The 72,089-nt window shown below is 49.1% G+C and overlaps 1 protein-coding gene across 1 annotated transcript; it reads right to left on the bottom strand.

The window, feature by feature from the left end:
* Positions 1-20,623: 20,623 nt before the first annotated feature.
* PRDM2 (PR/SET domain 2) lies at positions 20,624-61,082 on the bottom strand. The gene is made up of 4 exons (XM_077458383.1): positions 60,810-61,082; positions 36,930-37,031; positions 27,878-32,126; positions 20,624-22,100 (listed from the first exon to the last, which is right to left on the bottom strand). Exons 2-4 carry the CDS (start codon positions 36,946-36,948, stop codon positions 22,088-22,090), a joined length of 4,281 nt encoding a protein of 1,426 aa, XP_077314509.1. The 5' UTR covers positions 36,949-37,031; positions 60,810-61,082; the 3' UTR covers positions 20,624-22,087.
* Positions 61,083-72,089: the final 11,007 nt, after the last annotated feature.

The following is a 72,089-nucleotide window of genomic DNA, read 5'->3' as shown; positions in this document are numbered from 1 at the left end:
TGTCCCTGCTAGCTCAGTCAGAAACCCCAGATTGGAGGACTTTGATATGTTTATAAAAAGGAGTTTCCAGGAAGTGAACTGAGCCACATGTCTTTTCTATGTAGTTGCAGTAAATATTACTTTGATCTATTCATTTAACTACAGCGCATAAGTAAATGTAAGTCCTTGTGGCAGACGTGTCTTTGCCCTGCCTTTGGCTATTTCCCATGCACAGAGCCAGATAGCTTGGTCTGTGCTACTGTATGAATGCATACCTCCCAACTTTTGAACTTGAGAATGAAGGACATTTCAGGGAGATAGTGACCTGCAGCAAAAAGTAGGTGTGGCCAAACATGATGGTGGAAGGGGTTTAAGGGCTGTGGTTAAACAAAACCTGGGCTTTCTTGTACCTATAAAAATACGGCTTGATTGGTGTGCCTCAAGCTGAAGTCTCCAGTGTGAACCAACCCTTAGGAAGAGAGTTCGGAGAGAAGAAAGGATCACTATGGTGTATGGAAGGCAAGAAGAAAGGATCACTATGGCACATGGCAGACAGGAAAGATTACTATAGTACATGAAAGGCAGGAAGGATTGCTATGAGATATGAAAGGCAGGAAGGATCGGTATGGCACGTGAAAGGCAGGAGGGATCGCTCTGGCATATGGATGGCAGGAATGATCACTATGGAAGGCAGGAAGTGCCACTTTGGTACATGGAAGGCAAGAAGGATCATTATGGTCCATGGATGGCAGGAAGGATCACTATGGTCCATGGATGGCAGAAAGGATCACTATGGCCCATGAATGGCAGGAAGGATCACTATGGCCCATGAATGGCAGGAAGGATCACTATGGCGCATGGAAGGCAGGAAGGATAGCTTTGGTACATGGAAAGTGTAATGTACCTAACTCACTTATCTGCTTAACGATATATACCATAAGTGATTACAACCTTGTCTATATAAGAATCAACCAATGGGGTTACAAAGATCTAATTTATTTATACAGAAAAGAAAAACATTAGAGGACATTGTTAATAAATTCCTGGAAAACTGCCGGGGCGTTACAAAGGCCAAAAGGCATTACCAGGTACTCATAATGGCCTGTTCTGGTATTAAACGCAGTTTTCCACTCGTCACCCTCCTCAATCCTGACAAGATCGTATGCCCCTCTCAAATCAAGCTTCGTGAAAACCGTTGCTCTCTTGAGGCGGTCAAATAACTCTGTAATCAATGGAATCGGGTAGGCATTCTTAATTGTGAAACGTTTGAGGCCCCTATAATCTATACAAGGTCTCAGTTCACCGCTCTTCTTCATGAAGAAGAAACCAGCACCAGCAGGAGACGAGGATTTGCAGACGAAACCTCGACAAAGTGCGTCAGCAACATACTCCTCCATGGCCTTATCCTCCAAGACCGACAAAGGGTAAACCCGGCCACGAGGAGGTATGGCACAAGGTTGAAGGTCAATTACACAATCATACTACAAACTACCGGCTTGACCTTTATCAAAGACATCGCTAAAAAAACACAGAACTCCTCCGGCAGGGAGGAGAGTGAAGCGGTGCACAGGACCTTGGATACCTTCAGGAAGCATGTCTCACTGCATTGTGGTGACCAGGAGAGAACCTCAGCACAGAGCCAATCAAAAGAGGGGTTGTGCCTCTGTAACCAAGGACAACCAATAACCAGCGGAAACCTGGGTGAGGAAATAACTTGGAATTGGATTATCTCATGGTGAAGAGCCCCTACGGCCATGGACAACGGAACCGTCTCATGAGTCACATGGGCAGGCTGTAAAGGTCTCCCGTCAAGAGCCTCAATGGCAAGTGGAGTGTCACGCAGCTGCAGCGGAATCGAGTGCTGCGAAACAAATGCAGCATCAATGAACAGGCCTGCAGCCCCAGAGTCGGTTAGAGCCTGTATCTCGATGGACGACTCAGCCCAAGAAAGGGTGACCAAAACCAGGGGCTTATCCTTCTGGATAACTGGGGATGAAACAACACCACCTAAGGTCTGTCCATGATAGGACCTCAAGGTTCGGGCATTCCCTGGATGGGTAGGACAAGACTTCAAAAAGTGACCTGCCTGCCCACAATAAAGGCACAACCTCTCCCTCCTCCTAAAGGCTCTCTCATCCGCAGAGAGACGTGTGAAGCCCAGGTGCATGGGTTCATCTTCACTGACCAACTCGGTACCAGGAGGCATGGGAGGTGAGGGAGGTATGGGAGGTGAGGGAGGCATGGGAGGTGAGGGAGGCATGGATGGGATTACAAAGCTTGGAGGCAAACGTACAGGAGGCTTCCGCAAGCGCTCCTTAACCACTTCCCGACTGGCGTACGCCGATGTACGTCGGCAAAATGGCACGGGCAGGCATATTGGCGTACAGGTACGTCCATTTCTATATGCCACCCTGCCATCGCGTGCGCGCCGCCGGCGGTGCGCTCACGTGCCAGTCGGGACCCCGTGAGTCCGGTGACAGGTCCAGTAGACTCGATCGCCGCGGGGATACCCGCGATCGTCTCACGGGGAGGCTGAACGGGGAGATGCTGTTGTAAACAGTTCTGCCTAGCAACAAGTGACACTGATCTCTGCTCCATGTGATTAGAGCAGAGATCAGTGTTCACTAACACAAAGCCCAGCCCCCCCACAGTTAGTAACACGCCCCTAGGAACACTTAACCCCTACAATGCCACCCCCTAGTTAACCCCTTCACCGCCAGTGTCATTTACACATGAATCAATGCATTTGTATAGCACTGATTGCTGTATAAATGACAATGGTCCCAAAAATGTGTCAAAAATGTCACAATAAAAATCGCTGATCGCCGCCATTACTAGTAAAAAAAAATTAAAACTACCCCCTATTTTGTAGGCGCTATAACTTTTGCGCAAACCAATCAATAATTGCTTATTGTGATTTTTTTTTTACCAAAAATATGTAGAAGAATACGTATCGGCCTAAACTGAGGGAAATTTTTTTTTTATATATATTTTTGGGGATATTTATTATAATAAAAAGTAAAAAATAATGTTTTTTCTTCAAAATTGTCGCTCTATTTTTGTTTATAGCGCAAAAACTATACACCGCAGGGGTGATCAAATACCACAAAAAGAAAGCTCTATTTGTGGTAAAAAAAGGACGTAAATTTTCTTTGGGAGCCACGTCGCACTACTGCGCAATTGTCAGTTAAAGCGACGCAGTGCCGAATCGCAAAAAGTGGTCTGGTCTTAAGCCAGCAAAATGGTACGGGGCTGAAGTGGTTAAGAGAAAGTCTCTCTCTGAGTCTGGAGTCAATGAGGATGGCAAACGAGATCAAGCTCTCCAGCTCAGTGGGTATATCTCGGGCTGATATCTCATCCTTGATGGAATCCGAGAGACATGAGAAAAAGCAGCCACGAGGGCCTCATTGTTCCAAGCAACCTCTGCTGCCAGAGTACGGAATTCAATGGCGTAGTCGGCAACAGTTTCTCGTACTCTGTCTGATGGACATGAGGCACTTGGCAGCAGAAGCGGAGCGTGTGGAACATCAAATATCCATTTAAATTAAGCCACAAACTGAGGGTAACTCAAGACAACAGGTTTTTGCGTCACCCATAGAGGGTTAGCCCAGGCCAAGGCTCTCTCAGAAAGCAAAGATATCACCAAACCTACTTTGCTTCTGTCCGTGGGAAACTCCTGGGGCAGCATTTTGAAGTATATCTCAACCTGATTGAGAAACCCTCTGCATTGAACAAGATCACCCCCAAATCGCTGGGGAAGCGGAGCAGAACCAGACATACCTCTTATAGAGGTAATACTCGAGGCGGGTGCCTGCACAGAGACTGACGCAGCAGCAGGGACGGCCTGCGACTCAGGTTGTACCGGAGCAGCCACCGCGGGGAATTCCAGGTGAGCCGTGCGATTCAGAAGCGTTTGTAATGCCAAGGCAAACTGATCCATGCAGTGATCTTGCTCATCCAATCTGGAAAAAATATTACTAACAAGTGGATTGACTCTATCTTCTGAAATCATCGCCTTCGCCTACTGTCAGAAACCATGAAACAGACTGAGACAGAAGTACAATCAAATCACACTTGTTTATTAATAAAAATAAAAAGAACAAACATAGCCAAAATTCAGTAACTGGAACAGATAGTCAGCCAAGCCAAACATCAGGGAGCCGGAGATGAGAGTAGTAAAACAGCAAGCAGGATCTGGAGCCAGAAGGGATGTCAGCCAAGCAAGTCTTTAACGGGTATGGAGGAGGTTTTCTCTGTGATGATGAATAAGGCGAAGGCAGAGATCCTCTGGACTGGATGGCTTGAGTAGACAGGACTGACGAGCAGGATATCATCAACAGCTGAGTAACTGTGGAGAGATAGGAGCTGGCAATAAGCCGACAGCTGAGCGGCCAGCTCTGAGGAGGAAGGGCTGAGCCCAGCTCTGACGGATCACTATGGCACATGAAAAGCAGGAAGGATCACTATGGTACATGGAAGGCAGGAAGGATCACTATGGTACATGGAAGGCAGGGAGGATCACTATGGTACATGGAAGGCAGGAAGGATCACTATAGTACATAGAAGGCAGGGAGGATCACTATGGTACATGGAAGGCAGGGAAGGATCACTATGGCACATGGAAGGCAGTTTAGGATCACTATGGTACATGGAAGGCAGGGAAGGATTACTATGGTACATGGAAGGCAGGAAGGATCACTATGGTACATGGAAGGCAGGGAATGACCACTATGGTACATGGAAGGCAGGAAGGATCACTGTGGTACATGGAAGGCAGGAAGGGTCACTGTGGCACATGGGAAGCAGGAAGGGTCACTATGGCACATGGAAGGCAGGGAAGGATCACTATGGTACATGGAAGGCAGGGAAGGATCACTATGGTACATAGAAGGCAGGAAGGATCACTATGGTACATGGAAGGCAGGAAGGGTTTCTATGGCACATGGAAGGGAGGGAAGGATCACTATGGTACATGGAAGGCAGGGAAGGATCACTATGGCACATGGAAGGCAGGAAGGATCCCTATGGCACATGGAAGGCAGGGAAGGATCACTATGGCACATGGGAGGCAGGAAGGATCACTATGGCACATGGAAGGCAGGAAGGATCACTATGGCACATGGAAGGCAGGAAAGAATAACTATGGTACATGGAAGGCAGGAAGGATCACTATGGCATATGGAAGGCAGGGAAGGATCCCTATGGCACATGGAAGGCAGGAAGGATCACTATGGCACATGGAAGGCAGGAAGGATCACTATGGCACATGGAAGGCAGGAAGGATCACTATGGCACATGGAAGGCAGGAAGGACCACTATGGTACATGGAAGGCAGGGAAGGATCACTATGGTACATGGAAGGCAGGGAAGGATCACTATGGTACATGGAAGGAAGAGAAGCTGGCTGTTCTCCAGAGGCTCAGGCAGTGACTTTGTGTGCACTGCATCAAAATTCCCACCCACACAACCCCTTCACAGCCACAGGATTGGCTGCACTCTGGGGTTTGTGGGCGGACACAGGGGAACATGGAGAGGAAGTGGGGCATATCTAGCCTCCCTCTTCCATTCCGTAAAGCGGACAGGGAGAGGTGGGGGACTGTGCTGGCAGGGCACTTAGTGAGTCTCAGCCTTGACAGCTGCAGCGCGGTGCACAGTAACCAGTTGGAGTCAACTGCCATAACATGTTTCCGCACTTGGCTCCACTGTGGGTTTCTGCCCCGGAATTGCGGGACACTGGGATTTACTTGAAGTCCCGGGACTGTCTTGGGGAATCCGGGACAGTTGGGAGGTATGTGTATGTAGATCTTGGTGTATGTTAATAAGTGAACCTGTTTATTGCAATAGAGTTTATATACCACTCTTGTTTTTTACAAACTACTAAGGAGGACTAAAGCACAGAGTAGATGGGCTGACTCTGAGCTCCAATGCTGCGCCACAGTTCCTGCCAGTGAGAAGCTCCTTTCCAGGCTGATTAGACAATAGGAGGATTCCCCGTATCCACTGATCTTGTCTTCAGGTATCCAACACAAAGACAGACACCGCATCATCTTCAGGGGTGCCTGAAGATGATTTTTTAAGTTTTATTACCAAGCAAATAAAATGACATGCAGGGGGTCATTTACTATAGCGCTGCACACTAATCGCCGTAATTAGCGCTAAAACAGTATTCACTATAGTGCTGGCGCAAAAATACTCTCAAAATCAAATTTACTATAGCTCCCAGAAAACAAATAGCGCCCAAACCCTAACGATTGTTAGGAACACGACTATTGCACATGAAAATAATGATTAGAGCATGATGTAGCACTGACCCCCAAAGGAGCGGCTGGTTCTGCTGGGCTTCCCGTTTAGCTTCTCCACCTCGTTGTTCTTGTCTAGGGGGTTCCCGAGGTTGATGGCCCAATAAACTGCAGAGACCGACACTGGAATCCCTTTTAGGAATTTTTATTTGCATAAAACGTTGAACAAAACACAGTCTCTCCTCGAGGCGGCAGCAGTGAATGTATCTCATGACATACAGCGCTTGTTTTCTCTGAAATATTGTCAGTAATTTTCTTTGGATTTAATAAATTAGAATTTGTTACAATATCACACTCTGGATATTTTTTTTTTCATCTAATGCAATGTGGTGAGGATAAATAAGAAGAAATCGGAGCAGCTCTATATAGAAACACAGGGGCTCACACTGTGGAGGCGCTGTAACCCCTGCAGGGGGAGCTGGTGAGTGCGGAATTTGATTCATGCACGAAAATCGCACAATTTTTTCCCAGAATTTCCAGAAAGCACTGAGCACAAGTCACTTTATTACTGTTCAGAAGTTCTTTCCAAAACAATGTGGATATATGGACATTAAAACACTGAACAACATATTATTATAGAATCTGGCACATAAGACAGAGTGTTTCACCTTTTTGCACCTGGGCACTAGCACTTTTATTTTATTTTATATTTTATCTTTTATTTTTTGTTTTAACAAATGTTTGATATTATTGCCAATATTGTTATATTTATATGGTATGGTGAATTTTGACTTAAACACTGCGGATTTGTACTAGGCACCAATCACCTTTCTTATATAAAAACATATATCATTTTTCTTTTTTGTCTGAGAGAATTATTCATATACCATCTTGTTTCAGGTGAGCGCCATAGCTACCAATATTGCTTTTTAACGCTATTCCAACCTGTTAGGCTGGTAACATTAGGTAGTGGCAGCCCCTTTGTTATAGTTTGTAATTTAGGTTTTGCTGATTTTTAGGTTTTTCTTATTTTATCCATAGCGCATCCCCACCCACCCCCTTATTGATGGCCCAATAAACTGCAGAGACCGACACTTGAATCCCTTTTAGGAATTTTTATTTGCATAAAATGTTGAACAAAACACAGTCTCTCAGTAGGGAATAGAGGGGATGGGTAGGGAAGCTCTCAGTAGGGAATAGAGGGTATGGGTAGTAAAGCTCGCAGTAAGGAATAGAGGGTATGGGTAGTAAAGCTCTCAGTAGGGAATAGAGGGTATGGGTAAGGAAGCTCTCAGTAGGGAATAGAGGGGATGGGTAGGGAAGCTCTCAGTAGGGAATAGAGGGTATGGGTAGTAAAGCTCTCAGTAGGGAATAGAGGGTATGGGTAGAGAAGCTCTCAGTAGGGAATAGAAGGTACGGGTAGGGAAGCTCTCAGTGGGGAATAGAGGGTATGGGTAGGGAAGCTCTCAGTAGGGAATAGAGTGTATGGTTTGGAAAGCTCTCAGTAGGGAATAGAGGGGATGGGTAGTAAAGCTCTCAGTAGGGAATAGAGGGTATGGGTAGTAAAGCTCTCAGTTGGGAATAGAGGGTATGGGTAGAGAAGCTCTCAGTGGGGAATAGAGGGTATGGGTAGGGAAGCTCTCAGTAGGGAATAGAGGGTATGGGTAGTAAAGCTCTCAGTAGGGAATAGAGGGTATGGGTAGGGAAGCTCTCAGTAGGGAATAGAGGGTATGGGTAGGGAAGCTCTCAGTGGGGAATAGAGTGTATGGGTAGGGAAGCTCTCAGTAGGGAATAGAGGGTATGGGTAGTAAAGCTCTCAGTAGGGAATAGAGGGTATGGGTAGTAAAGCTCTCAGTAGGGAATAGAGGGTACGGGTAGAGAAGCTCTCAGTGGGGAATAGAGGGTATGGGTAGGGAAGCTCTCAGTAGGGAATAGAGGGGATGGGTAGTAAAGCTCTCAGTAGGGAATAGAGGGTATGGGTAGAGAAGCTCTCAGTGGGGAATAGAGGGGATGGGTAGTAAAGCTCTCAGTAGGGAATAGAGGGTATGGGTAGTAAAGCTCTCAGTAGGGAATAGAGGGTACGGGTAGAGAAGCTCTCAGTGGGGAATAGAGGGTATGGGTAGGGAAGCTCTCAGTAGGGAATAGAGGGGATGGGTAGTAAAGCTCTCAGTAGGGAATAGAGGGTATGGGTAGTAAAGCTCTCAGTTGGGAATAGAGGGTATGGGTAGTAAAGCTCTCAGTGGGGAATAGAGGGTATGGGTAGGGAAGCTCTCAGTAGGGAATAGAGGGTATGGGTAGTAAAGCTCTCAGTAGGGAATATAGGGTATGGGTAGGAAAGCTCTCAGTTGGGAATAGAGGGTATGGGTAGGAAAGCTCTCAGTTGGGAATAGAGGGTATGGGTAGGAAAGCTCTCAGTTGGGAATAGAGGGGATGGGTAGCAAAGCTCTCAGTTGGGAATAGAGGGGATGGGTAGGAAAGCTCTCAGTAGGGAATAGAGGGGATGGGTAGTAAAGCTCAGGCACTTTTGGAAAACTGCTGACACTTGAAATGTCTCTCTCTAGCTGATCCAGGGAATAGCCGTTTGCTACTGGATATTTCTCGGAAACTGATAGATCCGCACCCCTGGACATGAGGGCCTCCGGGGGGTTGGTCAGGAGGACCCGGACCACGGAGTCAGAACATACTTCTGGACCGGAAACCCAGAACCACGTGACCTCGGCACCTTAAGTACCCTCTCCCGGAATACACAGAGAGACAACGCACCCACTGATTGGCTCAGAGAGATTGGTACCCAATGCGTCCAACCAGGCTGCGTTCTAATGCCTGTCAGAGGTGAGACCTCCACCTATGACCAGGCAGAACATAGTACAGCCCGGCCAAACTGATGCCAAGACCACAATTTACCGAAATGAACCCTAAGACCCAACTATAGTCTTAGGAAAAAACTAAATTTACAAAACATAGCGTGTGCTTTTCAGGAGCCCGGCTCTACAATGATATAATTGCCTAAATTATATTGAAATATGCAGTATATTGTTTTAAGATAATCTGCTTTTAAACTGTATGAAAACGTGATTTCTACACTAAAATAGCTTTAAAAGTCTGAGAAGAGATAAATTCCCCATCTCTTTACAACTAGGTGCCAACACAACTGAGCATGCTCAGACCTGCAAACTACTCTCATTTTAACTCCCGTGGCTTTTTTACCAATACTTAAAGTAAATACCAAAATGGGCGCTGGGTTAAAGAGCGTTTTTGGGAGTTAAAATGTGAGTTATGTAGCCCAATGCGAGTTTCAGACATTTTTAAACCTGTAAGGCAAAAGGCACAATTGGCTAGTATGCACTGCATACTAGCTCATTATAAAATACTTACCTTAGAACGAGGTGTCAGTAGCTGATCCCGATCCACGCAGAGGGAGCTGACATTTCCCCTTGGCGTGTCTTCCAGGTTCGCGGCTCCGGCACTGTGAGGGGCTGGAGCTGCAATGTCATCGCGCACGTGCACAGGAGACTGCTTCCCGGCAAGGTCCGGCAGCATCTGCCAGACTTTCAGCCGGACCTTCACAGCGCCGCTGACTTCAGTGGCTGCATGCAAAGTGACTATTTCCTTAACTGTACAGGTGAGGAGGGTGCTTTGGGGCCCTCCCCAAAGCACATTGTCCCCAAGTTGATGGAGACAAAACCCTCATCCATACAACCCTTGCCCGGTGGTTGTGGGTCTGCGGGCAAGGGGCTTATCAGAATCCCACCCCTCCATGTGAATGGGTAGCGGGTACATTGTACCCTTAAACATTTACCAAAAAAGTAAAAACAACAGACAGTTTTTGACAATTCCTTTATTAAAAAAGCATCCCGCAATGATCATGTATCTTCAATCATGCCACCCGACAGACCTGAAAAATAGAAGAAGAAAAAAGCTCCGACTATATGGGAGGCCTCCCAGCGACTGCCGTCTTTTGGCTGTGTATATAGGCAAGGGGCGGGGACACTCAGTGACGTAAACAGGTGATCCCGCCCTCTCTGACGTCACATGACGTGGGAAGGTTGCAGCACCTATACATTTGTTTTCCTTAGCAGTTGGATAAGGGTATGGATTTTGGGGGGACCCCCACGCCATTTTTTTAAAAAGCTTGGCGCGGGGTTCCCCTTATCCACTTCAATACACTGTGTTATATATAACACTGCCTGCACTGACTGAATATAGAGTCTACACTGAATATCTAATCTACACTAAATGCTGTGTGTATATATATCAAAAAATATAATATAAACGTTTTTATTGCCTGCATGCCACTAACTAACCTGCCTGCCTAATCTAGCTCACTCTATCTCCGTTCACACGCTATACACGGCCGCTGTGTGAGCAGCCTTATATAGTGTGGGGCGTGGACTTAGTCCCCCTGAGCCATGATTGGCCAAAGACAGGCTATTGTCTTTTTTTGTCACTTTACACACATTACTTTTTTGGTGAATAGGTAGGGGTACAATGTTACCCCTTCACATGGGGGGGCTGGGATCTGGGGGCTCCCTTGTTAAAGGAGGCTTCCAGATTCCGATAAGCCCCCCACCCGTAGACCCAGAGAACCACTGGTTAATGGTTGTCGGGAAGAAGTCCTTGTCCCCATCAACATGTGGGGACAAGGTGCTTTGGGGGAGACCCCAAAGCACCCTCCTCATGTTGAGGGCATGTGGCCTGGTATGGTTCATGAGGGGGGGTGCTCGCTCGTGTCCCCCCCACATCCTTTCCTCCAGGCTGCATACTCCCATAAGGGTCTGGTAAGGATTCTGGGTGAGACCCTATGTAAATAAAAAAATAAATGTTGCCTTTTTTTATCTTCAAGTTTTTTTCTGTATTGCCGGGAGCCGACAATACATTACAGCCATGAGCAATTTTAAATGACATTTTTCCTTTTAGAAATTGGCCAGATTTTACAGGCAGACTAAGGGGACCCTCCAGGCACAATATTTAAAGGAATTTTTCATTTTTATTGTTCACTTTAAGCATTATTAAAATCACTGCTCCTGGAAAAAACAATCGATACATGTCCCCTGGGGCAGTACCCGGGTTTCTTATGCACTTTTATGGCAAAAAACTTGCATATAAGCCTTCAGTGAGGACTTTGGATTGTGCAGGTTTGATTACCATTGACTTCAACTATTCCCGCATATGCGATCTGATAGGCATGTTCGCCGACAATAGTGCAATTTCCATTTGCATGTCCGCCCAGTTTCTGAGCATTGAAGTCCTAATTTCCTTTAATTGGGCGCTATTTTCATGGACTGCAGGATTGCATATTGGCGCTATAGTAAATGACCCTCACAGTGGCACAAAAGTACATTAAAAAAATCCATACACATTGATACCTTAAAGTCAGTATGTATTTATAAAAATATAATTTGTGTAGAATACATGACTACCAAATGCACTCTCACAATCCCTACTGCAGAGCAGCAATAACCACAAAGCCTGGTAAGTACCGTTTTCCCCTTTTTCTTCTCCCACTCCCCTCAAAAAACTAAAAAAGAAGGCTACAACCAGCCTTAACCTTGAGACAAAAGAAAACAAAAACACCATCCTTCACCCAAGGTCCGTCACGTGTGCAAAAACATATCTACAGTAAACAAGTCACAGAAATAAGTCCCATCTCACAGACCTTCAACAATCCACCTTCCCTGATAGTCCGTGGACTCCACCCATCGGAACCAAACCTTCCTGAATTTTATTGGGGATCCCCTGGCTTTGTATGTCATTTGTAACGTGGAATATGCGCGTTAACTATTTTCAACCACATCCCCAAAGTCAAGTTTTCCATATATATCCACCTCCTTGCTATGAGCTTATGAAGGGAGAAGAAAAGAAGTCTAAAGCCGCGTACACATGATCGGATTTTCTGATGGGAAATGCGTAATGTCAGGCTGTTGGCGGAAAATCCAAGCGTTTGTAAAACCTGCCAGCCAACATTTGATGGAGCATACAATTTTCCACGTACAAATGTGTGTTGTTGGATTTTCCGAGCGTGTGTACACAAGTCTGTCAGACAAGTACAAACACGCATGCTCGGAATATATGAGTGTGTATGTACAGTGGTGTGAAAAAGTGTTTGCCCCCTTCCTCGTTTCCTGTTCCTTTGCATGTTTGTCACACTTAAGCGTTTCGGAACATCAAACCAATTTAAACAATAGTCAAGGACAACACAAGTAAACACAAAATGCAATTTGTAAATGAAGGTGTTTATTATTAAAGGTGAAAAAAAATCCAAACCATCATGGCCCTGTGTGAAAAAGTGATTGCCCCCTAAACCTAATAACTGGTTGGGCCACCCTTAGCAGCAACAACTGCAACCAAGCGTTTGCGATAACGTGCAATGAGGCTTTTACAGCATCCTGGAGGAATTTTGGCCCACTCATCTTTGCAGAATTGTCCTAATTCAGTTACATTAGAGGGTTTTCGAGCATGAACGGCCTTTTTAAGGTCATACCACAACATCTCAATAGGATTCAGGTCAGGACTTTGGCTAGGCCACTCCAAAGTCTTCATTTTGTTTTTCTTCAGCCATTCGGTGGTGGACTTGCTGGTGTGTTTAGGATCATTGTCCTGCTGCAGAACCCAAGTTGGTTTCAGCTTGAGTACACGAACAGATGGTCGGACATTCTCCTTCAGGATCTCTTGGTAGACAGCAGAATTCATAGTTCCTTTTATCACGGCAAGTCTTCCAGGTCCTGAAGCAGCAAAACAGCCCCAGACCATCACACTACCACCACCATATTTTACTGTTGGTATAATGTTCTTTTTATGAAATGCAGTGTTCCTTCTACGCCAGATATACTTGGACACACACCTTCCAAAGAGTTCCACTTTTGTCTCATCGGTCCACAGAATGTTGTCCCAAAAGTCTTGGGGATCATCAAGATGTGTTGTGGAGAAATTGAGACGAGCTTTGATGTTCTTTTTGCTCAGCAGTGGTTTTCTCCTTGGAACTCTGCCATGCAGGCCATTTTTGCCCAGTCTTTTCCTGATGGTGGAGGCATGAACGCTGACCTTAACTGAGGCAAGTGAGGCCTGCAGTTCCTTGGACGTTGTTGTGGGGTCTTTTGTGACCTCTTGGATGAGTCGTCGCTGCGCTCTTGGGGTAATTTTGGGCGGCCGGCCACTCCTGGGAAGGTTCACCACTGTTCCATGTCTTCACCATTTGTGGATAATGGCTCTCACTGTGGTTCGCTGGATTCCCAAAGCTTTGGAAATGGCTTTATAACCCTTTCCAGACTGATAGATCTCAATTACTTTCTTTCTCAATTGTTCCTGAATTTCTTTGGGTCTCGGCATGATGTGTAGCTTTTAAGGATCTTCTGGTGGACCTTACTGTGTCAAGCAGCTCCTATTTAAGTGATGCCTTGATTGTGAACAGGTGTGGCAATAATCAGGCCTGGGTGTGGCTAGAGAAATTGAACTCAGGTGTGGACAACCACAGTTATAGTATGTTTTAACAAGGGGGGCAATCACTTTTTCACACAGGGCCATGATGGTTTGGATTTTTTTTCACCTTTAATAATAAACACCTTCATTTACAAATTGCATTTTGTGTTTACTTGTGTTGTCCTTGACTATTGTTTAAATTGGTTTGATGTTCCGAAACACTTAAGTGTGACAAACATGCAAAGGAACAGGAAATGAGGAAGGGGGCGAACACTTTTTCACACCACTGTATATTGGGTCAAGTTACCACAACACCATTATTACATTATTATCTCATAGTTTTTAAGCTCAGAGATACAACTATGTTGGTGTCCCTTGTTAATTTGACATAGTATTTTTTTTTTAAGTAAAACACAGAGTTTTTTACGAATGGCAAATGCACTTTGCACTGAAAGTGCAGTCACTCTAAATCTGAGGGGAAGATCTGAAATGAGTGGAAGCTCAGCTGATTTTATCATCCAATCATGTGCAAGCTAAAATTCAGTTTTTTTATTTTCCTTGCATGTCCCCCTTGGATCTACAGCGACCCCCATAGCCAAGTATTTTTCTAACTATTTTTTATTTAATAGGGAGCACAAGGTCATATAAAAGAGGAAGGCGGCGATGGAGACTCAGTAATTACTGGTGGGATGTCCCAGAGCAATGTTATCTGAGTGGAGGGGAACCACACAACATGGGGTGTAATAAGACCTGAGGACCCTGTACCGCTGCCTGTAGTACACTACACCCAAACGCAATATCCTCGTGCCTTCTCACATCCACCTGATAAAATTTGGTGAATGTATGAACTGATGACCAGGTTGCGGCCTTGCAGATTTGAGCCATGGAGGCCTGGTGATACACTAATAGCCCTAGTGGAGTGCGCCTTGATCTGAAAAGGTGGAATCTTTTGCTTCAAACCATAAGCTTGAACAATTACTTGTCGAATCCATTTAGCAAATGGTAGATTTCGATGCTGCCTGTCCTCTCTTAGGAACCTCTGGTGATATGAACAAAACATCCATTTTGCTACCCTCAGCCATCGCTTCCAGATAGGCTTTGACTGCTCTCACTACATCCAAAGAATCTAGTGACTTCTCTTCCATAGAGCAGGGATTTGGAAAAAAGGAAGGCAGAACAATATCTTGGTTTCGATGAAAACCTGAGACCACCTTCGGTAGAAAACTAGGATGAGAGCGTAACACCACTCAATCCTTGTGCATTATCAGATACGGCTCTTTACAAGAGAGGGCCGCTAACTCTGATACTCTTCTGGCAGAAGAAATGGCCACCAGAAAAATTAATTTCCTTGTCAGCAGAACTAAGGGAATTTGATGTATCAGTTCAAAAGGCTGCTTCTGTAAAGCTGACAGAACCAAATTCAGATCCCAGGGGTTCAGAGGTGCCTTAACTGGAGGATTAAGGCACGTTACCCCTCGTATAAAGCTTCGGACCAAAGAATGCAAGGTAAGTGGATGTGGAAACAGAACCGATAAGACCGAGACTTGGCCCTTGATGGTACTCAACGCCAGTTTCATCTCCAACCCATTTTGCAGAAATTCGAGGATTCTGCTTCTGGCATATTTTATGGGGTTCCAACCCCTGGATTCACACCAGGAGACATATACTTTCCAGACTCTATGATAAATCATTCTGGAAGCTGGATTTCTTGCAATAATCAAGGTAGAGATCACAGGGCCCAAAGCCCACAATTCTTCAGAATGTGGGTTTCAATAGCCAAACCATTAAATTTAGAGTTTGTAAGGTTGGATGGAATACCAGTCCCTGGGATAGCAGGTCTGGACGGGACGGTAGGGTCCAAGGAGAGCCTACCGCCACCTGCACTATTTCTGCATACCAAGCTCTTCTGGGCCATGCTGGGGCCACCAGAAGCACCGACTTTTTTTCCTGCCTGATCCTGCAAAGAAGTCGTGGCAGTAGAAGAATAGGACGGAACGCATAAATCAGTGAGAGCTGATGCCACAGAGTTACCAACGCATCTGTCCCGCATGCAAGAGGATCCCTCGTTCTTGACACAAAGTTGTCGATCTTGTTGTTGAACCTGGAACCTGAACCTGTTGTTGAACCTGGAGATCCCCCATCTCTGGCATATGGCCAAGAAGACGCGTGGTGAAGAGACCATTCCCCTGGGACTAACTGCTGGCGGCTCAAGTAGTCCGTCTGCCAGTTCTCTACCCCCGGAATGAAGACTGCAGATATGCATGGCACATATCTTTCTGCCCAGATTAAGATCTGGTTTTTACTTTTCCCTGAGCTTTTCCTCTTGGTGCCCCCTTAGTGATTGATATAAGCTGTGACATTGTCGGACTGTATCCTGACAGGGCAACCCTGCAACCTGAGAGTCCAGTCTTTTAGGGCTAGATACACTGCATGGATCTCCAGAATGTTGATGAGTAAGGCCCTCTCGGCCTTGGACAGTCGACTGTTCCAGGATTGCCCCCCAACCTGAAAGACTGGCATCTGTTGTTACCACTGTCCATGTAACTGGTAAAAAGGATTTTCCTTTCTGCAGATTTTCGGGTATCAACCACCAGCTGAGGCTCTGACGCGTTGTAGGAGACAGATGCATCGGAAAATTTAACACCTGAACCTTCTTGTTCCAGGCTGACAGGATACTGTTTTGCAGCAGCCTTGAATGAAACAGAGCGTAGGGAACTGCGTTGAATGAAGCCACCATCTTCCCCAACAACCTCATACAAAGACGAATAACCCTAACCCTCCTTTGCCCTGACTACCCGAATCAGTTCTTTTATAGCACTGATCTTTGCTTTGGGTAGGAATACCCTCAGCTGGGCTGTATCTATGACCAGACCCAGATACTCTAGTCTTCTTACTGGTTTTAAAGAAGACTTCTCTAAGTTGAGGACCCAACCTAGATATTCCAGGTAGTTGATTGAGGTGACCAAATTTTGGTCCAGGCAGGCTACTGACCAGTCTATCAAGAGCAAGTTGTCTAGGTATGCTATTATTGTTATACCTTGGGACCTTAATCTGGCCAGAGGATGGGCCCTGAAAGTGGCGTTTTTCTATGGCGATGTCTATTGACGTCAGAAGTTCTCCTCCTTGCAGGATGGAGACTACCGATCAGATCGATTCCATTTGAAAGTTCCGCTTTGGTACCGTGAAAAGGTTTGAATAAAACCCCATTCCCTGCTCTTGCGTGGGAACTACCATGATAACTTTTTGAGACAATAGTCGCTCCAACGCTAGGAGAGACTTCTTTTTCTCTGGGTACATTTGATCTGAGAAAACGAGAAGGAAAATCTCTGAATTCTAGTTTGTAACCTAGAGTTATTGTGGAGACCACCCATTTGTCCCGAAATTCCTCCTGCCAGAGCCCTGAGAACTTTAGTAGTCTTCCCCCCCACTCAAGGGTACCGGGGGCGCCCCTTCACAAGGAGGTCTTAGCGTTTTGTCTTGAAGACCTTCTACCATAGGATTTCTTTTGTACCTGGGGTTGACTCTGAGTTTTAACCTTTGAGCCTGATGGAGGAGGTCGTCCTGACTGCCTGGAGGCTGATGACCCTGGCACTGGAGAAAGCGCCCGTTTAAAGGAGGGACGTTTAGTCCTTTTCTTGACTGGTAAAAGGGTGCTTTTCCCACTAGAGATCCTTTGGATAGAATTGTCCAAATCCTCTCCAGTTTTCACCACGAAAGGAAAATCCCGCGAGGAGTTTCTTACATGGTGATTCGGATGACCAATTTTTCAGCCATAAGAATCTACGCATGTGTACCAACCCAAGCGTAAGGCGAGAGGACTGAAGGATAAAATCTCTAAAAGCATCAACAGCAAAACACAAAGTCGCTGGTAGGATGGCTAACCCCCGGGCTTGCTGTTCAGGTAAAGCTTTAAGCACCTGTTTAACATGGTCTCTCAAATATTGACAGATTCCAATTGCTGCCACTGCAGGTTGAGCTACTGAACCTGCCAAGGAGAAAATGTTTTTTTAACAGGAATTACAATTTTTTATTAGTTGGATCCCTAAGCATCTGAGCGTTGTCAACAGGACAAGTCAGGCTTTTGTTTACGGAGGAAATGGCCAACATTTTCTCATCCTGAGAAGCTGAAGAGGACCCTTCTCCACTAGATTCCTCAGAAGTGGAATTATCAGTCTCCTCCCGATCCTCTGAGGGGGATTCCTCTCACTTTGGGGGTCCTTGGTGACAGAGGGGGGCCTAGTGCCTTTTCTTCCACTGAGTTTAAGTGCGATTAAGGCCACTAATCTTTCCTCTAAACTGTTTTTGGTTGAGGAAAAAACCTCCTGTGTAATGTATGCAGGGGCTGAAGTGCCAGAAGCAGCTGCAGGCCCTGACCCCGACGGTTCTCCCTGGCCAGCCTCCCCGGGTCCTGCAGGTGGGGAATGTGCTGCAGAGGGGGGTCCTCAGAGCCTGAAGGGAACCCCTTTGAGCCCCTATTCTTCGGGGTACCTCTTCTACCCATAGTGCAGAGCAACAAAAGGTAGAGGTACCACAAAAAAATGCACTGACTGCTGAGCACTGTAGTTCAGCAACTGTCTCTGCTACCAAGGCTCAGCCTGGTGCCAAGTAAACGCTGCCTGGGAATGCCTGTGTCCTCCACACTCACATGCACCCGTCTGCTCTGTGTCCCTCCATAGGCTGTGTGCATCTGAAAACACTTTAAGCCTGTGTAGCCTAGTGCTCCGCCCCCCCCCCCCCCTCCGGCCACTTCCACCACCCCCGCTCGTTTTTTTAAATGAGCGTTTCCCACACGAGCCCAGGCTCTAATCCTGCTGACAAGCATGGAGGGGAGGCTGGGGCAGAGAGAGGGAAGGGGCGGTGGACGTGAAGCCTCTGTAATGGTGGCGGTGGACGGCGGCGGGGGGTGCGGTATATTACCACTCTCTGCCCAGGCCTGTCTGTCCTCTAATCCATGGAGGGAAAAAAAAAACCCCTTACCTTCATCCTTCCTGGAGCATGGCTGGAGGAGCATAGAGCGTGGACACCAAGCAGACAGAACAGACATGAAAGGTATGTGCTCTCGGCAGCCCCCGGTGGTGACTATAGGCATATCATACATTTACTTTAAAGGAGAAAACCTACTAGAATTAGGCAAGTCTCCCTTACCTTATGCAGCTGCAGGGTTTGAATAACAGACCCAATCTTCACCTCTCACGTGGGCTCTGTTAGGGAAAAAACCTTCAGAGACTGGGGACCCCTTGAATAGGGGGATCCGCAGTTCTGGGCCTGTAAAGCACCCTGCCAGGAATACGACTGAAAAAAACCCAAATGCTGGGTCCCAGAGTCCAGCTCTCTAAAAAGAGAAGCGTTACAGGTAAAACCTTGTGTCTTCGGACACAAGGCCCGGGTACCATCCAATTCGACACTTTGAATGGATCCGGTTGCATAGCTGGCCCCAGTAAGGAATATTCCAGCGGAGCTCAGCACAGCACATCTTCACTTGTGACCAACACCTAAGACAAGCAAAAAAACTGAGGTACCTCCAGTAAGGGGAGGGGTTATATGATATGGGGGATTGAACTTCCTGTCTAGGGTGTGCCTGTGTTCAATCACCTAGTGATACCCTATATAACCCACCAGTAATTACTGAGTCTCTGTGTCCTGTGATGTACGAGAAAGAAACAAACCATTTAATCTTGCCTAAGTTCCTAGGCTCCAATATACAGTATTATAATATAATTATATATATATATATATATTTATTCCTGAGAAGCAATACGCCATCAATTTAAATGCAGTTTTACATTTCACGATAACTCAGCCAATGATTGTTAGTGACTTGAAGATAAAAATAATTGTCCTTTGTTTTATCGTTACATTGTCCATACCTTCGATGAACAATTTATTATGCTATAAATCTCACACACACCTAGAACTCAGGAAATAAATTGAGTCAGAGTCGGCACGCCGGAAAGACTGGAGGTGAGTCTTATATTGGCAAATAGTCAGTATTGTTGTCCTGATGAATTGTTTAGACTTCCTGACGTGAGATAATGAGCAATCTTTGTGCTATATCTGGGCCATGTAGATTTATGTGTTGTCTATATGTAATGGATATTACGGTTTGTTTCATGTTTGGGTGGAGACACACAATCTAGGTGGGTCGGGGTGGGTTTTTTTTTTGTATGCTCCTTAATTTACATGTCACGCCGGATCATCTTCAGTGAGATTTGGGTTTCTCAACATTCCCGGAGATCTTGCCAGAAGAAAGATGCCTTGATCCTCGCCCCGGCACCACAGAGGTGCAGGAGGTCCAGGGATGTTTTATACAGAGTTTTGGACTGGGGGGTGGGCAGGGCAGGACCTAGGGTGGTGGGGGGGGGGCCCCTGGGCTTGAGTCACTTTCGGGAACTACCTTCTATACATTACCATATTTATCGGTGTATAACACGCACCCCAAGTTTAGGAGGGAATTTTAAGTAAAAAAAAACTTTTAGGAGAGAAGTTTAAGGAAAAAAAAGTACATTTAAATGCCCATCAATGCAGCCTTATCAGTGTCCATCTGCAGCCATGTCAGTGTCATTTGCAGGCTTGTCATTGCAGTCTTGAAGTTTAAAAATGGCGCTGCCGAGATACAGAGTCCTGTATCCCGGCGGCTCTTGGGCCCTCTCGCAGTCCCGAGCGGAGCCGAGAGTACTCTGCTCGGCTCACAGTCACGCCCAGTCCCTGTGTTATGTCCATCATAGGGCGAGACTGGGCGTAACTGTGAGTGGAGCCTAGACGGGTACACTCGGCTGTGTATCTTTGTGGGGCCCCCAATTGGGTGGGGCCCATGGGCTTGAGCCCAGTCAAGCCCAATGGTAAGTCCTGCCCTGGGGGATGGGATTAAAATCACATATATTTCATTTTAGCTGCAAGGTCTATTACAAAAAAAATCTCACAACATTTGTAATAAAAAACACACACATGGTAAATCTGCGTCCTAATGATACAGAAAGGAAAGTCATACGTTTTAAATGCAGAATTTTAAAACTTGGTTTAATAAACTTTTTTTTTATTGATTACAAGTATATAAAATGTATCATGATAGCCGCATCTATAAGGTTAAGTGCTTGAAACAGCATAAAAAGTTTTGTTTTTTTAAATTTTCTGATTGTAAAACACATCTGACAATCACAATATTTCATGCCAGAAGAAAAATAGCAGAAAGCACAGCTCAAGGTAAAAGCAAAATAAAATCCGTCTGTGTTGGTAAGTGACCGTCCGAAGGGACGACAAACCTGTCCGCCTTTAATAAACTATTAACCAACTTTGGGGGGGGGGGGGGGGGGAAATAAAGCATCACATTTCTGGAACAATCTCCAAAAACATCAGCATCACAAAAAAAACAAAAAAAAAACAAAAAAAAAAATCACATATTACAACCGACATGGCATAACAATTTAAATAATTTTAAATATTTTATTTCTTTTTTTTTCTTTTTTTAACTTAATCTTACTACAAATTATACAATAAATGTCCCCTTCCAAGAAATGTAACAAAATGGGAATGATAGTCAAAGGGATAAAGTGGCACAAATTTACCCAACAAGCGTTGAACTACGGCCGACAAAGAGGTAGATTACTTGTTTAACTGATCGTTTCGGGGGGGGGGGGGGGGGGATTAATAAACTATCTGTGAAGAATAAAAACAAGGATTACTGCTCTTAACTGTAATGAAAAAATAAAAAAGGTCATAAACAACTTTTCTTTTTCCTTTTTAATTTTTCACAGACCAAATCACTTACAGCGAGCGCACAGTACAAATGACAGGTGTGCAATAGACGTCGTCTCTCCATACAAGACTTGCAGGATTTTTGTAAAGACCAATAAGAGGTTTTTTTTTTTTTTTTGTTTTTTTTAGAAAAAAGATCTCGGAGGAAAAATGCAGCTCTGCGAGTATAAAAATGTGACATGGGATTTGATAAAACGACTTATTAATAATAATAATAATAATAATATGACTTAAATACTATTCTGTCTGCTAGTGCTGGGAATTCTTGGCATTGAAAAGCGGCCGTGACGTCAGATTTCGGGGGGCGACGGAACGCGGCAGAGTTTTTGTGTCAGATGCAGCAATATTTGCAAACCCTGAATTGCCAAAGTGTTTTTTTGTTTTGTTTTTCTATAAAAACCTCAGAACACAATGCTGAAGATTAGCCCATATTATAAAATATTCACAACTCCTTTGTTCCAAGTCGATCCGTCACATACAGAACTCCTGAAGACGAGTATCTACGTTCGATGTCCGCAGTCCTATTGGAATGAATGGTTATCGGCAATAAATAATGCGTGTTCTGCGAGGAAGCCGCGCGGGTCGTCGTTTTGTCAGTGTGCAGCCCAAGTTGCATTTTCAGGATTTGGTTGTGTAGCGATTCCTTAGCGTGATCATGCAACAGATATTCCAATGCGTTTCAGGTCCTGGAGGATGCAGATCTAATACAGACTCCTGCAGAGAGAAAAAGGGAAATCATCAGATTATCTAATAAAGAATTATAAATCATTTAATGAGAGCACTTTCACACAGGCGATCAGTCTAGATCCATCACAAAGATCCAGATTGAAGGCCTATGTAAAGTACTGTGCAAAAGTTTTAGGCAGGTGTGAAGAAATGCTGTAAAGCAAAACTGCTTTCAGAAATATATATTTTAATTGTTTTTTTTTTTTTTGTTTACAAACGGTTTTTATTGTTTATTTTTTTTAATGACATGAAGGTTTTTCTTTTGTACACGTTTCATATTCTTCTATGGATTATATTTTGTCACAGTATTTCACTATACATGTCCAGTTCTGGTAATGTTTATGATTTGGACGGGTAACGTCGAGGAGCGTAGACGCAGCGGTCGGGTAATGTCGAGGAGCGTAGACGCAGCGGTCGGGTAATGTCGAGAAGCGTAGACACAGCGGTTGGGTAACGTCGAGGAGCATAGACGCAGCGGTTGGGTAACGTCGAGGAGCGTAGATGCAACGGCTGTGTAACGTCGAGGAGCGTAGACGCAGTGGTTGGATGACATCGAGGAACATAGACACATGGGTCGGGTAATGTCGAGGAGTGTAGACACAGCGGTCGGGTAACGTCGAGGAGTGTAGACACAGCGGTCGGGTAACGTCGAGAAGCGTAGACGCAGCGGTCGGGTAACGTCGAGGAGTGTAGACACAGCGGTCGGGTATCGTCGAGAAGCGTAGACGCAGCGTTTGGGTAACGTCGAGGAGCGTAGATGCAACGGCTGTGTAACGTCGAGGAGCGTAGACGCAGTGGTTGGATGACATCGAGGAGCGTAGACACATGGGTCGGGTAATGTCGAGGAGCGTAGACACAGCGGTCGGGTAACGTCGAGAAGCGTAGACGCAGCAGTTGGGTAATGTCGAGGAGCATAGACGCAGCGGTTGGGTAACGTCGAGGAGCGTAGACGCAGCGGTCGGGTAACGTCGAGGAGCGTAGACGCAGCGGTCGGGTAACGTCGAAGAACATAGACGCAACGGTCAGGTAACATCGAGGAGCGTAGGCGCAGCGGTTGGGTAACATCGAGGAGCATAGATGCAGCGGTTGGGTAACATCGAGGAGCGTAGACACATGGGTCGGGTAATGTCGAGGAGCGTAGACGCATGGGACGGGTAACGTCGAGAAGCGTAGACGCAGCGGTCGGGTAATGTCGAGGAGCGTAGACGCAGCGGTCAGGTAATGTCGAGGAACATAGACGCAGCAGTTGGGTAATGTCAAGGAGCATCGACGCAGCGGTCGGGTAATGTCGAGGAGCGTAGACGCAGCGGTCGGGTAATGTCGAGGAGCGTAGACGCAGCGGTCGGGTAATGTCGAGGAGCGTAGACGCAGCGGTCGGGTAATGTCGAGGAGCGTAGATGCAGTGGCTGGATAACATCGAGGAACGTAGACGCAACGGTCGGGTAATTTCGAGGAGCATAGACGCAGCGGTCGGGTAACGTCGAGGAGCATAGACGCAGCAGTTGGGTAATGTCAAGGAGCATCGACGCAGCGGTCGGGTAATGTCGAGGAGCGTAGACGCAGCGGTCGGGTAATGTCGAGGAGCGTAGACGCAGCGGTCGGGTAATGTCGGGGAGCGTAGATGCAGTGGCTGGATAACATCGAGGAACGTAGACGCAACGGTCGGGTAATGCTGAAGAACGTAGACGCAGCGGTTGGGTAACGCCGAGGAACGTAGACGCAGCGGTTGGGTTACTTCGGGGAACATAGACGCAGTGGTTGGGTAATGTCGAGGAGCGTAGATGCAGCGGTCGAGTAACATCGAGGAGCGTAGACGCAGCGGTTGGGTAACGTCGAGGAGCGTAGATGCAACGGCTGTGTAACGTCGAGGAGCGTAGACGCAGTGGTTGGATGACATCGAGGAGCGTAGACACATGGGTCGGGTAATGTCGAGGAGCGTAGACACATGGGTCGGGTAATGTCGAGGAGCGTAGACACATCGGTTGGGTAATGTCGAGAAGCGTAGACGCAGCAGTTGGGTAATGTCGAGGAGCGTAGACGCAGCGGTTGGGTAACGTCGAGGAGCGTAGACGCAGCGGTCGGGTAACGTCGAGGAGCATAGACGCAGCGGTTGGGTAACGTCGAAGAACATAGACGCAACGGTCAGGTAACATCGAGGAGCATAGATGCAGCGGTTGGGTAACATCGAGGAGCGTAGGCGCAGCGGTTGGATGACATCGAGGAGCGTAGACACATGGGTCGGGTAATGTCGAGGAGCGTAGACGAAGTGGCTAGATAACATCGAGGAGCGTAGACGCATGGGACGGGTAACGTCGAGGAGCGTAGACGCAGCGGTTGGATAACATCGAGAAGCGTAGACGCAGCGGTCGGGTAATGTCGAGGAGCGTAGACGCAGCGGTTGGATAACATCGAGAAGCGTAGACGCATCGGTCGGGTAATGTCGAGGAGCGTAGACACATCATCTGGGTAATGTGGAGGAGCGTAGACGCAGCGGTCGGGTAATGTCGAGGAGCGTAGACGCAGCGGTCGGGTAACGTCGAGGAGCGTAGACGCAGCGGTCGGGTAATGTCGAGGAGCGTAGACGCAGCGGTCGGGTAATGTCGAGGAGCGTAGACGCAGCGGTCGGGTAATGTCGAGGAGCGTAGACGCAGCGGTCGGGTAATGTCGAGGAGCATAGATGCAGCGGTTGGGTAACGTCGAGGAACGTAGACGCAGCGGTCGGGTAATTTCGAGGAGCATAGACACAGCGGTCGGGTAACGTCGAGGAGGAGCGGTCGGGTAACGTCGAGGAGCATAGACGCAGCGGTTGGGTAATGCCGAAGAACGTAGACGCAGCGGTTGGGTAACGCCGAGGAACGTAGACGCAGCGGTTGGGTAACGCCGAGGAACGTAGACGCAGCAGTTGGGTAACGCCGAGGAACGTAGACGCAGCGGTTGGGTAACTTCGGGGAACGTAGACGCAGCGGTTGGGTAACGCCGAGGAACGTAGACGCAGCGGTTGGGTAACTTCGGGGAACGTAGACACAGCGGTCGGGTAACGTCGAGGAGGAGCGGTTGGGTAATGTCGAGGAGCGTAGATGCAGCGGTTGGGCAATGTCGAGGAGTGTAGACGCAGCGGTTGGGTAACTTCGGGGAACGTAGACGCAGCGGTTGGGTAACTTCGGGGAACATAGACGCAGTGGTTGGGTAATGTCGAGGAGCGTAGATGCAGCGGTTGGGCAATGTCGAGGAGTGTAGACGCAGCGGTTGGGTAACTTCGGGGAACGTAGACGCAGCGGTTGGGTAACTTCGGGGAACATAGACGCAGTGGTTGGGTAATGTCGAGGAGCGTAGATGCAGCGGTTGGGCAATGTCGAGGAGTGTAGACGCAGCGGTTGGGTAACTTCGGGGAACGTAGACGCAGCGGTTGGGTAACTTCGGGGAACATAGACGCAGTGGTTGGGTAATGTCGAGGAGTGTAGACGCAGCAGGCAGGTAACGTCGAGGAGCATAGACGCAGCGGTCGGGCAATGTCGAGGAGCGTAGATGCAGCGGTTTAAGATTTGAAAAATACAAAAACAATTATACTCACCTAGGTAGACACATCGATCCAACGCTGCATCTGTCCCCCACTGGCTCTGCACTGAGAACTGAGCAATCAAACACCACCGATCACATGCCCCCTCAGTTCTGCCCCTCTGATCTGAGCAGGGCCGGGAATGTCAGCAGCTCTGGCACTCCATCTCCCTTGTAATGCCACTTACCTGGCACTCCCTCTCCCTGGCACTCCCATCTTCCCCGGGACTCCCCTCTCATCTCCCCTGGGACTCCCCTCTCATCTCCCCTGGAACTCCCATCTCCCGCGCGACTCCCCTTGCCCCTCTCATCTCCCCCGGGAGTCCCCTCTCCCCTGGGTCTCCCCTCCCCTCTCCCACTGGGACTCCAATCTCATCTCCCCTGGGATTCCCCTCCCCTCTCATCTCCCCCGGGACTCCTTTCCCATCTCCCCCGGGACTCGGTCCATGTGGTTCCTGTGCAGTCTTTCCTCACTTTGAGGCATATTCAGACAAGCAGACATCATTCACAATTCTAACAAACAGGAGAGTTTGTTGATCATTTCCAAAGTAACAGAAAGCTCAAGCCAAGAATTCCACTTTTAGAATGTTACTCCATGAAGTCATGGCCTCCTCCAGAAGCTGGGGCTGAGTAGTATTCAATCAGCACCATGACTTGCCAAATATAATGCAGCAGGTAGAAAAGCAATCAATGTACGGTATCGGGGGGTGGGGTGGGCACATATATAGAAATTAATGTACAGTATTTGGGGGTGGGGAATAGTGGGCTTATATTCAGCAATCAATGTATGGTATCAGGGGTGGGGGGGAACAGATATAGCAATAAATGTATGGTATCGGGGGTGGGGTATAGTGGGCTTATATATAGCAATCAATGTATGGCATAGGGGGTGGGGTATAGTGGGCACATATATAGCAATCAATGTATGGTATTGGGGTGGGGTATAGTCAGGGCAGGACTTAGGGTGGTGGGGGCCCCTGGGCTTGAGTCACTTTTGGGCCCTACCTTCTATACATTACCGTATTTATGGGCGTATAACACGCACCCCAAGTTTAGGAGGGAAGTTTAAGGAAAAAAACTTACATTTAAACGCCCATCAATGCAGCCTTGTCCAGTGTCATTTGCAGCCTTGTCATTGCAGTCTTGAATTTTAAAAATGGTGCCGCCAAGATACAGAGTCCTGTGTATCTTGGCGGCTCTCCTGTCCTCTTGGCGGCTCTCGGGTCCTCTCACAGTTCCGAGCAGAGCCGAGAGTAGCCGAGTGTACTCGGCTCGGGTCACAGTCATGCCCATTCCCTTTGTTATGTCCATCATAGGGTGGGACTGGGCGTGACTGTGAGCGGAGCGGAGTACACTCGGCTATGTATCTCGGCGGGGCCCCCTATTGGGCGGGGCCCATGGGCTTGAGCCCAGTCAAGCCCAATGGTAAGTCCTGCCCTGGGTATAGTGGGCTTATATATAGCAATCAATGTATGGTATAGGGGGTGGGGTATAGTGGGCACATATATAGCAAACAATGTATAGTATAGGGGGTGGGGTATAGTGGGCACATATATAGCAAACAATGTATAGTATAGGGGGTGGGGTATAGTGGGCTTATATATAGCAATCAATGTATGGTATAGGGGGTGGGGTATAGTGGGCACATATATAGCAATCAATGTATGGTATTGGGGTGGGGTATAGTGGGCTTATATATAGCAATCAATGTATGGTATAGGGGGTGGGGTATAGTGGGCACATATATAGCAAACAATGTATAGTATAGGGGGTGGGGTATAGTGGGTACATATATAGCAATCAATGTACAGTATTGGGGGTGGGGTATAGTGGGCACATATATAGCAAACAATATATAGTATAGGGGGTGGGGTATAGTGGGTACATATATAGCAATCAATGTACAGTATTGGGGGTGGGTATAGCAGGCACATAAATAGCAATCAATGTATGGTAGCGGGGGTGGGGTGGCCACATATCAAGCAAGCAGTGTACAGTATCGGGGTGGGGTGGGCACATTTACACCAGTGTGCAGTATTAGGGGTGGGGTATAACGGGCACATATTAAGGGTGACAGGAAGGACCCAGCATTCCATCTGCTGTACAGCTCTGGTTCCGGACCTGCCTTATACAAATGATAGATTTCTATATTCACAGATTTTGAACATTTGACTCTAGAGAAGGTATTAGAAAGGTTTGGGTGGAATTACCTGGAGTCTTGCTTTCCATCGTCTCTTCGGTCAGAGAAGTCTGTAGAGCTGCGGGTTCGGGGCCCGCCAGTCCTTTCTCGGGATTTCCCACTGAACTTGTCCATCTTTTTCTTCTTTGCCATCTGCTTGGTCTGCAGTTTGTTCTTTTGCATTTTAAGGTGTAACTTTCGTGCTGCTTTGCCAAAGGCTGGTGGTAGGATCTGAAGGGGAGTTTTCTTAGTTTTTTTCCCATCGTGAGCCGCTTGGCTCTTTGCTATCCTGACTGGGCTGGAGTTTCTTACAATGGGCAAGTTCTGCTTCTTGGACTTGGCCTGAGGGGCAGCTTTTACACTTTGCTTAGTCTTTATAGGAATTGTGGGTAACTGGATAGGAGGCCCGGGTGCTACACTCCTGGCTCGAGTTTTCCCCAAATGTGCTTCTGTTGCTTGCATTTGTATCTCGGCGTCTGCTGTGCGTCGTGTAATGCTGGCTTTGTGTTTCTTGGCATAGGAGGCCTTTTTGTGGGGTTTAGGAGATTGTTTTTTGGTAGACGGGGAGGGTGGCTTTTTTGGACAACTGAATGAGGCATGTTTGTCCAGACTTTTAATGTAGGTGAACTCTCGGTTGCAGTATGGGCAAACATGAGAAGAACCAGACATGCCAAATCGTAGACTTGACTTTTGCTTGGCCTTCTTATTCTTTTGTAATATTGCTTTATGAATGAGCTGGTTTTTCCTTTTAAGTGCGCCCAGTTTGAGTTTTCCCGAAGACATTTTACTTATTTCCAGGGTAAAATTAAGCTTTTTCGGTTGGCCCATTCTTCGAAATGAACTTTTCTCAGCAGCTTCAAGAACCACAACCCCTACACCATTTTTCGGCATCACAGTCTGTTTCAGTGGGATGGGGTTCTTTTTGGGAGTGTATCTTTTTTTATCGCTTGCTGATGCGCATACTAATATATGTTTGTGTAACTCAGGCAAATTGTCCACGCCCTTCCCGCATTTCGTACAACGAATAGCTGTAGAGAAAGTCTGTGGAATATTATGGGTTGTAAAGTTTGTTGCCGTTGTACCGATAGCCAGGGGATTCTTGCTATGATACTGAAATGGTGGTGGTTTGAAACTGGGGTAGTGCTGATTAAGACCCATCCGTACATCGGGGTCTTTAGACTTTTCCCCCGAAGCCATAACCTTAATTGTTGTGTACAGCTCTTCAGAAGAGTCATTTAATTCGCCATCATCCTCTGGAGTCATAGGTTCCTCATCCATTCTCTGATTTTGGATTAAAGTTGCCTTCGTTGGGTCAGTAAAGTTCTGTGGCCTGAGGGACCCGCTTTCCAATTCATGATGACTATACTCTTTATCAGCATGCAAGTCCTGCTGATGTTGTTGCAAATTACAAAGAAAAGCAAACTCCTTTTTGCATAAGGAACAAACAAAAATCTTCCCCACCCCATGAAGCACAGAGCGATGTTCTGTAAGATGGGAAGAGTCTCTGAAAAGCTGCACACAAAATTCACATTTGTAGGGCCATTCTTCGGCATGCACCACCAGGTGTTTGGCAAGTTCTTTCATAGACACAAAGGGGGATTCACAAACATTGCACACAAAAATTTTATTAAAACCTTCAGAGTCATGCTGACCTGACTGGAAGGAGTCCTTCGAGGCTGCTTCATCCTCCAGTTTCTCTTGTTTAACAAACACCATTGTTGAGGATTCCGAGTTTAAAGAGGGAGATACAATAGATGAAACCACAGACAAGGGAGGAGGAGATGAACAGGTGGATGAAGAGGAGGATGAGGCAGCACAAGACGAAGAAGAAGAAGAAGAAGAACAAGAAGAAGAAGAAGAAGAAGAAGAGGATGAGGACAGAGTAGGAGGACCAGGTGAAGCACAACCAGAAGGATCATCAGTGGTTGGGGAAAGAGACTGGGAGGGTGATGCCGTACGGGAAAGAACTGGAAGAGGAGATTGTGTGCTAGCAGACAGAGGGGATGGACATGATGGAGTGGGTGGTACGCTACATGAAGAATCTGGGAGGGAAGGAGCATTCGTAGCAAGAAGAGGTGGTGGATATGTAGTGTCTGTCACAAACTGTGAAGATGGAGAATGTGAAGGTGCTTCTGAAGGAGTCAGGACAGGTGGGGATTGGCAAACTGGGGTACAGGTGCTCTCAGCTGGAGTGAGGGAAGCATCTTCCAGAGAAAGAGCAACATCACCACCTGTGCCAGCAACAAGTTCAGGTAGATGTCTTCTCCCATCTGTTCTACAGGTAAGCAAAACTGCATCTGGCGGTGAAGCTGCTTCACCCGGCACCTCTAAACCATCATACTCATTCAATAGAACCTTCTTTAACATGCATGTGGTAGGCTTCTTCTTTTTTACTCCAATGCACAAGTTACTCCCTTTGTACTCCTTTCCTTCGGCATCACAGACAGGCTTCCTACCTATGCTGAGGTCAAGCACAGATTCCCAAGGAACCTGGGAGTGGCCCTTGCCTTCACATTTCTGTTTGACTCCACTGGACAAGTCTAAGGGTTGCTGGTTGCAAACATTACCAAAGGATATATTGGAAGTCCACTCTTTATTGACCTTTAGATCCTCACAACAAGGACTTAGGCTCTCCCTTTCATCTTTACCAGACAAACTCCATGCAGGCGAACTGTTGTGACTTTCCAACTTTGGTATTTTCGGACCAAGCCCTTCACTGAAAGAGGTTTTTCCTTCTTGTTTGACAAATTCCTTTAGAGCTGGGCTGTGCTGTGGGGAGCTCGGAGGGGAAGCGGTGCGTCTTTTGAAGCGGTTGGGTCCCGTTGGCATGGAAGATACAGCCGGGCTCAGCTTTGGGATCTCTGATAACAATGAAGGACTCACAGGTGACTTGCTACTTTCCTGTGTCTGCAGTAGCTGCTTAAGTTTTGAAGACAAATAGAAATTTTTCTCTTTTTGGAAGGGCAAATTATCACCAACAGAAACACTTAATGGGATTGACAAGGAGCAGGAAGGAGTGACGGCTTCAAGGTCGACTTCAGTTTTTATTTTCGACAGTAAAGGAGGGCTGACAGTTCTCCTCTTTTTTGGTTCTAAAATCGCACTGCAGGAAGAGTCACTTGCTGCATTTGGGTTATCGATTGCAGTCTGCAGTGGTCTTAAGTTTTGTGAAACTTCAACCTTGATGGGAGTAAGCAAGCAATTGATTCCTAATACCTCAGTGGTGCTTGCCTCCACTTCTATGACATCACAACTGGTACCTGTGCTGCTTGATGGGATCTTGCCGTCAATGTAGTAGGTGAGGTTCTCAGAGATATTGTTGGTGATGTCCATGATATAGACGTCATCCGCTTCTCCTTCATCCTCTACTTCTGTACTCGCTACATAAATGTTTTCCACTTGTGGAGACTGCTCTGCCTGGAGAAGTGGATCTTCCAGAAGATGTCCTTTTCGTCTCACTCCCTTTGGGATAAGATGCCGTTCATGGACTCTACGCTGGTGTCTCCTCACGTTTGTATGAGTCCCAAACACTTTCTTACAGTACTTGCATGGGTGAAGCTCTCGGCTGGACTCTCCATTCTCCTCAGAGAGGACAGAATGGGAGGTCTCCCTGTCAGAATCGGTCATTTTACATTGCAGTCTGGAGCTGCTGTACTCCTCACTGGACTTCAGAGAGTCTATAATATGTTTGTGAGACTGTCCAAGCTCACCAGAAGAGGACACCATTAGTGTTTTCCTTTTAGGGCCAGCCTCGTGGCGTCTCTCGTGCCGCCTGCGGTTAATTTGGGTTCCAAACGCCTTTCCACAATATCGGCATTTAAACGCATGGTTGACGGTGGAAATGTGTATATGCATGTGCCTCTCTAGCCCTTGTTTTGTGGTGAATTTCCTTTCACAATGCTGGCATGGAAACATAAATCCCTCAGACGGCTCCCCATTGACATCTCCTTTGGGTTTAGAGGCTTTAAGGGGCTTCTTCTTTGGTGAACCTTCCGGAGTCTCATCAGATGTACTTCGGAGGTCATCCAGCAACTCTGCACTCTCTTCTTCCTGATTAATAGAATCTCGCTCTGATCCATCCCTTCGCAGTTCATCAGCAAGCTCCAACTCAGCCGTGGCATCTTCCACACCTTGGTTGTCTGGCAAGGTCAGTAGTTCCAGAGCCGGGATGGAGATATTCTCTGGAAGGACATTTTGATTGACCATTTCTTGAATCACAGCTGTTTGTTCTAGAGACAGGACCGCGGAAGCCAGAGTCTTGGTATCATCTTCATTGAGAGCTGCAAACAAGAAAGAGATACATGGAATTGTGAACCTCGGGAGCAGAGAAGGTCAGACACACCTCTGAAAGGAAACTTCATTTTAGCTCAGCAATGATCTCATCAACATTTACTGGAGACCCCCAACTGCTTGGTCCTATCTAGGAGGAGTGCAGACCATGGCAGTGATAAGTGTGAGCACAACGCTCTGTTGCAGCCCTGGGACCCCGATAGATGACATCACAGTGTTGCAGAAAACCTCTGTCATGACATCATAAGGTTAACCCTTTATAGCAGCATCAGTGTGTCTTGGTTAGCTGGGCCATAATTCTATAACTTCATTGCCTATATATACACTATATACACATTTCTAATTTTTGGCTAGCAGATGGACGAAAGTATTTCTTTCCCTGCGTACAGTACAGACCACATGATCAGGAAGTGCTCTGATTGGTTCCCCCTGGTCAGAGATCTGGGCTATCAGAAACATGAAAGAGAATGTAAAATAACCATCTCTGTGCCAAGAACAGCATCATACATGGAGAGAACAGCGTCATACATGGAGAGAACAGCGTCATACATGGAGAGAACAGCGCCCTGCATGGAGAGAACAGCGCCCTGCATGGAGAGATTGGGCGGGGGCTTGTGGAACCCAGCTTACCTTGGAGAGCTCTGGAAACTCCTTGTCCAGCACCCTCTCCTATGTGTAATATAGCCTGTGTTTATTAAGGGCACAGGGTCGGGTCTGCACTAACCAGACTCCCAGTACAACCACACCGGACTCAGCATGTCCGTTAACCCTGTTATCCTGGTTTCTATATATGTGGTTTGTGATAAAAGAATGAAGGAGCTGTTTCAATTTCACCTTTCAGACTGCCATATTGTTTGAGGTGGAGTCGGGGTTGGTATGTGTTAAGTGCCTGTATCCCATTGTTCTACGGTTTCTGTCTGCCTTTGGGGCAAAGTATTATGGGATGTAGATGTGTATGTGGATTAAATGCTGGGAGGAGGTGTTTCTCCAACAGCCACTCCTCAAGATTGTCTACTTTTGGAAAGTTGAATATACCTGTGTGTCATGTTACTGAGAATATAAAGTTACCCCACCCTGTGTCATTATGCAAAAAAGGGGGGGATTGTCCCGAGTGTATATCTCTTTGTACCTGTGTTTGAATAAACAGTCTTATGCTTCTCTTCACCCTACACTGAGGTGTTGACTGGGTGGGCTAAGGGACCTTGGATCGTGCTGGTACCAGGCAAGGGAAGCTTATATGGCGGACATACTCCTTGAGTACAAGGGTCCGTCACATTGGTGGCAAGGGGTGGGATAGTGCTTCCTTCCTGTGAACACCTCCGAACGACCATCAGGATCCAAGGTCCAGATAGCAGGAGAGGAGAGGTACAGATGCCAGCCATCATGAAAGAGGAATTCAAAAAGAGGTTGGAGAGAGATGCAGATACAGTACAGGGGACCAGTGTCAGAGCAGGTCCTGCTGGGATGGTATGATTCTATCTCTGGAAGAAATATGTGACTGGAACCCAGCTTACCTGAGGAGGTTGGGAAACTCCTTGTCCAGCTCCCCCAGCCCCTCCTATGTGTAAATTACCCTGTGTCTATTAGGGGCACAGGGTGACTGAGAACTCCAGTCAGGTCTGCACTAACCAGACTCACAGTACAATCACATGGGACTAAGCATTTCCTTGTACCCCTGTTATCCTGGGTTCTATGTGTGTGATTTGTGCTGAAAGAATGAAGGGGTTCTTTCACTTGGGACATTAATATTTCTGAACAGTATCCCTCAAGAAAATATGAAGATAAATAATTTCACCTTTCAGACTGCTAGATAGTTTGAGGTGGGGTGGGGATTATGTGTTTGTTAAGTGCCCATATCCCATTGTTCTAGAGTGTGGGGGGGGGGGGGTTATTTCTCCAGCAGCCCCTCCTGAAGACGCGCTACTGTTGGAAAGGTGAATATACCGGTGTGTCATGTTACTGGAGGAGGTAGTTTCCACCCGCCCTGTATCATTATACAAAGAAGGGGGATTGTCCCCTGAACGTTTATCTTTGTGTCGGTGTTTGAATAAACAGTCTTATGCTTCTCTTCACTCTACACTGATGTCTCAACAAGTGACTGGGTGAGCTGAGGGATCTTGGATTGTGCTGGTAGCGAGCAAGGGAAGCTTATACGGCGGACATACTCCTCCGTAGGGGTCCATCACAATCCCCCCCTCCCCACAATAGTGTCCTCTGCCCTCTTAATCAGTTAAAGCTGAAAGTTACAACTCAAGATACGCTATCACTGACCTCCCAATTAGCATATCATCACAGCGCTCAAAAACACCCTCCTCCCAGCTGCCACTTTAAAAGTAAATGAATCTATCAAGAGGTGAAAAAAAGCAAATCTACCACTAAAATACAAGTAACACCTAGTGGCGCTATAAGGACTGCACACTGTTAAAGAAACAGTGTGTTAAAATCCCCAAAATACCAACATACAAATAAAAAAATATAATAAATAACTGTGCATCAATGTAATCAGCAATACAGTGAATATATCGTGATAATGTGACAGTAACAGATGCAATAAAAGCAAAATTTAGAATAAATGCATTAATAAATCGCACAGAAAAAATGCAGTGAAAAAAATAAAAAAATAATAATAAAAAACACATGCAAAATGACAAAAAAAAAAAAGTGCTCTAATGAGACTGTGCAGTTCCAAGGTGCCTTGAAGTGATCTTCATCCAGTGCAATTATTGCAAAATAATAATCGTGATGATGGCAATAGTTCAAATAAAGAGAAGAAAAATCTGCAACCAAATCTCCATCAGCTGCAAACCTCCACCACACCCTAGTGGTCGTGCCCCCCTTGTTCAAAACACTCACCAAAGGTTTTGCCCAGCACTCTCGTGTCGGGCAAACAACGCTTAAAATGTATGCAGGTGATGATTGATTCTCCAAACCACTTCTTATGTCAGCACCGCAGGTAGAGGTTAATCACTTAATAACTCAAAGTTACCTCAGGGAGACAAAAGAAACTTCCCATAGTGCAATAATGTAAAGCTGTTTAATCTCAATAAAACGTTCAATTAAAATCACACTCACATGGATCCAATAAAAAATAGGCACTTCATAATAGACAATCCACTGGTCAAATCAGAGATTCATCTCTCATGGGCATTGGTGAGTACACTGGAAGCAGGCTCAATTCATATCACATCGCACTGTCTTTATACAAGGAATCTGTGTGGTACCTGACAGCAGACAACTCGATTCAAAGACAGCGCCAGATAGAGATGTCCAATCCTTCAGCCTGTGTGTTCCCCTTCCTCCGCCTTCTCTCTACTCAGTAACTGTGTAAGCTGGTCGGGGGCGTGGCTATAGGGCGACCAGCTTACACAGTTACTGAGTAGAGAGAAGGCGGAGGAAGGGGAACACACAGGCTGAAGGATTGGACATCTCTATCTGGCGCTGTCTTTGAATCGAGTTGTCTGCTGTCAGGTACCACACAGATTCCTTGTATAAAGACAGTGCGATGTGATATGAATTGTGCCTGCTTCCAGTGTACTCACCAATGCCCATGAGAGATGAATCTCTGATTTGACCAGTGGATTGTCTATTATGAAGTGCCTATTTTTTATTGGATCCATGTGAGTGTGATTTTAATTGAACGTTTTATTGAGATTAAACAGCTTTACATTATTGCACTATGGGAAGTTTCTTTTGTCTCCCTGAGGTAACTTTGAGTTATTAAGTGATTAACCTCTACCTGCGGTGCTGACATAAGAAGTGGTTTGGAGAATCAATCATCACCTGCATACATTTTAAGCGTTGTTTGCCCGACACGAGAGTGCTGGGCAAAACCTTTGGTGAGTGTTTTGAACAAGGGGGGCACGACCACTAGGGTGTGGTGGAGGTTTGCAGCTGATGGAGATTTGGTTGCAGATTTTTCTTCTCTTTATTTGAACTATTGCCATCATCACGATTATTATTTTGCAATAATTGCACTGGATGAAGATCACTTCAAGGCACCTTGGAACTGCACAGTCTCATTAGAGCACTTTTTTTTTTTTGTCATTTTGCATGTGTTTTTTATTATTATTTTTTTATTTTTTTCACTGCATTTTTTCTGTGCGATTTATTAATGCATTTATTCTAAATTTTGCTTTTATTGCATCTGTTACTGTCACATTATCACGATATATTCACTGTATTGCTGATTACATTGATGCACAGTTATTTATTATATTTTTTTATTTGTATGTTGGTATTTTGGGGATTTTAACACACTGTTTCTTTAACAGTGTGCAGTCCTTATAGCGCCACTAGGTGTTACTTGTATTTTAGTGGTAGATTTGCTTTTTTTCACCTCTTGATAGAAAGCTGAAAGTTACCCTGGCCAGCTCCCACCCTCAGTCGTCTGTCCAGAGGTGTGTAGCCTCCTGCTCTCCTTGAGGAAGGATGAGCGAGAAGGCAGGGGGAGGGACTGGTGCCAAATAGCGGGGGTCAGGAAGGCAGAGAAGTGTTCCCAATCTACCCGACACCCACCCGCGGCCAATAGGATTGATGGGTTGCTGTCCCCCTGTTTAAACTCTCTCTAATTGGAGCCTTATGTCAGTGAGATGGTTAACACAACGAATGGCCAGACTAATGGACAGGGGTGTCCCGGAAGGGGAGGGTCACAGGCTTCTATTGGAGTCATTGGGACTCCTGCCCATATATCTGCACCTATGGACTGATGAAGCCAATGTCTGTCGGCTATCTTGGTCTGCACTTCTCGGGGGTGGGACAAGTCTACAAGTATGAAGCCCGATGTGAAATCTCACCGTCTGAGGAATCCTTCATCTCGGCTGAACCGACTCCGGAGGCGCTTGTCTTCTCGGCTTTATTGGGGCTCAACTTCTTACCATGAAGGGACCTCCTCCTCCCTGCAAGTCAAACAAACAGGAGTGTGAGAACCACCAGCACAGACCGACTTACAGACTGCCGCCCATCGCAGAGCACATCCCATTACAGACCACCACCCATCGCAGAGCACCGCCCATGGTAGGCCACATCCCATTACAGGCCACCGCCCATGGTAGGCCACATCCCATTACAGGCCACCACCCATCGCAGATGCGCCATACAAATGCATGCCACAGTTTACCGTACACAGTCTCACCTGCACACACCTGGAGAAAATGGTAAATACACTTGTGATTATGGGCCCTGACATTTGGGGGGTGCTCTTTGTGAGCTGTATACCTGGGGACCCCTGAGGTGTTACTTTGGATTCAGGTCCATGTCCCCCCCCAAGACACACAGACTCTGGATATGTATTTGCCATATTAGCAATAGACTGAATCACACTGTTGGGACACAAACTGTTAGATGCCAATGTCATCAACTCCAGCCACCCGTCTGTTGTGTAAATGAGTCTAGTCTGGCTTGTAGGAGTATTCCACACATTGTTGGTTGTGCTAATTAACCCTGTGTTGATGTTTATGGTAATGTGTATTGAATAGCCAATCAGTGAGCTAGGAGACAAAGTCTTACCCTGAAAAGTCCTATCTCTCAGACAACTAGTCTGGGGCAATGATTAGATAATAAGCTCATACTAATTAGGTCAGGTTTTAGTCATTCTGCTGTATATATTTGTGTGAGATCTCCAATAAAAAGGCCGTATTCTGTCCAATAAAGGATTTAAGATTCTACAAGCCATTTTCGTCTAGACTTGTATTCAATGCAGCTATAATAATATATCGCTCTGATGGTCAGACTGGAGGAAGCGGGATATACTGACGGAAGCACTCAAGTGGAGTGTGGGGGATAGGATCCATTACAGTCTCCAACAATCCATGTCTCCACCCCTCTATGTCTCCATCAATCCATCCATCCACGTCTCCATCCATCAATCCATCCATCCATGTCTCTATCCATTCCTATCTCCATCCATCCACGTCTCCTTCCATCAATCCATCCATATCTCCATCCACCTCCCCATATCTCCTTCCATCCATCCATGTCTCCTTTCACCCATCCATCCACCCAGGTCTCACATCTCTACCCATCCACGTCTCTGCCCATCAATCCATCTACCCACGTCTCCATCCATCCACATCTCCATCCACCCCCCACATCTCCTTCCATCCATCCATGTCTCCATCCATCAATCCATCTACCCACGTCTCCATCCATCCACATCTCCATCCACCTCCCCATATCTCCTTCCATCCATCCATGTCTCCTTCCATTCATCCATGACTCCATCCATCAATCCATCTACCCACGTCTCCATCCATCCATCCATCCAAGTCTCCATCCATCCACATCTCCATCCATCAATCCATTCATCCATGTCTCCATTCATCCATGTCTCCTTCCATCCATCCAAGTCTCCATCCATCCAAATCTTCATCCACCTCCCCATATCTCCTTCCATCCATCCATGTCTCCTTTCACCCATCCATCCACCCAGGTCTCACATCTCTACCCATCCACGTCTCTGCCCATCAATCCATCTACCCACGTCTCCATCCATCCACATCTCCATCCACCCCCCACATCTCCTTCCATCCATCCATGTCTCCTTCCATTCATCCATGACTCCATCCATCAATCCATCTACCCACGTCTCCATCCATCCATCCATCCAAGTCTCCATCCATCCACATCTCCATCCATCAATCCATTCATCCATGTCTCCATTCATCCATGTCTCCTTCCATCCATCCAAGTCTCCATCCATCCAAATCTTCATCCACCTCCCCATATCTCCTTCCATCCATCCATGTCTCCTTTCACCCATCCATCCACCCAGGTCTCACATCTCTACCCATCCACGTCTCTGCCCATCAATCCATCTACCCACGTCTCCATCCATCCACATCTCCATCCACCCCTCACATCTCCTTCCATCCATCCATCTACCCACGTCTCCATCCATCCATCCAAGTCTCCATCCATCAATCCATTCATCCATGTCTCCATCCATCCAACCATGTCTCCTTCCTTCCATCCATCCATCTACCCACATCTCCATCCATCCACCCATATCTCCTTCCATGTATCCATGTCTCCACCCATCCATGTTTCTATCCATCAATCCATCTACCCACATCTCCATCCATCCATTCACCAAAATCTTTCAGAAAATCATTTCATCAGATATTCCGATTGTGTGTGGGCTTCAGCTGACTTTTTTTATTTTATTCTAACGGACCTAGAATTAGAACATGTTTTAAATCTTTCTGACAGACTCAATTCCTATCGGGAAACGTTTGTCTGTATGCTGTTTCGATGGACCAAAAAGGACGCATGGGCAGCTATTGGCTACTGGCTATTGAACTTCCTTTTTCTAGTCCCGTGGTACGTGTTGTACGTCACCGCATTCTAAGTGATCTGACTTTGTTGTGATCGTGTGTAAGCAAGTCCGTTTCAGCGGAACTCCGTCAGGAAAACTGTCGGAGTTTATTCAGACGGAAAAACCGGTCGCGTTTACGCGGAATCAATAATCCTGGGACAACCGCATGTTTGTTTTTCATTTCTATCACACCACCCTGGAACCCCTCACCCTGCATGGGTGAGGAACCACAATTACTTCAACACCCCCCTTAAAGGGACCACAACAAAAACCACAGTGATATACACCAATCAGCCATAACAATCTGACCAGTGACAGGTAAAGGGAATAACAAGGATTATCTAGTTACGATGGCATCTGAAAGTGGGTGGGATATATTTGGCAGCAAGTGAACATGTTGACCCTGAAGTTGATATGTTGAAAGCAGAAAAAAAAAATGGACAAGTGTAAGGATTGGAGAAACTTTGACAAGGACCAAATTGGAATGTCTAGAACAGCCTTTTACAGCCAGGGTGCCCGGGTACACTGAGGTGCCTGTGGTTTCTTCAGGGGTGCCATGGCAAAATGCCTAAAAATAAGATAAAAAATTGTACAGAAGCCAGAAAGGTGGATGAAGCCCGACTATTACACAAAGCCATGGGATTTCATTGTCCATCATTACAACTTTCTAGACGCCGGCATCCTGACAACCAATTACGTCATCAGTTGATAAGGAGCATGTCTGTTGCCTCCACAGCATCCTTGCTGGACACAGCATCCTGTGCCTCTCTCTCAGCACTGGGCTCACAATAGCTGACTGATGGAGAGAAATTGAGGGGGAAGGGAAACATAGGAATACTAGTCAGCACCAGTGTGCAAAAGCGTATTTGCTTTGGAAGAATAAATCACCTCTAACATTGGGTGTCCTACACATGGGGGTGTTGCTGTGTTATGTAAACCTATTTATTTTTTCTTCTACAGGGGGAAAGCGCAAAACCTATTAGAATTGTTTTTTACATTTTAGAATGAGGCACCTCAAGATTGTCCATAATTTGCCCTGACTGAAAAAAAGTTGAGATATACTGGCCTAGACGACTGGGTCAGAGCAACTCCAACACTACAGATCTTGTGGGATATTCCCAGTCTGCAGTGGTCAGGACCAACCAAAAGGGGTCCAAGGAAGGAGAACTAGCCAACTGGTGACAGGGTGATGGGTGGCCAAGGCTCATTGATGGAAGTGGGGAGGGAAGGCTCATTGATGGAAGTGGGGAGGGAAGGCTCATTGATGGAGGTGAGGAGGGAAGGCTCATTGATGGAGGTGAGGAGGAGGGAAGGCTCATTGATGGAGGTGAGGAGGGAAGGCTCATTGATGGAGGTGAGGAGGGAAGGCTCATTGATGGAGGTGAGGAGGGAAGGCTCATTGATGGAGGTGAGGAGGGAAGGCTCATTGATGGAGGTGAGGAGGGAAGGCTCATTGATGGAGGTGAGGAGGGAAGGCTCATTGATGGAGGTGGGGAGGGAAGGCTCATTGATGGAGGTGGGGAGGGAAGGCTCATTGATGGAGGTGGGGAGGGAAGGCTCATTGATGAAGGTGGGGAGGGAAGGCTCATTGATGGAGGTGAGGAGGGAAGGCTCATTGATGGAGGTGGGGAGGGAGGGCTCATTGATGGAGGTGGGGAGGGAAGGCTCATTGATGGAAGTGGGGAGGGAAGGCTCATTGATGGAAGTGGGGAGGGAAGGCTCATTGATGGAGGTGGAGAGAGAAGGATCATTGATGGAGGTGGGGAGGGAAGGCTCATTGATGAAGGTGGGGAGGAGGGAAGGTTCATTGATGGAGGTGGGGAGAGAAGGATCATTGATGGAGGTGGGGAGGGAAGGCTCATTGATGGAGGTGGGGAGAGAAGGATCATTGATGGAGGTGGGGAGAGAAGGCTCATTGATGGAGGTGGGGAGAGAAGGCTCATTGATGGAGGTGGGGAGAGAAGGCTCATTGATGGAGGTGGAGAGGGAAGGCTCATTGATGGAGGTGGGGGAGGGAAGGCTCATCGATGGAGGTGGGGAGGGAAGGCTCATTGATGGAGGTGTGGAGGGAAGGGCTCACTGATCAGACCTGGAGCACGGAGCATGGAAGAAGGTGGCCTGGTATGACGAATTCAAGAATGGTTTGAGGAACACAACAATGAGTTTGAGGTGTTGACTTGGCCTCTAATTTCAAAAACAAGACCCATCCATGGAGGCCCCACCTTCCAAATTACAGGACTTAAAGAGGTGTTCCCATAATAAAAAATAAATAATAGTCAGCAGCTACAAATACTGCAGCTGCTGACTTTTAATAATCAGACACTTACCTGTCCCAGCATTGTAACAGCCGGGCACCCACTGCGCATGTGTGAGCGTCACCGCGATTGGGCACACAATCATCTGGGACCTGTCACGTGTCCCAGATGATTGAAAAGAGGGAGGGGGCAGAGCTGAGCCCTTCCTGTGCCGAGGGGAAGTGACGTCAGGAGCCCAGGCACTGAAGGAAGCAGATTACGAGGGACCCCCTAGCAACAGCCAGTTGGAGCCCACGCCCGCACGGGTCAGGAAAAGGGGAATCTACTCAATTCTAGGGTGGTGGTCATAATGTTGTGTCTGACTGGTGTACATCCACCTTCCTGGACCCAGCCTTTGGTCTCCTGTACAGGGAAAAGTAAAGTAAATCTAAATGTCCTCCAGGTGGGATTAAATCTGTTTGAATTCACCGACTGATCTTGCCCGACACGCGACTAAAATACTGGAAGTGTCGGAGTGCCCCTCCTCCGGGTGAAGGGTTCACACTGGGAGAATCATTGTTCCTAGGATTCACGCAGCGCTCTTCTGAGTCAGAGACTGCGAAGGACAATGAAGCGTGCCACTGACCACACGACCAGATCATTGAACGTTCTGTAGAACGCATTGAAGGAAGGAATGCCCGTCACACAGTCCGGGGAAGGCCCCTCTCTGCAGCGATGTTACCTATTAGTAGTTGTAGTCAGAGTCTTCATTCGGAAATACGATGACCCTAACTACCAAAGGCCTGAGGTGTGCCTTGGCCTGGCTGGACAGTATGCCTAAAAGAGGGCATACCCTGAATGAAGATGTATGAAATGGAAATGAAAATGAAATGATGAAAGCAATGGGGGAATGGGTGGGTGAGAACCCAGAAATGAGCCGACGAATGCTCTGATGGAGGAGGAGGGATTTAAAGCCCTCAGACTCCTCCTACAAATTCAGGCTAGCCCGTGGCCAGCCTTCCAACATGGCGGCACCATGAGTTCCTGGAGCATCTGACGGTACAATCTGGCCCGGCACAGAGTTGAGATGGGGGTTGGGTGAGCAATCGCTGGGAGGGTTCTAAACTTCCACAGATTAAAGAGGAGCTGCACCTAAAAAAAAAATATTAAAAGCCAGCAGCTACTAATATAGCAGCTGCTGACTTTTAATAAAATCACACTTACCTGTCCCAGGTTCCAGCGATGTCGGCGGCAGATGACGAGCGATCGCTCGTCTCGCTGCAGCCACCGCCGCCATCCTCTGTCAGGGAATCGGGAAGTGAAGAATGAGGGCTTCACTGCCCGTTTCCCTACTGCGCATGCGCGAGTTGCGCTGCGCTTCTCTTATGGTCCCCCGCTGTGTCTCTGGGAACTGTGTGTTTCCCAGAACACAACGGGGGGGGGCGGAGCGATGCGGGGGTCTGCGGCGGTCTGGCCGGAAGTGGGTGCAGTTACCTGGATTATCCAGGTAACTGCACCCCCCTCTCCCCCGAAAGGTGCCGATTGTGGCACCGGAGGGGGGGGGAGGGATAATACTAGCGGAACTTCCCCTTTAGGGTGAAGAACCGCTTTAAATTGTCTGATTTCTGCTTCTACCAAAACCACAGAATTTGGATTCTACAGAAGACGGAGTACATAAGGAAATTGGGAGATTTTCAGCTCCTCCCCTCCCTTGTTCAATAACACGAACATTGCGCCAAACTGAACATCGGCATATGTGACTGCGAAGGGCAAACCTGGTACCCCGAGGAAGGTCAACCTCAGTGGTGTGTCCTCCGAAGGTTCCCGATTCCATCCCAAGTAGCAGCGTCTATGGCTGCCACATCCAGGCTATTACTTCCAGAACTCGGAAATGATGAGGAATTTCTTGCAACATAACAGAGTTTTACTTACAATGTTCAATGAGTCCATACACTGTGTCCCACCGGGACAAAGACCACACAGATCATCACATATGGATGAGGATTGAAGGGAAACGACAAGAAAACTGCACCCAGCCCTATCATGTCCACTAGTATGGAGTTGCCCCCCTATACCATCTGCCACTCTTCTCAGACGGATTTCCACAAGATTTTGGGGGGTGTCTGTGTGAATTGGTGACCATCTGTGAGGTCAGGTACTGATGTTGGATGAGAAGACCTGGCTCATCATCTCAAAAGTGATCTGTAGGGATGAGATCAGGGCTCTGTGCAGGACACTTGAGCTCCTCCACACCAAACTAATCACACCCTGTCTTATGGAGCATGGTCAAACTGATTAACCCGGATCTTTATGGAGCTGGCCCAAACTGGTCAACACATGTCTTTATGGAACTGGTCCAGCCTGGTCACATCATGTCTTTATGAAGCTGGCTTTGTACCCATCATTTTCACATACATTGGGTCATATAAATGGTGGACATGATGGTCGGATATCGTGTACATTTTCGGTTGGCCATTCTTGTCCTTCACACACCTCTTCTAGTCTTTGTACTTCCCGGTTCAGACCTCGCACACCGGATAGACGCCATCATTTGGGCTAACCAATGAGGAAGGAGAGAGGGGACACAGGAAACCGAATTGTTACCACCACAGAAATCACAAGACCCGCCCCTTTCTTCAGTGGAAGTTGAGTAAAAGATTTATTGATAACTCAGTGAAAATTGTGATTTCCGGAGGACCTGTTCAGCATGATGACAGAAAAGTCTACAAATAAATGGAGAAATTATAATTGTCATCCAAAATGAACAAATAATCCTTAAAAGCAGAACTCTGTCCAGAAACAACAAGATAAAAATAAATGGACCCAAAAAAAGATAAACTAACAAAAAAACTGCAAAATTCAACTTCAGTCCAGAGATCCTCTATATAGATCTTTATATCACTAGAGGGGTCACCAGCAGGAAGAAGGAGGTCCTGATTCCTCTATATAGATCTTTATATCACTAGAGGGATCACCAGCAGGAGGAAGGAGGTCCTGATTCCTCTATATAGATCTTTATATCGCTAGAGGGGTCACCAGCAGGAAGAAGGAGGTCCTGATTCCTCTATATAGATCTTTATATCACTAGAGGGGTCACCGGCAGGAGGAAGGAGGTCCTGATTCCTCTATATAGATCTTTATATCACTAGAGGGGTCACCAGCAGGAAGAAGGAGGTCCTGATTCCTCTATATAGATCTTTATATCACTAGAGGGATCACCAGCAGGAGGAAGGAGGTCCTGATTCCTCTATATAGATCTTTATATCGCTAGAGGGGTCACCAGCAGGAAGAAGGAGGTCCTGATTCCTCTATATAGATCTTTATATCACTAGAGGGATCACCAGCAGGAGGAAGGAGGTCCTGATTCCTCTATATAGATCTTTATATCACTAGAGGGATCACCAGCAGGAGGAAGGAGGTCCTGATTCCTCTATATAGATCTTTATATCACTAGAGGGATCACCGGCAGGAGGAAGGAGGTCCTGGTTCCTCTATATAGATCTTTATATTACTAGAGGGGTCACCGGCAGGAGGAAGGAGGTCCTGATTCCTCTATATAGATCTTTATATCACTAGAGGAGTCACCAGCAGGAGGAAGGAGGTCCTGAGTCATCTATATGGATCTATATATCACTAGAGGGGTCACCTGCAGGAGGAAGGAGGTCCTGATACCTATATACAGAACTTTATATCACTAGAGGGGTCACCAGCATGAAGAAGGAGGTCCATATTCTTCTATATAGATCTTTATATCACTAGAGGGGTCCCCAGCAGGAGGAAGGAGGTCCTGATTCTTCTATATAGATCTTTATATCACTAGAGGGATCACCGGCAGGAGGAAGGAGGTCCTGATTCCTCTATATATTATTATTATACAGGATTTATATAGCGCCAACAGTTTGCGCAGTGCTTTATATCACTAAAGGTATCACCAGTGGGAGGAAGGAGGTCCTGATTCTTCTATATAGATCTTTATATCACTAGAGGGGTCACCAGCGGGAGGAAGGAGGTCCTGATTCCTCTATATAGATCTTTATATCACTAGAGGGGTCACCGGCAGGAGGAAGGAGGTCCTGATTCCTCTATATAGATCTTTATATCACTAGAGGGGTCACCGGCAGGAGGAAGGAGGTCCTGATTCCTTTATATAGATCTTTATATCACTAGAGGGGTCACCGGCAGGAGGAAGGAGGTCCTGATTCCTCTATATAGATCTTTATATCACTAGAGGGGTCACCGGCAGGAGGAAGGAGGTCCTGATTCCTCTATATGGATCTTTATATCACTAGAGGGGTCACCAGCGGGAGGAAGGAGGTCCTGATTCCTCTATATAGATCTTTATATCACTAGAGGGGTCACCGGCAGGAGGAAGGAGGTCCTGATTCCTCTATATAGATCTTTATATCACTAGAGGGGTCACCTGCAGGAGGAAGGAGGTCCTGATTCCTCTATATATTATTATTATTATACAGGATTTATATAGCGCCAACAGTTTGTGCAGCGCTTTATATCACTAAAGGTATCACCAGCGGGAGGAAGGAGGTCCTGATTCCTCTATATAGATCTTTATAACACTAGAGGGGTCACCAGCATGAAGAAGGAGGTCCTGATTCTTCTATATAGATCTTTATATCACTAGAGGGGTCACGAGCAGGAGGAAGGAGGTCCTGATTCTTCTATATAGATCTTTATATCACTAGAGGGGTCACGAGCAGGAGGAAGGAGGTCCTGATTCCTCTATATAGATCTTTATATCACTAGAGGGATCACCGGCAGGAGGAAGGAGGTCCTGATCCCTCTATATAGATCTTTATATCACTAGAGGGGTCACCAGCATGAAGAAGGAGGTCCTGATTCTTCTATATAGATCTTTATATCACTAGAGGGGTCACGAGCAGGAGGAAGGAGGTCCTGATTCTTCTATATAGATCTTTATATCACTAGAGGGATCACCAGCATGAAGAAGGAGGTCCTGATTCTTCTATATAGATCTTTATATCACTAGAGGGGTCACCAGCAGGAGGTAGGAGGTCCTGATTCCTCTATATCAGGGATGTCCAAACTTTTTTCAAAGAGGGCCAGATTTGATGAAGTGAACATACACAAGGGCCGACCATTTTGCCTGACATTCTTTGAACCATTAAAATTCGGTCTAAGTGTGTTCGTTTGAGCACTAATGCACGGCCCAACAAGAATTCTCCTGCCTTTGTGACTGTGTGTGGTGAATATTTAAACTCAAGTGTATTATTTGGATACACCCTATTTATTGGTGTATAACACGCACCTTCACTTTAAGAGGGAAGCTTCAAGAAAAAAGAAAACTAACATTTTAAATAAAGAACTGTGAAGCAAAATAAGGGTAAGTGTCCATCTGCAGACCCACCATTGCTAGGAATGCACCCACCATTGCCAGGGATGCACCCACCATTGCCAGGGATGCACCCACCATTGCCAGGGATGCACCCACCATTGCCAGGGATGCACCCACCAGTGCCTGGGATGCACCCACCAGTGCCTGGGATGCACCCACCAGTGCCAGCATTGCACCCACCATTGCCAGCAATGCAAACACCATTGCCAGCAATGCACACACCATTGCCAGCAATGCAGCCACCATTGCCAGGAATGCAGCCACCATTGCCAGGGATTCACCCGCCATTGCCAGGGATTCACCCGCCATTGCCAGGGATTCACCCGCCATTGCCAGGAATTCACCCACCATTGCCAGGAATTCACCCACCATTGCCAGGAATTCACTCACCATTGCCAGGAATGCTGCCACCATTGCCGGGAATGCAGCCGCCATTGCCGGGAATGCAGCCGCCATTGCCGGGAATGCTGCCGCCATTGCCGGGAATGCTGCCGCCATTGCCGGGAATGCTGCCACCATTGCCGGGAATGCTGCCACCATTGCCGGGAATGCAGCCACCATTGCCAGGAATGCAGCCACCATTGCCGATAATTTCACCCGCCATTGCCAGGAATGCAGCCACCATTGCCGGGAATTTCACCCACCACTGCCAGGAATGCAGGCACCATTGCTAGGAATGCAGCCACCACTGCCAGGAATGGAGCCACCACTGCCAGGAATGGAGCCACCACTGCCAGGAATGGAGCCACCACTGCCAGGAATGGAGCCACCATTGCTGGGAATTTTCCCCACCATTGCCAGGAATTTCACCCACCATTGCTAGGATTTCACTCACCATTGCCAGGAATGCAGCCACCATTGCCAGGAATGCAGCTCCACAATTGCAATTGCCAGGAATGCAGCCACCATTACCATCAGTGCAGCCATGGAGGGGACATGGAGGGGGCAGGACAAGCGCCAAAGACATCTTACAGGAGAATCTCCTGTTTACACAACGGCCTCTTTAAGAGAAAGTCCCGCCTCCTTTGATGGACAGCACAGTCGTCCAATGGCAGAGATGAGACTTCCTATTACAGAGGCTGCCGTGTAAACAGGAAATTCTCCTCCTGTGTGCACGGCACTCGTCCCGCCTCCGACACAGCTGGACTACATATCTTTTGTTGCCCCGGCACTGGGAGATCGCCGAGGGCCACAATATATATATATATATACAGTGGTGTGAAAAAGTGTTTGCCCCCTTCCTCATTTCCTGTTCCTTTGCATGTTTGTCACACTTAAGTGTTTCGGAACATCAAACCAATTTAAACAATAGTCAAGGACAACACAAGTAAACACAAAATGCAATTTGTAAATGAAGGTGTTTATTATTAAAGGTGAAAAAAAATCCAAACCATCATGGTCCTGTGTGAAAAAGTGATTGCCCCCTAAACCTAATAACTGGTTGGGCCACCCTTAGCAGCAACAACTGCAACCAAGCGTTTGCGATAACGTGCAATGAGGCTTTTACAGCGTCCTGGAGGAATTTTGGCCCACTCATCTTTGCAGAATTGTCCTAATTCAGTTACATTAGAGGGTTTTCGAGCATGAACGGCCTTTTTAAGGTCATACCACAACATCTCAATAGGATTCAGGTCAGGACTTTGGCTAGGCCACTCCAAAGTCTTCATTTTGTTTTTCTTCAGCCATTCGGTGGTGGACTTGCTGGTGTGTTTAGGATCATTGTCCTGCTGCAGAACCCAAGTTGGTTTCAGCTTGAGTACACGAACAGATGGTCAGACATTCTCCTTCAGGATCTCTTGGTAGACAGCAGAATTCATAGTTCCTTTTATCACGGCAAGTCTTCCAGGTCCTGAAGCAGCAAAACAGCCCCAGACCATCACACTACCACCACCATATTTTACTGTTGGTATAATGTTCTTTTTATGAAATGCAGTGTTCCTTCTACGCCAGATATACTTGGACACACACCTTCCAAAGAGTTCCACTTTTATCTCATCGCTCCACAGAATGTTGTCCCAAAAGTCTTGGGGATCATCAAGATGTGTTGTGGAGAAATTGAGACGAGCTTTGATGTTCTTTTTGCTCAGCAGTGGTTTTCTCCTTGGAACTCTGCCATGCAGGCCATTTTTGCCCAGTCTTTTCCTGATGGTGGAGGCATGAACGCTGACCTTAACTGAGGCAAGTGAGGCCTGCAGTTCCTTGGACGTTGTTGTGGGGTCTTTTGTGACCTCTTGGATGAGTCGTCGCTGCGCTCTTGGGGTAATTTTGGGCGGCCGGCCACTCCTGGGAAGGTTCACCACTGTTCCATGTCTTCGCCATTTGTGGATAATGGCTCTCACTGTGGTTCGCTGGATTCCCAAAGCTTTGGAAATGGCTTTATAACCCTTTCCAGACTGATAGATCTCAATTACTTTCTTTCTCAATTGTTCCTGAATTTCTTTGGGTCTCGGCATGATGTGTAGCTTTTAGGCTGGGTTCACACTGCTGCGGGGGGAGATCCGGATGTGATTCGCACCGTAAATCACATCCGATCTCCGTAGCGATGCGAGTTCAGCCATACAGATAGTATGGCTGAATTCGCAGCGCTCCCGCAGCAAACTCGCACGGGACCCTTTTTTTGGTCCGCAACAGAATCGGATCGCATGGGGGTTCACACCATGCGATCCGATTCCTGTGCGAGTCGGCAGATCGCACTGCGATATGCGGACGGATCTGGGGGTGTCATTAACATAACATTGACACTCCCAGCCGTCCGCATAGGGCAGTGTGAACTGCCGGCGGGAGGTGTGCGATGCGGGAAAACGCTGCGGATTTGCGGCGTTCCCGCATCGCAGCGGTGCGAACCCGGCCTTAAGGATCTTCTGGTGGACCTTGCTGTGTCAAGCAGCTCCTATTTAAGTGATGCCTTGATTGTGAACAGGTGTGGCAATAATCAGGCCTGGGTGTGGCTAGAGAAATTGAACTCAGGTGTGGACAACCACAGTTATAGTATGTTTTAACAAGGGGGGCAATCACTTTTTCACACAGGGCCATGATGGTTTGGATTTTTTTTCACCTTTAATAATAAACACCTTCATTTACAAATTGCATTTTGTGTTTACTTGTGTTGTCCTTGACTATTGTTTAAATTGGTTTGATGTTCCGAAACACTTAAGTGTGACAAACATGCAAAGGAACAGGAAATGAGGGGGCAAACACTTTTTCACACCACTGTATGTTTAAATAACCAGGCGGGCCGTTCAAAACCGGACCACGGGCCGCGATTGGCCCGCGGGCCGGACTTTGGACGTGCCTGCTCTATATAGATCTTTACGTCACTAGAGGAGTCACCAGCAGGAGGAAGGAGGTCCTGATTCTTCTATATAGATCTTTATATCACTAGAGGGATCACCGGCAGGAGGAAGGAGGTCCTGATTCCTCTATATAGATAATTATATCACTAGAGGGGTCACCAGCAGGTGGAAGGAGGTCCTGATTCCTCTATATAGATCTTTATATCGCTAGAGGGGTCACCGGCAGGAGGAAGGAGGTCCTGATTCCTCTATATAGATCTTTATATCACTAGAGGGGTCACCGGCAGGAGGAAGGAGGTCCCGATTCCTCTATATAGATCTTTATATCGCTAGAGGGGTCACCGGTGGGAGGAAGGAGGTCCTAATTTCTCTATATAGATCTTTATATCGCTAGAGGGGTCACCAGCAGGAAGAAGGAGGTCCTGATTCCTCTATATAGATCTTTATATCACTAGAGGGATCACCGGCAGGAGGAAGGAGGTCCCGATTCCTCTATATAGATCTTTATATCACTAGAGGGATCACCAGAATGAGGAAGGAGGTCCTGATTCCTCTATATAGATCTTTATATCACTAGAGGGATCACCGGCAGGAGGAAGGAGGTCCCGATTCCTCTATATAGATCTTTATATCACTAGAGGGATCACCAGAATGAGGAAGGAGGTCCTGATTCCTCTATATAGATCTTTATATCACTAGAGGGGTCACCAGGAGGAGGAAGGAGGTCCCGATTCCTCTATATAGATCTTTATATCACTAGAGGGGTCACCGGCAGGAGGAAGGAGGTCCTGATTCCTCTATATATTATTATTATTATACAGGATTTATATAGCGCCAACAGTTTGTGCAGTGCTTTATATCACTAAAGGTATCACCAGTGGGAGGAAGGAGGTCCTGATTCCTCTATACAGATCTTTATAACACTAGAGGGGTCACCAGCATGAAGAAGGAGGTCCTGATTCTTCTATATAGATCTTTATATCGCTAGAGGGGTCACCAGCAGGAAGAAGGAGGTCCTGATTCCTCTATATAGATCTTTATATCACTAGAGGGATCACCGGCAGGAGGAAGGAGGTCCTGATTCCTCTATATAGATCTTTATATCACTAGAGGGATCACCGGCAGGAGGAAGGAGGTCCCGATTCCTCTATATAGATCTTTATATCACTAGAGGGATCACCGGAGGGAGGAAGGAGGTCCTGATTCCTCTATATAGATCTTTATATCACTAGAGGGGTCACCGGAGGGAGGAAGGAGGTCCTGATTCCTCTATATAGATCTTTATATCACTAGAGGGGTCAGCGGCAGGAGGAAGGAGGTCCCGATTCCTCTATATAGATCTTTATATCACTAGAGGGGTCACCGGCAGGAAGAAGGAGGTCCTGATTCCTCTATATAGATCTTTATATCACTAGAGGGGTCAACAGCAGGAGGAAGGAGGTCCTGATTCCTCTATATAGATCTTTATATCACTAGAGGGATCACCGGCAGGAAGAAGGAGGTCCTGATTCCTCTATATAGATCTTTATATCACTAGAGGGGTCACCGGCAGGAGGAAGGAGGTCCTGATTCCTCTATATAGATCTTTATATCACTAGAGGGATCACCGGCAGGAGGTCCTGATTCCTCTATATAGATCTTTATATCACTAGAGGGGTCACCGGCAGGAGGAAGGAGGTCCTGATTCCTCTATATAGATCTTTATATCACTAGAGGGATCACCATGAGGAGGAAGGAGGTCCTGATTCCTCTATAGAGATCTTTATATCACTAGAGGGGTCACCAGCAGGAGGAAGGAGGTCCTGATTCCTCTATATAGATCTTTATATCACTAGAGGGATCACCATGAGGAGGAAGGAGGTCCTGATTCCTCTATAGAGATCTTTATATCACTAGAGGGGTCACCGGCAGGAGGAAGGAGGTCCTGATTCCTCTATATAGATCTTTATATCACTAGAGGGATCACCATGAGGAGGAAGGAGGTCCTGATTCCTCTATAGAGATCTTTATATCACTAGAGGGGTCACCGGCAGGAGGAAGGAGGTCCTGATTCCTCTATATAGATCTTTATATCACTAGAGGGGTCACCGGCAGGAGGAAGGAGGTCCTGATTCCTCTATATAGATCTTTATATCACTAGAGGGGTCACCAGCAGGAGGAAGGAGGTCCTGATTCCTCTATATAGATCTTTATATCACTAGAGGGGTCACCAGCGGGAGGAAGGAGGTCCTGATTCCTCTATATAGATCTTTATATCACTAGAGGGGTCACCGGCAGGAGGAAGGAGGTCCTGATTCCTCTATATAGATCTTTATATCACTAGAGGGGTCACCAGCAGGAGGAAGGAGGTCCTGATTCCTCTATATAGATCTTTATATCACTAGAGGGGTCACCAGCGGGAGGAAGGAGGTCCTGATTCCTCTATATAGATCTTTATATCACTAGAGGGGTCACCAGCAGGAGGAAGGAGGTCCTGATTCCTCTATATAGATCTTTATATCACTAGAGGGGTCACCAGCGGGAGGAAGGAGGTCCCGATTCCTCTATATAGATCTTTATATCACTAGAGGGATCACCATGAGGAGGAAGGAGGTCCTGATTCCTCTATAGAGATCTTTATATCACTAGAGGGGTCACCGGCAGGAGGAAGGAGGTCCTGATTCCTCTATATAGATCTTTATATCACTAGAGGGGTCACCAGCAGGAGGAAGGAGGTCCTGATTCCTCTATATAGATCTTTATATCACTAGAGGGGTCACCAGCGGGAGGAAGGAGGTCCCGATTCCTCTATATAGATCTTTATATCACTAGAGGGATCACCGGCAGGAGGAAGGAGGTCCTGATTCCTCTATATAGATCTTTATATCACTAGAGGGGTCACCAGCAGGAGGAAGGAGGTCCATTTCTGGAGACCTCACTTACAGAAAGATATTGATAAAGTATAGATAAGTCCAGAGACATGTAAAAAAAAAAAAAAAAAAATGGTGAAAGGTTTGGGGATAAAACATATCAAGAGATACTCCAGGAACTGAGTATGTAGGGTCTGGAGGAAAGAAGGGAAAGGGGAGACACGATTGAAACCCTTAAATACACCAAGGGGGTGAATAAGGTTCAGGAAGGAGGTATTTTCAATATAATTACAGTTACATAGTCCGGTTGAAAAAAAAAGACACAAATCCATCTGGTTCAACCAAAAAAATACATATGAATAAATATGAAACCAAAATCAAGAACACGGGAACATGACCTCAAACTAACTGGAGGAAAGTTCAAAACTAATCTTAGAAAGTATTATATTACTGAAAGAATGGTTGATGATTGGAATAAACTTCCAACAGAGGTAGTCAGACAGTCAACAGTAAATGGCTTCAAACGTGCTTGGGAAAAACATAGATCTATAGTCAGACTCGATGGACTACTTAATCTTTTTCTGCCATCAGTTTTCTATGACTGGAAGAGGGGTTGTGGTGGTTTAGTACGTGACGCAGGCTTTTTTTTTGGCTGGGTCGTGACCTACCTGACCTACCTACATACACTAACCTACATACGCTGACTTGCATACACTAACCTACATGCACTGACCTACCTACACTGACGGTAGTGACCTACATACACTGACTTACATACACTAACCTTCATACACTGACCTACACACACTGACGGTAGTGACCTACATACACTGACCTACCTGACTTACATACACTGACCTACATACACTGATGGTAGTGACCTACATACACTGACCTACCTTACCTACATACACTGACAGTAGTGACCTACATACACTGACCTACCTTACCTACATACACTGACAGTAGTGACCTACATACACTGACAATAGTGACCTACATACACTGACAGTAGTGACCTACATACACTGACAGTAGTGACCTACATACACTGACAGTAGTGACCTACATACACTGACCTACCTACACTGACGGTAGTGATCTACATACACTGACAGTAGTGACCTACATACACTGACCTACCTACACTGACGGTAGTGATCTACATACACTGACAGTAGTGACCTACATACACTGACCTACCTACACTGACGGTAGTGACCTACATACACTGACGGTAGCGACTAGGGGTGCAACGGATCAAAAAACTCACGAATCGGATCGTTCCTCGGATCAGCAAATAATTTAACTTGCAAAAACCTGTGAAAATGCCACCACCATATAGTCCCCACTGTATTATCCACAATCTCCCCCACTGTAATATTGGCTGAGCATGGCTGGGTATTGCTGGGTATCACCGGGTATTGCTGGGTATGGCAGAGTATTGGCAAGGTATGGCACGCTATTGCAGAGTATTGGCACGGTATGGTACGGTACTGGCAGTGTATTAGCACAGTATGGCAGAGTATTGGCAGGGTATGGAGGGATGGCTGTGACTGCAATTGTCACAGAGCAGCACTGTGGGCACTACAGATTCAGCCCACAGCGCCACTGCCATCCGATCTCTCCTCTACCCTGTACAGATCTGTACACAGAGGGGAGGGAGGAACCAACGTCATCATGAGTGATCGATCCGTCATTTGACTGAGCGATCACATTGTAACCAGCAGACGGGTGCACCAAGATGGGCGCCGCTCCTAAGGCCTTGGATCGCTCCTTGGATCGCGGCGTGTGCCGATCCGAACAGGGTGACGATCCGTTGCACCCCTAATAGTGACCTACATACACTGACCTACCTACACTTACAGTAGTGATCTACATACACTACACTGATGGTAGTGACCTACATACACTGACCTACCCGACCTACATACACTGACCTACCTACACTGACGGTAGTGATCTACATACACTGACTTACCTAGACACACTGATGGTAGTGACCTACCTACACTGACCTGCCTGAGCGCTGAGCGGGGATGTTGCGTGGTGGCGCACTGTAATTCCCACCTTCTGGAGCCTGCAGCGCCAATGATGGACATCACATGTCCCGCAGTGCTGGCATTGGACCAGTGGGACGTCCATCATAGGCATTGCAGTCTCCAGAAGGTGGGACCCGCTATGGCACTTGGGATCAGATTGGTCCCGGCGCTCGCGGCTAACAATGGAGAGCTGCATGCCTGAGACTCAGGCTTTTCAGGTCACATTGGGGGGGTTCAGCCCCCCTAGCCACCCCCTCCTGACGCCCCTGCCCCCACCTCAGGGTTCTACCATCCCCTGTTCTTCTGGATCTGTATAATGGAGAATGGAAGAGCAGATCTCAGGAGGTGGGAACACCAAAAACTCCCAGGAGGAGAGAACAGAGCCGGAGATCATGGGGCTTACTCCACCCACCAGGATCCACCTACAAGTAGGACCTCCCTTTGGGCGGAGCCAAGCTCTATATTGATCTGTATTGGAGATTGTATTATCAGATGTCGGAAGGTAATCGGAGTTTGGTGAAAACGTGTCCGAGACATCGGATGGTGGAAGTGGAGGTCAGTGACCCCCCCATAGGGGGAGGAAGAAGAAATCATCCATTGGAGTAGACTACACTGGCGCTGCATCGGCCAAGATGGCATCACCAACACAAAGCATGGCTGGAGGGGAAGACCGGCCCACAGCGAGTCTCACCAGGACGGACGGCTCCTGCGGGGGGAGGGGGAATCTCTCCAATCAGGAGAAAGACACACTAAAGATGGTGCTGGCAGTCCAGAGGGCGGGGGGTGGAGGGAAGGCAAATTTCCCGAGAACCTAACCTCCTAGGAACTCGTTTATCGAACGTCTCTGGTAAATGTTGTGCCGACTACGAGATGACAAAGGTGAACGTCTGAGGTGCGATTGTCAGGTGAGATTTGGGCTCCATTTACACTTGTGTGACTTTAGACCCCATCGCATCCCCCGTTTCCCCAGGAGTGCCGGTCACATCTGTGCGACTTCAAAGCAGACCCTCGACTTTCATGCAACTTTAGGGCCATAGACTTCAATGTAAACCCCCAAAAGTCGCATGAAAATTGCACCTGTATGATATGCATGTAACCCTAACCCACAGCCCAGCCTAACACTAGCAATAATACTAGCCTAGCCATAAATCACTGCGGCAGGAAAAGGAATTGTGTCCCACCATGTATGTCCTCATTGGTCAAAGCCAAAATCGCATTGCAAAGTCACAATGGAAATCGCACGATTTTGGAGTCGCACAAGGGTGGAGCCTTACCAAATCAGGCCGGATAGGAAGGAAGAGGGCGGCAATGAGTGAGAATTCCCCCCCCCCCCCACGGGTAATGGCGGTTCCCATGGTGCCCTGGGTATGGTCACATGCTGAGGAGTACCGGGACTCAGATATTCCGTCAAAGAGGACGAAGAGGCGCTGCGGGTCACATGACCTAAAATCAGAAAGCATAGGTCACATGGCCTGGAAAATGACAACAAACCCGCTACATACAACTGATGGGTCACCTCATCGCCCTCCAAACCCGAACAGCGAGAAATATGGGGCGCCCCCTGCTGACCGCTCTCCTCATCATCACTTTCCCAATCACTAACTTCCTGTATTTCCGACATTATTCAAAGACAATCGAATGTCACCCAATTGCTGCTGAACCCGACCAAATTCAAACCGACATCACCGGAGCCAACGAAGGAGGAATTCAAACTAGAAGTCGGAAATATTGTCAGCTGAACAGCAACTGCATCCAATCAGAGGCATCCTCCAATCAATGCTTCACCCAATCAGAGGCATCCTCCAATCAATGCTTCACCCAATCAGAGGCATCCTCCAATCAATGCTTCACCCAATCAAAGGCATCCTCCAATCAATGCTTCACCCAATCAGAGGCATCCTCCAATCAATGCTTCACCCAATCAGAGGCATCCTCCAATCAATGCTTCACCCAATCAGAGGCATCCTCCAATCAATGCTTCACCCAATCAGAGGCATCCTCCAATCAATGCTTCACCCAATCAAAAGGCATCCTCCAATCAATGCTTCACCCAATCAAGGCAACACCCAATCAGAGGCATCCTCCAATCAATGCTTCACCCAATCAGAGGCATCCTCTAATCAATGCTTCACCCAATCAAAAGGCATCCTCCAATCAATGCTTCACCCAATCAAGGCAACACCCAATCAGAGGCATCCTCCAGTCAATGCTTCACCCAATCAAAGGCATCCTCCAGTCAATGCAACATCCAATCAGAGGCATCCTCCAATCAAGGCAACACCCAATCGGAGACATCCTCCAATCAAAATATCACCCAATCAGAGGGATCTTCCAATCAAAATATCACCCAATCAGAGGGATCTTCCAATCAATATATCACCCAATCAGAGGGATCCTCCAATCAGATGCAGTCACTGTTCAGGTACTCTGGTGGCTGGCTGTCATTAAATCCTCAGGAACAAGGATCTGTGATCTGGATCGGTGATGGGTGGGACAGATCTCAGGGTGATGATAGTGATGGGGGGGACAGATCTCGGGGTGATGACAGTGATGGGGGGGACAGATCTCGGGGTGATGATAGTGATGGGGGGGACAGATCTCGGGGTGATGACAGTGATGGGGGGGACAGATCTCGGGGTGATGACAGTGATGGGGGGGACAGATCTCGGGGTGATGACAGTGATGGGGGGGACAGATCTCGGGGTGATGACAGTGATGGGGGGGACAGATCTCGGGGTGATGATAGTGATGGGGGGGACAGATCTCGGGGTGATGATAGTGATGGGGGGGACAGATCTCAGGGTGATGATAGTGATGGGGGGGACAGATCTCGGGGTGATGACAGTGATGGGGGGGACAGATCTCGGGGTGATGACAGTGATGGGGGGGGGACAGATCTCGGGGTGATGATAGTGATGGGGGGACAGATCTCGGGGTGATGATAGTGATGGGGGGGACAGATCTCAGGGTGATGATAGTGATGGGGGGGACAGATCTCGGGGTGATGACAGTGATGGGGGGGGGGACAGATCTCGGGGTGATGACAGTGATGGGGGGGGGGGGACAGATCTCGGGGTGATGACAGTGATGGGGGGACAGATCTTGGGGTGATGATAGTGATGGGGGGACAGATCTCGGGGTGATGATAGTGATGGGGGGGACAGATCTCGGGGTGATGATAGTGATGGGGGGGACAGATCTCGGGGTGATGGGGGGGACAGATCTCGGGGTGATGATAGTGATGGGGGGGACAGATCTCGGGGTGATGATAGTGATGGGGGGACAGATCTCGGGGTGATTATAGTGATGGGGGGGGACAGATCTCGGGGTGATGATAGTGATGGGGGGGACAGATCTCGGGGTGATGGGGGGACAGATCTCAGGGTGATGATAGTGATGGGGGGACAGATCTCAGGGTGATGATAGTGATGGGGGGACAGATCTCAGGGTGATGATAGTGATGGGGGGACAGATCTCAGGGTGATGATAGTGATGGGGGGACAGATCTCGGGGTGATGATAGTGATGGGGACAGATCTCGGGGTGATGATAGTGATGGGGGGAAGATCTCGGGGTGATGAGAGTGATGGGGGGACAGATCTCAGGGTGATGATAGTGATGGGGGGACAGATCTCGGGGTGATGATAGTGATGGGGGGACAGATCTCGGGGTGATGATAGTGATGGGGGACAGATCTCGGGGTGATGATAGTGATGGGGGACAGATCTCGGGGTGATGATAGTGATGGGGGACAGATCTCGGGGTGATGATAGTGATGGGGGGACAGATCTCCGGGTGATGATAGTGATGGGGGGACAGATCTCCGGGTGATGACAGTGATGGGGGGGGGACAGATCTCGGGGTGATGACAGTGATGGGGGGACAGATCTTGGGGTGATGATAGTGATGGGGGGGACAGATCTCGGGGTGATGATAGTGATGGGGGGGAAAGATCTCGGGGTGATGATAGTGATGGGGGGAAAGATCTCGGGGTGATGATAGTGATGGGGGGAAAGATCTCCGGGTGATGATAGTGATGGGGGGACAGATCTCGGGGTGAGGATAGTGATGGGGGACAGATCTCCGGGTGATGATAGTGATGGGGGGACAGATCTCCGGGTGATGATAGTGATGGGGGACAGATCTCGGGGTGATGATAGTGATGGGGGGACAGATCTCCGGGTGATGATAGTGATGGGGGGACAGATCTCCGGGTGATGATAGTGATGGGGGACAGATCTCGGGGTGATGATAGTGATGGGGGGACAGATCTCGGGGTGATGATAGTGATGGGGGGGACAGATCTCGGGGTGATGATAGTGATGGGGGGAAAGATCTCGGGGTGATGATAGTGATGGGGGAAAGATCTCGGGGTGATGATGGTGATGGGGGGGGGGACAGATCTTGGGGTGATGATAGTGATGGGGGGACAGATCTCGGGGTGATGATAGTGATGGGGGGGGACAGATCTCGGGGTGATGATAGTGATGGGGGGGGACAGATCTTGGGGTGATGATAGTGATGGGGGGGGACAGATCTCGGGGTGATGATAGTGATGGGGGGACAGATCTCGGGGTGATGATAGTGATGGGGGGACAGATCTCGGGGTGATGATAGTGATGGGGGGACAGATCTCGGGGTGATGATAGTGATGGGGGGGGACAGATCTTGGGGTGATGACAGTGATGGGGGGGGACAGATCTCGGGGTGATGACAGTGATGGGGGGACAGATCTCGGGGTGATGACAGTGATGGGGGGACAGATCTCGGGGTGATGACAGTGATGGGGGGACAGATCTCGGGGTGATGACAGTGATGGGGGGACAGATCTCGGGGTGATGATAGTGATGGGGGGACAGATCTCGGGGTGATGATAGTGATGGGGGGGCAGATCTCGGGGTGATGATAGTGATTGGGGGGACAGATCTCGGGGTGATGATAGTGATGGGGGGACAGATCTCGGGGTGATGATAGTGATGGGGGGACAGATCTCGGGGTGATGATAGTGATGGGGGGGACAGATCTCCGGGTGAGGATAGTGATGGGGGGGGACAGATCTTGGGGTGATGACAGTTGGGGGGGAACTGACTGTCCTCCCCGATCATCAGCCCGGATGTCTGAAGGTTCGCATCTCCCGGTACGGAGGGATCCCCTGAGGTTTAAAGTGACCCCGGGGCCCCGACTTGTCAGCTTAGGGCCCGATCCTGAGATCCCCTCCCCCGGAAAGCTGTGTAATCCCTATGCTGATCCCTCCAGTCTGAGCTCTGGGAACGTCCCGCATGAACTGTCATCCTGACACCTGACTGCCAGCTCAGCGCCTGACGGGGGAGCCGATACGAGGCGGGGGATCAGTTGTCGGGGGGGGGCGGAATCGGTTGTCGGGGCTGATCACTTTTCTCGGGGGAGAGGCCGAGCGTGCCAGGAAGTCCCAAACCGATGGAGGACGAACGATCGCACACACACAGCTGAGTCTGGGAAAGGTCACAGCGACATGGCAGGAAGACAAGCCCCCCCCCTTCCCCCCGCGGTGACAGATCCCCCCACCCCCTCCCCGCAGTGACAGACCCCCTTACCTCTGCGGGATTTGGGGGAGCCCCTCTTGCTGCGTTGGCTGGCAGCCCTCTCTTCTTCCAGAGCAGCTGCTATCTCCGGGTTGTCTTCTCCATTGTACCAGACCAGCAGCTCCTCGCCCGGCTCGATTGGCTGAGGAAGGAGAGAGACAGACAGAAGACCAATCAGAGGGCGGCTTGTTAGTGGAGAGTCGCAGGCCGGAGGGTGTGGAGCCTCCAAGCAGCTGCTGCACTCTGCAACATATTTCCCAACCGACTGACTCACCAAACAGGAAGAGCGAGCGGAGGAGGGGAGGGGGGAGGGGGGAGGAGAGAGAGGAGGGGGGGGGGGCTCAGCCTGCAATCCCTCTGCTGGAAGGAGGACTGCATGGTGGCGAATCACTGACCCGTCCTGATTGGCTGCCGCCCTCAGCGACTGGAGCTGCCCATACACGGTCAGAGAAGCGATCCATACGTTCGATCCTTCGACTTTCCTTCATTCCGATTCTCAACATTTTTATGCCAAAACAACCCAACATGTCGGATCTTATTCACCCAAATCTGTGCTTTTTAAGTAGTGGAATCGATCGAAAACGTGTTCCAAATGCACAGCGCATGCGTGTGTTAAACTGTGACCCCCAGATCGTGTCATCGATCGGTAATCAGGTGACAACGAAGGCGTTATCCCACGCACATTCCACAGGTTCTTTTTAATTCCAACCCTTTTTATTGCATTCACACGCAGACCGCGCCATTCACACACCCACCACATCATTCACACACCCACCGCGCCATTCACAGCCCGCCGCGCCATTCACAGACCCACCGCGCCATTCACACACCCACCGCGCCATTCACACACCCACCACGCCATTCACACACCCACCACATCATTCACACACCCACCACGCCATTCACACACCCACCACGCCATTCACACACCCACCACATCATTCACACACCCACCACATCATTCACAGCCCGCCGCGCCATTCACACACCCACCACATCATTCACACACCCACCGCGCCATTCACAGCCCGCCGCGCCATTCACACACCCACCACATCACACACCCACCACGCCATTCACACATCCACCGCGCCATTCACACACCCACCACATCATTCACACACCCACCGCGCCATTCACAGCCCGCCACACCATTCACACACCCACGGCATCATTCACACACCCACCACATCATTCACACACCCACCGCGCCATTCACAGCCCGCCGCGCCATTCACACACCCACCACATCATTCACACACCCACCACGCCATTCACACATCCACCGCGCCATTCACACACCCACAGCGCCATTCACACACCCACCACGCCATTCACACATCCACCGCATCATTCACACACCCACAGCGCCATTCACAGCCCGCCGCGCCATTCACACACCCACCACATCATTCACACACCCACAGCGCCATTCACAGCCGGCCGCGCCATTCACAGCCCGCCGCGCCATTCACACACCCACCACATCATTCACACACCCACAGCGCCATTCACAGCCCGCCGCGCCATTCACACACCCACCACGCCATTCACACATCCACCGCATCATTCACACACCCACAGCGCCATTCACAGCCCGCCGCGCCATTCACACACCCACCACATCATTCACACACCCACAGCGCCATTCACAGCCCGCCGCGCCATTCACAGCCCGCCGCGCCATTCACACACCCACCACATCATTCACACACCCACAGCGCCATTCACAGCCGGCCGCGCCATTCACAGCCCGCCGCGCCATTCACACACCCACCACATCATTCACACACCCACAGCGCCATTCACAGCCCGCCGCGCCATTCACACACCCACCACGCCATTCACACATCCACCGCATCATTCACACACCCACAGCGCCATTCACAGCCCGCCGCGCCATTCACACACCCACCACATCATTCACACACCCACAGCGCCATTCACAGCCCGCCGCGCCATTCACAGCCCGCCGCGCCATTCACACACCCACCACATCATTCACACACCCACAGCGCCATTCACAGCCCGCCGCGCCATTCACACACCCACCGCATCATTCACACACCCACCGCGCCATTCACACACCCACTGCATCATTCACAGCCCGCCGCGCCATTCACACACCCACCGCGCCATTCACACACCCACCGCATCATTCACACACCCACCGCGCCATTCACAGCCCGCCGCGCCATTCACACACCCACCGCGCCATTCACACACCCACCACGCCATTCACACATCCACCGCGCCATTCACAGCCCGCCGCACCATTCACACACCCACCGCATCATTCACAGCCCGCCGCGCCATTCACACACCCACCGCACCATTCACACACCCACCGCATCATTCACAGCCTGCAGCGCCATTCACACATCCACCGCATCATTCACAGCCCACCGCGCCATTCACAAACTTACCGCATTATTCACAGCCCACCACATCATTCACAGCCCGCCGCATCATTCACAGCCCGCCGCGTCATTCACAGCCCACCGCGCCATTCACAGCCCACCGCGCCATTCACAGCCCACCGCGCCATTCACACACCCACCACATCATTCACACACCCACCGCGCCATTCACAGCCCGCCGCGCCATTCACACACCCACCACATCACACACCCACCACGCCATTCACACATCCACCGCGCCATTCACACACCCACCACATCATTCACACACCCACCGCGCCATTCACAGCCCGCCACACCATTCACACACCCACGGCATCATTCACACACCCACCACATCATTCACACACCCACCGCGCCATTCACAGCCCGCCGCGCCATTCACACACCCACCACATCATTCACACACCCACCACGCCATTCACACATCCACCGCGCCATTCACACACCCACAGCGCCATTCACACACCCACCACGCCATTCACACATCCACCGCATCATTCACACACCCACAGCGCCATTCACAGCCCGCCGCGCCATTCACACACCCACCACATCATTCACACACCCACAGCGCCATTCACAGCCGGCCGCGCCATTCACAGCCCGCCGCGCCATTCACACACCCACCACATCATTCACACACCCACAGCGCCATTCACAGCCCGCCGCGCCATTCACACACCCACCACGCCATTCACACATCCACCGCATCATTCACACACCCACAGCGCCATTCACAGCCCGCCGCGCCATTCACACACCCACCACATCATTCACACACCCACAGCGCCATTCACAGCCCGCCGCGCCATTCACAGCCCGCCGCGCCATTCACACACCCACCACATCATTCACACACCCACAGCGCCATTCACAGCCCGCCGCGCCATTCACACACCCACCGCATCATTCACACACCCACCGCGCCATTCACACACCCACTGCATCATTCACAGCCCGCCGCGCCATTCACACACCCACCGCGCCATTCACACACCCACCGCATCATTCACACACCCACCGCGCCATTCACAGCCCGCCGCGCCATTCACACACCCACCGCGCCATTCACACACCCACCACGCCATTCACACATCCACCGCGCCATTCACAGCCCGCCGCACCATTCACACACCCACCGCATCATTCACAGCCCGCCGCGCCATTCACACACCCACCGCACCATTCACACACCCACCGCATCATTCACAGCCTGCAGCGCCATTCACACATCCACCGCATCATTCACAGCCCACCGCGCCATTCACAAACTTACCGCATTATTCACAGCCCACCACATCATTCACAGCCCGCCGCATCATTCACAGCCCGCCGCGTCATTCACAGCCCACCGCGCCATTCACAGCCCACCGCGCCATTCACAGCCCACCGCGCCATTTACACACCCACCGCGTCATTCACACACCCACCGCATCATTCACAGCCCGCCGCGCCATTTACACACTTACCGCATCATTCACAAACCGCCGCGCCACTCACACACCCACTGCATCATTCACACACCCACCGCATCATTCACACACCCACCGCATCATTCACAGCCCTCCGCGCCATTCACACACCCACCGCATCATTTACAGCCCACCATTCCATTTCGCGTTCCCACCGTGCTAGTCGCAATAAGACCGCGTCATTCCCACGCCCAACGCGTCATTCGCACGCCCGCAGTGCCATTTGCATGGTGACAGAGTCATTCCCACACCGCGCTATTTACAGCCCACCGCGCTATTCGCACGTCCACCGTACCATTCCCACCACGTCATTCACACGCCCACCGCGTGATTCCCAGCCTGCCGCGCCATTCTTACACCCACCACGCCATTTGCAAGCCCACCGCTCCATTCGTACACCCATCGCACCATTCGCACGCCCACTGCGTCATTCGCACTCCTACCACGCCATTTTCACGGTGACGGAGTCATTCGCACACCCACTGCGTCATTTACAGCCCACCGTGCCATTCGCACACCCACAGCTTAATTCGCACTCCCACACGCCATTCGTACAGTGACAGAGTCATTCCCACATCAACTGCGCCATTAGCATGCCCACCGCACCAATTGCATGCAGACCGCATCATTCACACGCCCAGCGTGTCATTGGCAAGCAGACCGCATCATTCCTACAACGACCACACCATTCCCACGCCCAATTCCCACCGTGCCACTCGCATGCCCACCATGTCATTTGCACGCCCATCACAGTATTTTCACGCCCACATTGCCATTCCCACCACATAATTTGCACGCTCACACCGCCATTCCCACACCCACCACATAATTTGAACTCTCACCTCGCTATTCGCACGCCCACTGTGTCAGAGGAGAGGGACAGGAGGATCACACCAGAGGAGTTAAGGAAGTGTGCAGGGGATATGGGGGGGGGTGGCTCAGAAAGTGTGCCGAGGACTGGGGGGAGGGCTCAAGAAATGTGTCGAGGATGGGTTGCTCAGGAAGTGTGCAGAGGACAGGTGGGGGGGCTCAAGAAATGCGCAGAGGACGGGGGGGGGGGGGTCAAGAAATGTGCAGAGGACGGGGGGGGGGGTCAAGAAATGTGCAGAGGACGGGGGCGGGGGGCTCAAGAAATGTGCAGAGGATGGGGGGAGGGTCCAAAAGTGTGCAGAAGACAGGGGGGCTCAGGAAGTGTGCAGAGGATGGGGGGCTCAAGAAATATGCAGAGGACAGGGGGGCGGGTCCAAAAGTGTGCAGAAGATAGGGGGGGCTCAGGAAGTGTGCAGAGGATGGGGGGCTCAGGAAGTGTGCAGAGGATGGGGGGAGGGTCCAAAGGTGTGCAGAAGATAGGGGGGGCTCAGGAAGTGTGCAGAGGATGGGGGGCTCAGGAAGTGTGCAGAGGATGGGGGGCTCAAGAAATATGCAGAGGATGGGGGGGGGCTCAGGAAACGTGCAGAAGATGGGGGGGGGGGGGCGGCTCAGTAAGTGTGCAGAGAACGGGGGTGGGGGGCGGCTCAGGAAGTGTGCAGAGGACAGCCCCAGATTTCTGGCGGGTGTGACATCACCAGCCTGGGCCCATCAATCATCAGAGACTTGGGATGATTTGACATTCCTGACATTTGTGGTATATTTATATTGTAGGAGGGTTGGTCTATAGCGGGATGACATCCTATATATATATATATACACACACGGTGTGGGGGGTGGTCACATGACAATCCCGGGCTTCTCCACCATTCTGCATGAAATAAGGACAGAAGGGATGACCCGTCAGCTGCAAGGTTGTGATCGCAATCCTCAGTACAGATGCTGAAAACTGTAATCCTGAACGCCCCCCCCAGCTCAGCATCCCCTGCGAATGTTTTACTACCGGCCGGTTAAATGATAGAATTTTAATGACCAAAACTGAACTTTGACTTCACATGGAGATCCCCAATGTAAAAGATTAACCAACGTTCTTCCTTTCATCAAAGAACAATTAACGATTGCAGGAAATAATGTCACCCGACTTCCATACTGCACCTCAACTCCAGGAGAACCCCAAAATATACATCCATCCCTTCTACACCCCACCTCCATACAGCAGTGGCTGCACCTCAACTCCAGGAGAACCCCAAAATATACATCCATCCCTTCTACACCCCCACCTCCATACAGCAGTGGCTGCACCTCAACTCCAGGACAACCCCAAAATATACATCCATCCCTTCTACACCCCCACCTCCATACAGCAGTGGCTGCACCTTAACTCCAGGAGGACCCTAAAATATATGTTCATCCCTTCTACACCCCCACCTCCATACAGATCTGGGTGCACCTCAACTCCAGGAGAACCCCAAAATATACATCCATCCCTTCTACACCCCCACCTCCATACAGCAGTGGCTGCACCTCAACTCCAGGAGAACCCCAAAATATACATCCATCCCTTCTACACCCCCACCTCCATACAGCAGTGGCTGCACCTCAACTCCAGGAGGACCCTAAAATATACATCCATCCCTTCTACACCCCCACCTCCATACAGCAGTGGCTGCACCTCAACTCCAGGAGGACCCCAAAATATACATCCATCCCTTCTACACCCCCACCTCCATACAGATCTGTGTGCACCTCAACTCCAGGAGAACCCCAAAATATACGTCCACCCCTTCTACACACCCCCACCTTCATACAGCACTGGCTGCGCCTCAACTCCAGGAGAACCCCAAAATATATGTCCACCCCTTCTACACACCCCCACCTCCATACAGCACTGGCTGCGCCTCAACTCCAGGAGAACCCTTATATACAATACTGTGCAAAAAAGTCTTAGGCAGATGTGATGCCAGGAAATGAAGTCGTCTTTCAGACATCAAAGTGTTAATCATTTATTTTTTCAATGAAGAAAATGGAACGTAAATGAATCGAAATCCAGATCCAATCAATTTTTTGGGGTGTCCCCCCCCACCCTTTTCTAGGCAGACTTGCACACAGTTGGTGAAGGAACCTCGGCAGGTAGATTGTTCTGCCTCCAATCCTTCATCCCAGACAGACTCCATGATAGGGAGATCAGGGCTCTGTGAGGGCCAAACCATCACTTCCAGGACTCCTCCTACTTCTTTACACTGACATTGGCTGGATGTTTGAGGGTTGTCCTGCTGCAGAAGAAATTTGGGACCAATCACACGCCTCCCTGATGGTATGGCATGATGGAAACGTGTCCGCCTGTATTTCTTAGCATTGAGGACACCATTGATCCTGAATAAATCTCCAACTCTATTGGCAGAAACGCAGCCCCAGACTTGCAAGGAACCTCCACCATGCTTCACAGTTGTCTGCAGACACTCATTCTTGTACCGCTCTCCAGCCCTTCCCCCAACAAACTGCCTCCTGCTACAGCCAGATATTTCCCATTGTGACTCTTCAGTCCAGAGCACCGGCCACCATTCTTTTGCCCCCAGTACTTTGTCATCACATCTCTTTTCAGCACAAACAAAACGTCCCAATTTTTGGTCAAATTGAAGATTGTGGGGCAAATTGACACCAAATATCTGGCGGCTCAGATTGCGTCACCCAGCTTACCGTAAAAAATGTCAGAATAAGTTCTCTTGAAGTGAAATTATTCATCAACCTCCGTCCAGCGTGTGGCCCAATGTGCGTCGTGCAATCGTCTTCATACATAGGTTTATGTATGTATGTGAATAAACTGGGGGTCAGCCGGGGGGGGGGGGGGGGTAAAAACATATAGGACTTTTTATTTATTTGGACATGGTAGACCCCGCCCCCCCCCCCCCCCCCAGTGTCACACCTTCACCCTGCTGAACCCGATCTAACACAAACCGGGCTCCCTAGTGGGCGGGGTCTGATAACTGTCTCTTCTCTTTAGTGGGCGGGGTCTGATAACTGAACCCAGAAGTGCTCCGAGCTGAACGCTTCCAGGTTCATCCATCACAGGGGACATCAGTGATTGGATGTTTGCTGATCTTCCGCCACCATGGGGGGTCCTGGACCCAAGAGGGGCAGATGAGCGGGGGTACATGGTGGAAGGGGTTGGGGGGGGGGAGGGGGTGCAGCACCTTCCCAGCAGTGAAGTAGTCATCATGGCAGCTCTAAAGTCTTTTCACACGATAGCCGGAAAACGGGGTTCCGTTTACATGCCGGCAGTGAAAGGGTTAAAACGGTATTATACCCAATTGCGGATTACCAACCAGATGTGACGGCTGCATCCATTTTCTTTTTTTAGGTTTTCTTAATTCTAGTTTCATCTGGTGATCTGGCCTATAAGTCTGTTTTTCATAAGCTCGAGCTCCCCAGAAGAATGTATCAGTTGGAGGGAGGAGACAAAACATTTACCACCGACAGGGGTGCTTACAATGATCAGCTTTTTATTATACTATGTAAAATCTTTATCCCAAAAGAAAGAAAACTGTTTTTTGTAACGGATTATAAAGTGTGAGCCGAAGTTTGGCTTTCAAACGAATGCAGCCGCCACATCCAACGATCGGTGACATTTCTGGTTACAGATTTCAGAACACTTTAAAGCTCAACTCCGCCCAGAATCTTCTATTTCCTGACATGAATGGAGCTGCAATGACGACTTTCCTCCTATGGCAGCGCAGTCAGCATGATGACTGGACAGTTTATAGTAAAAACTATTCTACCTTCTATGTCAGAGAGAGGCTGAAAAACATTTTTTTTTACAAAGTAGCCGCCCCCCCCCCATGTGACCCGGACCAGACTCCGGACATACACCGGACTGTCTTATGTCTTCACTGAAGTCCCTCTGGCTGGGTAATCCAACGCGTTTCAAATGCTTTGTCTTTTTCTTCCTCAGAGGGGAGGGGCAAGCCGCCATATCCACTTTACACCTCCTCCCTCTGCATCCGCCATGGGATAGAAGAACCCAATATAGTCAGTCAGGGAGAAGGCCGCTGCCTCGAGATCCTGCCCCCTCCCACCTCGAGATCCCACCACCTCAGAACTTAAGATCCCGGCACCTCCCATCCTGCCACCTCAGGATCCCGCCACCTTGAGACCCGGCCACCTCGAGATCCCGTCGCCTCCCATTCCGCCGCCTCGAGATCCTGCCACCTCCCAAACCGTCACCTCGAGATCCCGTCGCCTCCCAACCCGCCACCTCGAGATCCTGTCGCCTCCCATCCCGCCACCTCGAGAACCTGTTGCCTCCCATCCTGCCGCCACCGCGAGATCCCGCCACCTCCCAACCCATCACCTCGAGATCCCATTGCCTCAAATCCCGCCACCTCCCATCTCGCCGCCTTGAGATCCCGCCACCTCGAGATCCCCCGCCGCTTCGAGATACCCCCCGCATCCTATCTCGCCACCTTGAGATCCCACCACCTCAGTATCTCGCCGCCTCCCACCCCATCAACTCGAGATCCGACACCTACCATCCCACTGTCTCAAGATCCCGTCGCCTCCCATCCTGCCACCTCGAGATCCCATTGCCTCAAGATCCCGCCACCTCCCAACCCGCCACTTCAAGATCTCGTCGCCTACCATCCCGCCACCTGCCAACCCGTCACCTCGCGAACCTGCCGCCTCCCAACCCTCCACCTCCCATCTCGCCGCCTTGAGAACCTGCCACCTCCCCTCCCGCCGCCTCGAGATCCCGTCACCTCCCATCCCGCCGCCTCGAGATCCCCCTGCCTCCCATCTCGCCACCTTGAGATCCCGCCACCTACCATCTCGCCGCCTTCAGATCCCGCCACCTACCATCCCACTGCCTCGAGATCCTGTCGCCTCCCATCCCGCCACCTCCCAACCCGCCACCTCGAGAACCTGTTGCCTCCCATCCTGCCGCCACCGCGAGATCCCGCCACCTCCCAACCCATCACTTTGAGATCCCATTGCCTCAAATCCCGCCACCTCCCATCTCGCCGCCTTGAGATCCAGCGCCTCCCATCCCGCCGCCTCGAGATACCCCCGCCTATCTCGCCACCTTGAGATCCCACCACCTCAGTATCTCGCTGCCTCCCACCCCGTCACCTCGAGATCCGACGCCTACCATCCCACTGTCTCAAGATCCTGTTGCTTCCCATCCCGCCACCTAGAGATCCCGTCGCCTCCCATCCCGCCGCCTCAAGCTACCCCCACCTCCCATCCAGTCGCCTTGAGATACCCCCGCCTCCCATCCCGTCGCCTTGAGATCCCACCACCTCAGTATCTAGCCGCCTCCCACCCCGTCACCTCGAGATCCGACACCTACCATCCCACTGTCTCAAGATCCCGTCGCCTCCCATCCTGCCACCTCGAGATCCCATTGCCTCAAGATCCCGCCACCTCCCAACCCGCCACTTCAAGATCTCGTCGCCTACCATCCCGCCCCCTCGAGATCCCGCCACCTGCCAACCCGTCACCTGGAGAACCTGTCGCCTCGAGATCCCGCCACCTCCCAACCCGCCACCTCGAGATCCCGCCACCTCCCATCTCGCAGCCTTGAGATCTCGCCACCTCCCCTCCCGCCGCCTCAAGATCCCGCCACCTCCCATCCCGCCTCCTCGAGATCACCCTGCCTCCCATCTCGCCACCTTGAGATCCCGCCACCTACCATCTCGCCGCCTTCAGATCCCGCCACCTCCCCTCCCGCCGCCTCCCATCCCGCCGCCTCGAGATCTCGCCGCCTCGAGATCCCGCCGCCTACCATCTCGCCGCCTTCAGATCCTGCCACCTCGAGATCCCGCCACCTACCATCCCACTGCCTCGAAATCCCGTTGCCTCCCATCCCGCCACCTCGGGATCCCGTCGCCTCCCAACCCGCCGCCTCAAGATCCCCCCGCCTCCCATCTCACCACATCGAGATCCCGCCATCTCGAGATCCTCCCGCCTCCCATCCCAGCCCTTCCCATCCCACTGCCGAGATTCCAATCACCTCCCATCCCGCCACCGCCTCCCATCTCGCCACCTCGAGATCCCGCCACCTCGAGATCCCACTGCCTGGAGATCCCGCCACCTCCCATCCCGCTTCCTCGAGATTCCCGTCACCTCCCATCCATCCGCCTTGAGATCCCGCTACCCCCCATCTTGCCGCCTCACATCCCACCGCCTATAGATCCCGTCACCTCCCATCCCACCACCTCAAGATCCTGCTGCCTCCCAACACGCCCCCTCAAGATCCTGCCACCTCACATCCTGCAACCTCCCAATCCCACCACCTCGAGATCCCACCATCTCCCATCTTGCTGCCTTGAGATCCCGCCACCTTCCCTCCTGCCGCCTCCCAACCCGTCACCTCGATATGCCGTTGCCTCACATCCCACCACGTCAAGATCCTGCTACCTTCCATCCCACCTCGAGATCCCGCCATCTCCCATCTCAAGATCCCGCCACCTCCCCTCCTGCCGCCTCGAGATCCCGCCACCTCCCATCTCGCCGCCTCGAGATCCCGCCACCTC

Source organism: Lithobates pipiens, unplaced genomic scaffold (assembly GCF_037356315.1).
Source record: "Lithobates pipiens isolate NorthernLeopardFrog02 unplaced genomic scaffold, aLitPip1_a1.2 Scaffold_27, whole genome shotgun sequence".
Taxonomy (NCBI): domain Eukaryota; kingdom Metazoa; phylum Chordata; class Amphibia; order Anura; family Ranidae; genus Lithobates; species Lithobates pipiens.
The sequence above is the reverse complement of the archived record's forward strand: the minus strand, read 5'-3'. Positions and strand labels throughout refer to the sequence as shown.